We start from the raw sequence: 60,948 nt of genomic DNA on the forward strand, positions 1-60,948 counted from the left end.
CTTGACAGGAGGGAGAGGCCAGGAGCACCGAATCGGGACCCGAGAGGAGGAGGATCTAGCCTGCTCAGTGCAAAACCACACAGAGCAGGCAAATTTAACATAGTTGCCAACAGTCCCGATTTTCCCGGGACAATCACGATTTTGGGACCCTCGTCCCGATCTGAGGTCGTCCCGATTCAGGATTTTGCCTTCTGTCCAGAGAAATCTGGAATGTTTTTGGCTCTGCGGCAGTTCTGGCTCCAACAAAATGGCCTCCGGCGACACTGCGAGAGCTCTTTCCCCTTGTGTTTAGTGGAGAGGGCTTGATCCGTGCAGCCAATGAATCGGCTTCTCTATTCAAAATTCTCCAGCAGTGGTTACCTGCACGGATAGGCCCCTCCCCTCTCCACTGAACATGAGGAGACATATGTACCTGCAGTCAGCCCTCTGTCTCAGCCGTGGGGACACTGATTTAAGAGGCACTCCGCTGGGGACACCTGATGTAAGAGGCACTTTGCTGGGGACACTGACCGCTAGGGACACCTGATTTAAGAGGCACTCTGCTGGGGACACTGACCGCTGGGGACACCTGATTTAAGAGGCACTCTGCTGGGGACACCTGATGTAAGAGGCACTCCGCTAGGGACACTGACCGCTGGGGACACCTGATTTAAGAGGCACTCTGCTGGGGACACCTGATTTAAGAGGCACTCTGCTGGGGACACCTGATGTAAGAGGCACTCTGCTGGGGACACTGACCGCTGGGGACACCTGATTTAAGAGGCACTCTGCTGGGGACACTGACCGCTGGGGACACCTGATTTAAGAGGCACTCTGCTGGGGATACCTGATTTAAGAGGCACTCCGCTGGGGACAATGATTTAACAGGCACTCTGCTGGGGACACTGACCGCTGGGGACACCTGATGTAAGAGGCACTCCGCTGGGGACATTGATGTAAGAGGCACTCTGCTGGGGACACCTGATGTAAGAGGCACTCCGCTGGGGATACTGACCCCTGGAGACACTGATGTAAGAGACACTCCACTGGGGACACCTGATGTAAGAGGCACTCCGCTGGAGACACCTGATGTAAGAAGCACTCCGCTGGGGACACCTGATATAAGAAGCACTCCGCTGGGGACACCTGATGAAAGAGATACTGTACTGGGGACACTGATGTAAGAGGTACTGTACTGGGGACACTGATGTAAGAGGCACTCTGCTGGAGACACTGATCGCTGTGGACACTGATTTAAGAGGCACTCTGCTGGGGACACTGACCGCTGGGGACAGCGATGTAAGAGACACACCACTGGGGACACCTAATGCAAGAGGCATCCTGCTGTGGATACTGACCGCTGGGGACACTGATGTAAGAGACACTCCACTGGGGACACCTGATGTAAGAGGTACTGTACTGGGGACACTGATGTAAGAGGCATTCTGCTGTGGACACTGACTGCTGGGGACACCTGATGTAAGAGGCACTCTGCTGGGGACACTAACCGCTGGGGACACCTGATGTAAGAGGTACTCCGCTGGGGACACTGACCGCTGGGGACACTGATTTAACAGGCACTTTTCTGGGGACACTGACCGCTGGGGACACCTGATGTAAGAGGCACTCCCTGGGGACACTGATGTAAGAGGCACTCCGCTGGGGACACCTGATGTAAGAGGCACTCCGCTGGGCATACTGACCCCTGGGGACACTGATGTAAGAGACACTCCACTGGGGACACCTGATGTAAGAAGCACTCCACTGGAGACACCTGATGTAAGAGGCACTCCGCTGGGGACACTGACCGCTGGAGACACTGATTTAACAGGCACTCTGCTGGGGACACTGACCGCTGGGGACACCCGATGTAAGAGGCACTCCCTGGGGACACTGATGTAAGAGGCACTCCGCTGGGGACACCTGATGTAAGAGGCACTCCGCTGGGCATACTGACCCCTGGGGACACTGATGTAAGAGACACTCCACTGGGGACACCTGATGTAAGAGACACTCCACTGGGGACACCTGATGTAAGAAGCACTCCGCTGGAGACACCTGATGTAAGAAGCACTCCGCTGGATACACCTGATGTAAGAAGCACTCTGCTGGGGACACCTGATATAAGAAGCACTCCGCTGGGGACACCTGATGAAAGAGATACTGTACTGGGGACACTGATGTAAGAGGTACTGTACTGGGGACACTGATGTAAGAGGCACTCTGCTGGAGACACTGATCGCTGTGGACACTGATTTAAGAGGCACTCTGCTGGGGACACTGACCGCTGGGGACAGCGATGTAAGAGACACACCACTGGGGACACCTAATGCAAGAGGCATCCTGCTGTGGATACTGACCGCTGGGGACACTGATGTAAGAGACACTCCACTGGGGACACCTGATGTAAGAGGTACTGTACTGGGGACACTGATGTAAGAGGCATTCTGCTGTGGACACTGACTGCTGGGGACACCTGATGTAAGAGGCACTCTGCTGGGGACACTAACCGCTGGGGACACCTGATGTAAGAGGTACTCCGCTGGGGACACTGACCGCTGGGGACACTGATTTAACAGGCACTTTGCTGGGGACACTGACCGCTGGGGACACTGATGTAAGAGGCACTCCGCTGGGGACACCTGATGTAAGAGGCACTCCGCTGGGCATACTGACCCCTGGGGGACACTGATGTAAGAGACACTCCACTGGGGACACCTGATGTAAGAGGCACTCCGCTGGAGACACCTGATGTAAGAAGCACTCCGCTGGAGACACCTGATGTAAGAAGCACTCCGCTGGATACACCTGATGTAAGAAGCACTCCGCTGGGGACACCTGATATAAGAAGCACTCCGCTGGGGACACCTGATGAAAGAGATACTGTACTGGGGACACTGATGTAAGAGGTACTGTACTGGGGACACTGATGTAAGAGGCACTCTGCTGGAGACACTGATCGCTGTGGACACTGATTTAAGAGGCACTCTGCTGGGGACACTGACCGCTGGGGACAGCGATGTAAGAGACACACCACTGGGGACACCTAATGCAAGAGGCATCCTGCTGTGGATACTGACCGCTGGGGACACTGATGTAAGAGACACTCCACTGGGGACACCTGATGTAAGAGGTACTGTACTGGGGACACTGATGTAAGAGGCATTCTGCTGTGGACACTGACTGCTGGGGACACCTGATGTAAGAGGCACTCTGCTGGGGACACTAACCGCTGGGGACACCTGATGTAAGAGGTACTCCGCTGGGGACACTGACCGCTGGGGACACTGATGTAAGAGGCACTCCGCTGGGGACACCTGATGTAAGAGGCACTCCGCTGGGCATACTGACCCCTGGGGGACACTGATGTAAGAGACACTCCACTGGGGACACCTGATGTAAGAGGCACTCCGCTGGAGACACCTGATGTAAGAAGCACTCCGCTGGAGACACCTGATGTAAGAGGCACGCCGCTGGGGACACTGATTTAACAGGCACTCTGCTGGGGACACTGACCGCTGGGGACACCCGATGTAAGAGGCACTCCCTGGGGACACTGATGTAAGAGGCACTCTGCTGGGGACACCTGATGTAAGAGGCACTCCGCTGGGCATACTGACCCCTGGGGACACCTGATGTAAGAGACACTCCACTGGGGACACCTGATGTAAGAGGCACTCCGCTGGAGACACCTGATGTAAGAAGCACTCCGCTGGAGACACCTGATGTAAGAAGCACTCCGCTGGAGACACCTGATGTAAGAGGTACTGTACTGGGGACACTGATGTAAGAGACACTCCGCTGGGGACACCTAATGTAAGATGCACCCTGCTGGGAATACTGACCGCTGGGGACACTGATGTAAGAAACACTCCACTGGGGACACCTGATGTAAGAGGCATTCTGCTGGAGACACCTGATGTAAGAAGCACTCCGCTGGGGACACCTGATGTAAGAGGTACTGTACTGGGGACACCTGATGTAAGAGGCATTCTGCTGTGGACACTGACCTCTGGGGACACCTGATATAAGAGAGACTCAGCTGGGGACACCTGATGTATAAGGCACTCTGCTGGGGACATCTGATGTAAGAGGTACTGTACTGGGGACACCTGATATAAGAGAGACTCAGCTGGGGACACCTGATGTATAAGGCACTCTGCTGGGGACACCTGATGTAAGAGGTACTGTACTGGGGACACCTGATGTAAGAGGCACTCCGCTGGGGACGCCTGATGTATAAGGCACTCCGCTGGGGACATCTGATGTAAGAGGTACTGTACTGGGGACACCTGATGTAAGGAGGCACTCCGCTGAGGACACCTAATGTAAGGAGGGAATTTCGCTGGGAATGCCTGATGTAAGGAGAAACTCCGCTGGGGGCACCTGATGTAAGGAGATACTCTGCTGGGAATGCCGAATGGAAGGAGGGACTACACTGGGGACACCTGATGGCATCTGGTGGCAGGGGACACACTCAGGGCTCCCACTGATTCTACATTATGGTGAGTTGAACTATTTCATTTTATATTACAATGTAATAATAATAATAATAATGCGCTTCAATCATCCACACACCATAACAACCATGGTGCTGGGATAATTGAAGCGCTAACACCAGGTGTTTGGAGTATCTTTATCTGCTGATTGGTAAACTTTATGGAAAACACATATTTCTATTGTGGTGTAGGATCTGGGCCTGCTGTCCCTCCATCCATCTTTCTTCCCTTCCTTCTCTCTCCTTCCCTCCCTATTTCTTTCTTTCTCCCTCCATCCCTCATTCATCTCGGACCACACCCATTTAAGCCACGCCCACTATTCCATTGAACCCACGCCCACATTTTGCTGCGGCACGCCACATTTTTCTTCCCCTCTACACCACACCTTAAAATGCATGCCCCGCCCCCTAATTATAATAGGATTCCGCCCACAGACAAAAAAGTTCCCTATAATGTTTTTTTTACAATGTTGGCAACTACTGTTATTTTTAACACAAAAAAAAACTGGAGAGTTTAGTATATCACTTTAAGGTAAAGTAATGGTTGAAAAAAAAAAAAAAACCTTTCCCTGCATAGGTGAAGGCATAATTTGCTTGCATGCTCCGCTGCAAAGGCTTCCATCTTCTTTCCCGGGTTCGCAGGCTGCGGCCGCTGGATTGGCCAAACAGTGATAACATCACTCCAACGCATGCGCCTGGGAGTCACGGCTGCGGCACAGGAATGCCGTTCCTTCAGAGAACATCTGCCGGTGACGTTACTATCTGCTGGCCCTTAGAATATAAACTTACCTGTAGGTAAAATAGAAATTGGCAAGTTTACAACCACTTTATTAAGTTAAAATGTGTCCCCAACCTGCATTTCCTGTGATGTCACCTCACCTGAGGAGAAGAGGAAGTCCTGTCAGGTGTTCTCTCCTGCCTGTACCCCTGAAGATGAAGCTTCCACACTTCCTCTAGTAACAAGGAGAAGAGGGAAATCTTCCCCTCCCAAGCCACTCACTGTACAGGTCCATACACCAGGTGACCCGGACACTGTCCTGACACAACAAAACTCTGCCTAGAAACGTTTGCCATTTACTTTTTCAATAAAGTTTTATTGAAGGTATCTTATGAGCCTTTATGTCGCCTTTAAACATTTTAAATAAAGTTTTTCAGAAAAAAAAAGTTGACGTCATCGCACTGCTGGCTCCAGCGGAGTCAAGATGGCGGCCGCTGGGTCGGAGGGCGATGGGAGAAAAGAGGAATTGTCGCCCGGTTCGGTAAGCTGTGTGTCCGGGGTTTGGGTTGTATCTCATTCCGGGCCGGCTTCACGGATTTCTAACCTCCAGGTGGCATTCATTGGTCGTGTTGGGTACAAAGGGCCCACAGACATGGTGCGGAGTAGTCGGCTGTCCCCCTTCCTGTGTCTCTACCTGCATGTTATCGCCACAGCTGCCTGAGCAGCTCCTCATCTTATCCATTCCCTATCCGGGTCTCTAACGGCATTAAACAATAGGCATCTGCTGAGGGAAGATGTGTACAATCCTGTGTGTCATCTGTCTATGTATACTCCACACACTGATCTGTCTATCTGTGTGTGTGTATATGTGTATGTATGTATGTGTATGTATGTGTGTATGTATGTGTATGTGTGTGTATGTATGTATATATATATATATATACACACAATCTCTATCTATCGTGAGTGTGTCTATATAGATATATCCCCCCTCTATACTCTGATCTGTCTATATCTCCTCCATACTCTGATCTGTCTGTGCACTACCATACACCCTGGAAAGGCACACATTGAGGGCTCATTTACACCAGAGACAGACAGGTGCATGTATAAACACAGTTCAAGCACTTCTACAAGTAAAAGGAATGTATTCCGATGAACCTAGTTGACACCTTTTGCAGGGTCTTTCACATGCATTTAAAAAAAGATGCAGCATGTTGCAATTTTCTTCACCACAAATGCGCTTGAACACGCGCAAAATGAAAACAAACTTGTAACTTGCCACTTAAAAAAAAAGTAAGTGGAAAAAAATGATTCTTAAAACGCATTGAAAATATGTGCAAACACATGCATGTAGAGATTGTGGTTACTAAACCCACAACAGTAAAATCGGTGAGAATATGCAGTAAAGCATGCTTGTTATACTGACTGGAACCTAAGGGGTTAATCCCCTGCATTGTGTAAAGACTGTTTGAGCCTGTATGCACAGAGCCTTCCCTTCTTCCGCTTTTTCCAATCCATCTCCTGAGATAAGACAGAGCTTTTTGGAGTCGCTCTGTACATGTTCATTTTGGTGTGTATTGCTAGAGGTGTGTGTGTGTTTTTTTTTTTTTGGGAGAGTGCATGTGATCAGCACAGGGCCAATCAGCACTGTCCAGACAGACAGAGGGTCAGGGGTCCTGCAGCCTCATACGGACAGTCAGATTAGAATGAAAACTCCCCCTACAAGCTTTAACCAGATACTGAGAGAAGTCACAGGACTGCTATATACTGCTGATGAGAATAAGGTATTTAGCGTTTTATATTTTCTAAAATGATAGCATTTCTATGTACTGTCGAAGACCAGATATAGTGAATACAGTGTCCTGGGTTTAGTAACACTTTAAATGCTGGTTCAAACCAGAATTGCACAGGAACGCACTCTTGATTTTTTTTTTTTTTTTTTTTTTTTTTTTTTTTACCCATTCAGTTGACTAGACTGAAATCGCACTGGATCACACAAACGTGGTGCATGTACTGCATTTAAAAATTAACTATAACCAGATTGTGAGGTACCAATTTGATCTGGAGCAGGCAAATAGACTGCACTTGCGATCAGCGTTTAGGGTGTTGTTAGGGTTACATTGACACTCGCAATGCAGTTTGAATGTAGTGCGGGAAAAATGCACCACATTCTGCAGTGGAATGGGCCCTAATGAGCCCTCACACCAGATGCAGTCAGGTGTATTTTTAAATGCAACCTAAGCACATTTTACAAGAAAAATGAATGTATTCCAATCAACCTAGTTTACCCCACTGCAGTGCTTCCATGTTCACTGAAAAAGAGTAAAAAAAAAGTACAGCATGCTGCCTTTCTCTACACTAGAGCACAACTTAGTAAAATAAATTAAAATGCATTGTGAATGCAGAGATTGTGGTCGAAATGTCCCTTATAATTTTCTGTCATACTGAGATGCCACTAAGATGCTGCCTACAGGAGATAGAGGGAAAATTCTCCAAACTTACTAAAACTTTAGGGCCAGTTTACTGTCCTTCATGGGGGGTCCAGACTGTGACCAGTATACAATGCTATATCTTTGGTCTCATTGGGAGGAGTTGTGCCCCGTTGTTGGTCTCATTGGGAGGAGTTGTGCCCCGTTGTTGGTCTCATTGGGAGGAGTTGTGCCCCGTTGTTGGTCTCATTGGGAGGAGTTGTGCCCCGTTGTTGGTCTCATTGGGAGGAGTTGTGCCCCGTTGTTGGTGTCAGTGGGAGGAATTCTCCCTTCTATATATACATTAAATAGCCTCTTCCCTTATTACCATGGAAACCTCTTTAACATTGCGGTACCCGGAAGTGACATTATCGGCCTAGTAACCAACCATAGGGGAGGTCAAAAAGCCAATTGCAAGTTAAAAGGGTTGTAAAGGTTTTTTTTTTTATTTTCTAAATGGGTTCCTTTTAAGATAGTGCATTGTTGGTTCACTTACCTTCGTTCACAGCGTCTCCCCGCAGGGATGTAGTCAGAAGGGAGGGGGCGAGCATGCTGACTAACCCCCAGACAGAATGTCTCGGATGATAGGGGCAAGCTTACTGAGGAGAAACAGGAAGTGAGGAATTCGGACAAAGGGGGGGAAAATAAACATTTAGGGCCAGATCCACATACATGTAGATCGGCGCAGCGTATCAGAGATACACTACGCCGCCGTACCTTACCTGGCACATTTTCGGATCCTCATCGATTTCACGCAGTAAGTTGCGGCGTAGTGTATTTCTGGCGGCGGATTTCAAATTGGGCGGGTTGGGGGCAGGTTTTTATTTAAATGAAGCGCGTCCCCCGCACCGAATGAAATGCGCATGCGTCGTCAAGAAATTTTCCGGCGTGCTTTGCACGGAATGACGTCGCAACGACGTCATTTTTTTAACTTAGACGTGAGTTACGTCCATCCCTATTCACGGACGACTTGCGCAAAAAAAGAAGACGTACACCTGTCAGATCTAACCCAGAAGCCGTCGTATCTTGTTTTGAGGATTCAAAACAACGATACGACGCAGGAAATTTGAAAGTACATCGGGGTACTTCGTCTATGGATCTGGCCCATTGAAGGGAAATCAAAGGAAAGGGTAAGTGAACCAACAATGCACTAGCTTAAAGGAACCTATTTAGAAAATAAAAAAGGAAACTTTATAACACCTTTAAAAGGCCGTCGCTTATCAACGTACTTCTGACATTTCTATTATTGGTTACCATGGCAACCACCCAACAACCACGGAACCATATGTGACGTCAGCCATCTTAGTTGTCACCTGGGCTATAGGGATGCACAAAAACAGCTGGACAGCTCATGGAGACACTGTCATTCAATTAAAAAAATCTAAAATAATGCAACAACATGTAATGCACTATCTATATTTACCTGCTGAACATCTCACTTTCGGATATCTTGCCAAAACATTAGTACTAAAATAAAAACTTATATTTATAATGTAAAAAAATACTGTATAAAATATATGTATGGAAATGTGTAGATATGCATAAAAAATTTCCCCGTATAAAAAAATTAATACAGAATTCCCATATATTCTAATATTCTAATACAATCTAGTTGATTACACCTGTTGCTAATAAAGCAGTTAACCACTTGCTGACGGCCGTACGACTTTGTAAGGCCTCAGCGCGGCTCCCAATCTCTAACAGGCCGTCTTTTTACGGCCGCCCCTTTGCACGTTCCCCGCGCGCGCTCCCGAGCGCGCAGCGGGGAACTGCTGTGCTGGCCGTGTCCCTTGGACACAGCCAGTCACAGATCGCCGTGAACGGCCAATCGGAGCGGCCGTTTCCTAGGCGATCTGTGCGGCCAATGAGAGATGATCTCATATGTTTACATATGAGATCATCTCTCATTCCCGGCTCTCGCAGACAGCGGTGCTGTCAGGGAGAGAGGAGACGGATCTGTGTCTCTTGTACATAGAGACACAGATCTATGTCACCCCCCTTCCCCCACACTAATTAGGGTACACATTTAACCCCTTCCTCACCCCCTAGTGTTAACCCCTTCCCTGCCAGTCACATTTATACAGTAATTGGTGCATATTTATAGCACTGATTGCAGTATAAATGTGAATGGCGCCAAAAATGTGTCAAGTGTCCGATGTGTCCGCCATAACATCGCAGTCCCAATAAAAATCGCAGATCGCCGCCATTTCTAGTAAAAAAAAAAAAAAAAAAATAAATAATAATTCTGTCCCTTATTTTGTAGGCGCTATAACTTTTGCGCAAACTAGTCGCTTATTGCGATTTTTTTTTTTTTTTTTTTTACTAAAAATATGTAGAATACGTATCGGCCTAGACTAAGGATAAAAAAAAAACGTAAAAAAAAAAAAATTGAGCTATTTATTATAGCAACAAGTAAAAATATTTTTTTTTTTTCAAAATTGTCGCTCTATTTTTGTTTATAGCGCAAAAAATAAAAACCGCAGAGGTGATCAAATACCACCAAAAGAAAGCTATATTTGTGGGGAAAAAAAGACGTTAATTTTGTTTGGGAGCCACGTCGCACGACCGCGCAATTGTCAGTTAAAGCGACGCAGTGCCGAATCGCAAAAAGTCCTCTGGTCAGGAAGGGGTTTAAGTGCCCAGTAAGGAAGTGGTTAAAGCACCAAAAAAAATTGATCCATCAACACCACATGGGATCTCTGCAGGGAATGTCTGGGTCTCCTGAAAACTCATTCGTCCAGTGCACGATCCCCGCACAGACCGGCGAGGATGTGGTCGGAGAGAACATAGAGCAGGTATTTGTTTTGCGCCTTTTTCTTCGCTCCTCCCTGTTTTGGGCTCCTAGTCCCATACTGATAGGCTGTGGACATGATACAGACATACCCAAAGTAACTGAAAGCCCTCCTTACTTGGAATGGATGGGGATCGGAAAAGATGACTGGACCGATGTCCCTGAGCCGATAGTGGAATCCAGAATCGTGACGACGTTTGCCCAAGCCCACCACTTATGGCCGTCAAGGGGATGTGGCTCCGCACACACCCTGAGAGACTATGAATCCCTGGGCGGGGACCAGGGCCTCCGCAACAGGACGTCAACTGAAAGAAAATCGATGACTGCTTCTGACCCAAGGGTGAGCCCAGTGGTGAACGACATCTGCACCAATCAACTAGCCCTGGCAACGGGCAGGACTGATGGAAGTGAGTGTGAGCATGGTTGAAATCGGCGTGGATGCCGATGCAGCCCAACCTGAGAACACAAACTAGAGAAAATGACAGACAACCAGACATGAGAACAACAACACCCCTCTGTGCCTACCGAAGTATGAGAACATGAGCAGAAATGTCAAGATCACCGCACGTAAATGAACCTGAAGACAGACACCCCCCCCCCCCCCGTGTAAGTAAGCGAGCCTGAGTAACCTGCAGCGCAGAGACAAGTAATTAAACTGAACACTCGGGGCTGGTGTACCCAGTACCCACAGACTGTGGTGGGTAGTTTTTATAGGTGTAATGAAAGAACATGCATCATATGGTATACTGGCGAGAAGATTGTGGTCAACAAACGAACCTCAGCCTGTATGGATCTGTAGACGTGACAGATCCCGAGATGTGAGCCTTGGCTAATTAACCCAGGTACAAACATAAACGAACATACGATGAGACATGACAACCAACAAGGACGAGAACAGCTACCGGAGCATGTGCCCTGACTGAACCACAACACCCCTCTGAAAAAGGCTAAGGCTGAAACGTTATGACAGAAATGCTAAGACTAAACGCTGGGGCAGAAACGCTACGACAGAAATCTTGGGGCAGAAACGCAAGGACAGAAATGCTGAGGCAGAAATGCAACGACAGAAGACGCTATGACAGCAATCCCGCAATCGTGCGCCCAGAGGAGTAAGTGGTGGATGGACGGCCCCCGCTCAGCGTGATCCCAGGAAACAGACAGGGTGCAGGAGCGGGCAGCCCTGCAAAGATGCCGGCATGAGCACAGAGTAGTGAGTGGAGGGCGGGCGAGCGGCCTGCCTCTATGCTGCCTGCATAAGTTCCACCACGTGTGGATGGATGAGTGGGCGGGTGGCCCCCCCCCCGGCATTGGCCCAGGAATAGAAGATGGATAGGAGGATGCCCGGCGTGTGCAGCCGGCCGCTGCTCTGCCAAACCGAAAGTAACCCAGAAAGCGACAGCAACCCAGACCCGACAGGGGAGGAGGCTTAAGTAGCCTTCTCGGACTCCTCCCAGCCTTACACTTGTGTGCCCTAAAAATAACTTAAGTGTATCTTTTTTTTTTTTTTTTTTAAATGTTGCGTTTCCTAGTACTTTGCGGGAATATCGCTTGACATATAAAAAATTGGAACTATCACTTTAGGCCTAAATTTTTTATTTTTTTTTATGTGGTGTGCAAAAAAAGAGGTCCTGACAGTGAAAGGGTTAAAGAAGAATTTCAGGTATAGATATTTATGTACCGGTATATGCCAGACACTTGTGATCCCCTGGAAGCTGGAACTTACTGTTGTAGACTACTCCAGTGATCTCCACTTGCTTCCAGGTCCCGTGCTGAGTGGCTGGGTTAAATCGGGGGGGACGACACAAATGGTGTGTACCAGGCCTTGGGGTTTACGCACACTCCCTCCTAATTGAACATATTATTTTTTTCACTTCCAGCATTAGGCATTATGTTCACATCTGAGCATAGCAGGTACTCGTGTTCCTGCACACTTGAATGGGCTGGCTATATGCAACAAACTCTCATAAGAAGCTCCAAATACTATTATTTTATTTATTTATTTTTTTGATATTGGCACTTTTTTTTTTTTTTTTAACCATGCGTTTGTAGCGTGACAAAAACTTTTACCGCCACATGGGGTGCCATTAACCTTCAATGGCACCACAAGTGCAATGCGCATTTCTGTAACTCGCAGCAAAACACGTTTTTGTTTTGGCTGTGTCGCATGTTCCAGAAATGCCCATGTGTGAATACAGCCTTGCTGTAGCACACCACCAGTCAGCTGGTGTTCTGGGATCTGCATTTTGAAAAGGGAGAAGTCTGATCATACTGGTTATCCCAAGTCTGTGGAGGGTCCAGAGGTTGTCTCAACATGGTGATCACTTTTCATCCCTGCACACCATTTGGCCCTCTACAGTTTTTCCTACACCTGTTCCCAGCACGCTGTGTTGACACGAGGGAAGTCAGATGATTCCGCAGTCCATTTCAGTAATCTGTCCAGTGCTGCAGGGATAAGAAGCTGGGATGAAAGTGTTTCCAGGTCAGACAAATGTAATTTGAAAACACTAGATGGCTTCTGATTGTTTTGGAGTTGAGTGTTAATGTAATATTTAAAACCAATGTAATATATTCCATCTTACTAATCATTAGATGCTGTGGCTGTGTCAGCTTTCTTTTCTTAGGATTTTTTCTCTCTGATTTTCACAGCTCTAGCCAATATTACACCTCCTGTTTTTAAGTGACCCCACTCTGGATGAAAGAGGGGGGGGGGGTGTTGGATGGACTAGAAGTAGTTTGCTTTACAAATAAAGGCTTTACATAAAAGTTGATTATTGTAAGCACAAATGCTAGTGTTAGGGCCCTTTCAGACGTCCGCTCCGTTCGTCTGCTTATTACAAGTCCGTTTACGGACTTGTAATGGTTCCCTATGGGATCGCGTCCGTTAGCGGATGGAGCATCCGCTAACGTCCGCGACCATCCGCGTCCGTCAGGATCCGCTTTTGCGGACGGAAGAAAACCCTATTTTTTCTTCCGTTGAACAGATCGGATGCAGACGGACAGACGGTCCGGCTTCATCCGATTCCCCATAGGGGAGAGCGGAGGAGAGACAGGGCAGCCTCTGCACTGTGTGCGGGGACCGCCCTATCCGCCGACAGCTCAGCGGGGATAACGGATGATCCCCGCTGAGCTTTTGCGGACACACGGAGCGGACACAAAAACGGCCTGCTCCGTGTGAAAGGACCCTTACATGGCTTATCTCATATCTGTAACTGATGCATTCAGCCTCACTGGCTGTTTTGATAAGGGGTAAAAAAAAACATAATATTCATTCCGCATCTTCTAAAAACTTGGGGCAAAAGGAATAAGTCTTCAAAATACTCCCCATGCCTCTTACCTTGGGGAGATTTGCTTTTCAAAATGAGGTATTTTTGTGAGTGTTTTCCACTGTCCTGGTGCTTCAGGACCTCCATAAATGTGATGGGTAGTCAGGAAATTAGATGCATAATTTACATGTAATTTATGTTCCTTGAAAGACCAAAGGTGCTCTTTGTATTTTTGGCCCCTCTATGAGGCTAGACTGAAGTCTCAAACATGGTATTCTCATCATCGGGAGGCATAGTAGAATGTGTTTTGGGTTATAATTCTAAGAGTGCCTATGCTGTGTGTGTGAGACATAACATGTTAAAAAATAAATAAATCTTAACCCATTTATTATGCCTAAGGTTGAATATATATATATATATATATATATATATATATATATATATACGCTTTAAAATGTATGTTACCTAGAGCAGTAGGGTATAAATAACGCCCATGTCACTACAGTTCCAATAATGGGTTAATTTCAAAAATGTATAGTGTGGAAAAAAAATTACCACTTTAACAAACTTACCATGCCTCTTACTAAATAACTTGGACTGTCTAATGTCCAAATAGGGTCATTTGGGTGGTAAAAAAATCAATATATATATATATATATATATATATATATATATATATATATATATATATATATATATATATATATATATATATATATATATATATATATATATATATATATATATATATATATATATATACCATAGTTTGAACTCTAACTTTCCTACGGACTAAATGATATTAACTCAGGGCTCGACAAATACCAGTCGCCATGGCGACTAGAAATAGCATCCTGGCTTGGAAGGTGGGCAAAAAAAATAGTTTTTTTTTTGTGAGCTGGCGCCATCTGGTGGTGAGCCATTGGTATTACAAGTTACCACCAGATGTGTGAGCTGGCGCCATCTGGTGGTGGCTGTTGGTATTACAAGTTAAACAGCAATTCTAATGTAATTTTTCACTGTCATCTTCTTTCCTCTAATTAGAACCCCCAAACGTTCTATATATTTTTTTATCCTAACACCCTAGAGAATAAAATGGCGATCGTTGCAATACTTTCTGTCACGCCGTATTTGCGCAGCGGTCTTACAAGCGCACTTTTTTGGGAAAAAATTACACTTTTTTTAATTATCCCCATTTTTTTTAATATTACAAAAGATAATGTTACGCCGAGTAAATTGATACCCAACATGTCACGCTTCAAAATTGCGTCCATTCGTGGAATGCCGACAAACTTTTACCCTTTAAAATCTTCATAGGCGACGTTTAAAAAAAATCTACAGGTTGCATGTTTTGAGTTACAGAGGAGGTCTAGGGCTAGAATTATTGCTCTCGCTCTACCAATCGCGGCGATACCTCACATGTGTAGTTTGAACACCGTATGTGTTCGCTTCTGCGCGCAAGCTCCTCGGGACAGGGTGCGTTTTCTGGCTCCTAACTTTTTTAGCTGGCACCTAGATTCCAAGTAAATTTGTCAAACCCTGTATTAACTGATTTGTTTTTTTACCAAAGAAATGTAGCAATATACAATTTGACCCTAAATTTATGAAGATACAGATGGGTATCAAAAGTAAATGGACAAATGAATCAAAAGCGGTTTTGTGGCCCGGTGTGGGCTACTCCTTAGTTATTTCTTCATCAACTAAGCAGGTAATCGCACCTGGGGGGAAAAAAAGGGCAAATGTCCTGCAAGCTGCAGAAGCGGTACCAAAGTGCCGCTTTGCTGGTTTTTTTAACCCTTTATTCGGCTGCTAGTGGGGGTTAAAGGTGCCCCGCTAGAGGCCGAAAAGCGCCACTAAAACTTGCGGCACTTTACCTCTAACATGGTCGTGCTGCAAGTGTGAAAGGGTTTTTAGTGTGATATTTGGAATCTATTGCTGTGAACCTACATCATTTGTTTTAAAGGAGCTGTCCATGTAACTGAAGCAGGCCATTGTAAGGCTTCAAAAACAAAACAATTCCCATCAGACAGATGGCTGCAACATTGAGAGTGGGGGGAAAAAATGGTGAGATGGAGCAAACCTCTATTGGGCATAGTCTCTATATAAGAAAAAGTCCAATTACTATATGCAGGCCAGGTGGCACAGTCTATGAATGAGCACTAGCGGCAGCTACCATGAAAGAAGAAGCACACTCTGGAAGATACAATGGAGAAAAGCAAAGAGCGCCTAACTAAGGGTAGTATTAAAAGTGTATTTATTGTAACAACACAAACAGCCAAATGGCTACTTGCAAGGTGATGGCATGAATTGGCATATAGATGTATATAAAGGTCTGAAGTCACTCGACGGTCCGTGCGACAGATGGCTTAGTCCTAGATGGTAAACTGCTTGAGGATAAGGGAGGGATGGAATGGCTGCAGGAAAATCCTTAGGCTGGCAAGCATGCAATCCGTGTAATTGCCGCAACTTCCGTAGAGCCGGGACTGGAACCGGAAATGCGCCTCAGAGTGGAGCGCAGCGTGAACCGGAAGTGATGCAGGAATAATTCGGGCCATTGAGAGTGGCCAAATCAACATTTTTGGTACATTCTGAGGAAAGAAGAACGCCAATGGTGAGTTCGGCAACATAAAAAGGCATGGACGTACACGGAAGACAACAGTGGTGGATGATCGCAGGATCCTCTATGGTAAAGAAAAACCCATTCACAACATCCAGACAAGTGAAGGACACTCCAGAAGGTGAGCGTATCACTGTTAAAGCCTACAATCAGGAGAAGACTTCACGAGAGCAAATGGAGAGGGTTCACCACAAGGTGCAAACCATACATGAGCCTGAAGAAAAGACAGATTAGACTTTGCCAAAAAAACTCTAAGAAAGGCAGCCCAGTTCTGGAAAAGCATTCTTTGGACAGATTAAATTTAAAATTAATCTGTACCAGAATGATGGGAAGACAAAAGTTTGGCGAAGGCTTGAAACAGCTCATGATCCAAAGCACACAACGTCCTCAGTAAAATGTGGTGGCATGGGCATGCATGGCTTCCAATGGCACTGGGTCATTGGTGTTTATTGATGAGACAGAAGCAGCCGAATGAATTCTGCAGTGTTTAGGGATATACGGTTATACTCGCATAAACCTTAAAGGGGACGTAAGGGTTTGTGTGTGTGTGTGTGTTCTTATTTTTGTAACAAACGTGTCATACTTGCCTCCTCCTGTACAAGGGTTTTTCACAGAGCGGCCCAGATCCGCCTCTGGGGTCCCTCCGTGGTGCTCCTCCTCCTTTTTAGGTGCCCCCACGGAGAGCCACTTTCCAAGGGGGCACTTGTGCGGTGTCTGCTCTCGAGTCCTGTTGCTGCGTCCATTGACCCAGACAGCAGGACTCGGCCCTGCCCCCGGCTCACATGTCACTGGATTTGATTGACTGCAGCGGGAGCCAATGGCTTCACTGCTATCAGTCTAGCCAAAGGACCCGAAACAGCGGCTGGAGCTGCTGTGCTCGTCCCCGTCGCTGGCATCATCGGGTTCAGGTAAGTAAAAGGGGGGCTGCTGCACTACAGAAGGGTTTTCACCTTAATGCATTAAAGTGAAAAACCTTGAGGGTTTACAACCCCTTTAACCACTTAAGGACCGCCTCCTGAACATTTTTATCTCGGCAGATTGGCGCTGGGCACAAGCAGGTACGTCCTCTTTAAGTGCCCAGCCGTGGGTCGCGGGTGCGCGCCTGCGACCCGGTCCGAAGCTTTTTGTTTGGGAGCCACGTCGCACGACCGCGCAATTGTCAGTTAAAGCGAGACGCAATGCCGAATCGCAAAAACTGGCCGGGTCCTTTAACTGCCTAAAGGTCCGGGTCTTAAGTGGTTAAACAAGTAAACATGCAAGTAAATTGCTGCACTCCAAAGTACATATTTATTTTTTTCTATTTTTTGTGTTTTTTGTTTTGCTGCTCTGTACTCAGTGCTGTATAAGGCTGCATTCACATCTAGACGGACGAAATCGCGGCGTTTTGTCACCGCAAATCGCGGTAAAAATAGCGGCGTTTTGTACCGCGATTTGCGGCGACAAAACGCGGGTATTGTCCGCCTAGATGTGCCCCAAGATGACCCCCTCTATGGAGATGATTGCCATCTCCTAGCCGAACGCTCGAAGACGCCTGAAAAAAAGGTCCGGGACCTTTTTTCACGCCGCAGGCGACAGGCGTCCGGCGTTCGGCGTGGAGATGTGAACCATCTCCATAGAGGGACATGTATTTCCAGCCCTCTGGCGGCAGAGGCGTAGCGCTACAGGCGTAAAAACGCCTAGATGTGAATGGGGTCTTACTGATCTTTACTCCACTGTGTACAATGTTTCCATAGACAAAAATGCATCTCATTTCCAATCAGTAAAAAAATCTTTTTTTTACTCCCATGTGCAATAGGCCTAAGTGCCTATAGAGCAGAACTTAACCCTTTTTTTTATTTTTTTTTCCCTTACAAAAATGAGAAAAGGTTATTCTAATTTTTGTATGCTGTAGTACCATTTTGTGCTGCACTTCATCACTTTCTCCTTTCCAGCCCAGGCCCCGCTGCCTCCTGAGATTGCGGTGCCACACCTATCCCTGGAGGTGGTGTTACCACAGGCACATGCGCAGTGCAAGATTCAGTGCATGCGCAGATTCAACACGGCTTAACTATGTGGCATGTCTGTGCTAAAGGGGGATTCCTGAGCGTGTGCACAGATGCTGTGGCCATTTGCGTCCATGTATCAGAAACTAGCAGCATTTGTTTGCATTTTCAGAAATTCCCTGTGTGTAGATTTCTGAAGGTGGCTGCATGAAAGGGGGCGGGGGAATAAATTGATCCACTTGAAAGTATTCGCAATTGAAAATGGACCCTCCAGATGTTCCAGGCATTGCTGAAATACATCAGTCCAGAATGCTCCACTTGTGATACATGGGTTGATAGCCCCAAACTAACCACTGCAGGTTGCTTGTCTCTGAGGTAGTATAGGAGGAAGAACCTCTCGGTGCACCTGCAAGGTGCTCTCTGCATTCCTGCCACAGTTTGTAACTTAGAATTCAGTGTGGAGTTTCTGATTTTAGCACAACTGTAGTATTTGAATAGCATATATGATAAACACATCGCTTTCACTTGCTGCTTGAAACTGTATAGTATACCCAAGTGACTGCTTTTTTTTTTTTTTTGTTTACCTGATATCTGACTCTGAATACATTAATTGATGCATTTTATTTAATTCTTCAGACACCTCATTTTATCTTAAGCCTCATTCACACAGGCGGACTCCGTCGGTGCTCCCGTCAGCTCAGCGGGAGATCTGTCCGCAGATCTCCGCTGAGCCGACGGATGACAAGCTCTTCTCTGCTCACTGAGCGGGGAGGGGCTTGTCGGGCACCGATGTCCTCCTATGGAGCGATCTGATGAAAACGGACAGCATGTCCATTTTTTCATCAGATCTTACCCGATCCGATCTGCATGGACGGATGGGGACGTGCCCCCCATACGTCTGTTTTTAGCGGATCGGGTCGGATGTCAGCGGACATTTCTCCGCTGACATCCGACGCTCCATAGCGATGCATGGATCGGCCGTTCAGGTCCGTGACAGATGGACCCTAACGGCCCGTAGTGTGAATGAGGACTTAGTCTGATATATATATATATATATATATATATATATATATATATATATATATATTACAAACTTCAAGATTAAGTTTATTAAGAGTAGGCTAGAAATAATAAAAATATGTGGGAATGAATAACATGATTCAAAATTTGTGAGTGTAGATATGCTTTAAATGTGTTCAATTATTTTTGGCTTCCAAGACAAAACGTGACTTATGACTGCGTGTGCAGTATATTAGCTTAGGGCCAGTTCACACCAGACGCAGTTCCGTGTGTTTTATTTTTTATTTTTTTTTGCACAAAATGCATGCACAGTGTTTTCCATGTATATCGATGGCTCTAGTTTACACCATGCAGTCAGTTTCTGCACCGGAAACTGACTGCATGGTGTGAACTAGAGCCATTGGAAGACATGGAAAACGCTGTGCAGAAAAAATGCACACAACTGTACGGAACTGCGTCTGGTGTGAACTGGCCATTAAAGCGGAGTTCCACCCAAAAATGGAACTTCCACTTAAGTGTTGGTGACCCCCTGAAATGCCACATTTGGCATGTCATGATTTTTTTTTTGAGGGGAGCAGGTACCCTGTTTTTAGAGGCTCCCACTTTCTTCCCTGGCGCCGGAAGGAAGATCACCTCTGCCCCCCTCCCTGCAATCTTCTGGGACCCGTCACAGGACCCAGAAGATTACCTGGCCAGTCACAACACACAGTGCGTGCCCGTTTGTGAAGCCACACCTGGGTGCCCACAGTTAGAAATGCGGTGCCGCGTTGAGGCGGTGGTGAGGAGCGAGGCTTCCTGCACCCACATCGCTGGATCGTGGGATAGGCGAGTGTCTGATTTATTAAGTCCGCAGCTGCACTTTTTGTAGCTGCTGACTTTTAACCACTAGAGTACCGGGCCATCGTCAAATGACGGCTCCACGGTTACTCTGAAAATTCAACAGGACGTCATTTGGCGTCCTGTATTCTTGCGGCCACTGGGGGGCGCTCGAGCGCGCCGGCGGCCGCGCGCGCGCGCGTCCGGCGCGTCCCCGAGATGCCGATGCGCGTGCCTGGCGGTCGCGATGTCCGCCAGGCACTCGGGATCGGCGGCTACAGGGACAAGACGTGGAGCTCTGTGTGTAAACACAGAGCTCCACGTCCTGTCAGGGGAGAGAGGAGACCGATCTGTGTCCCTTGTACATAGGGACACAGCATCGGTCACCTCCCCCAGTCACCCCCCTTTCCCCACAGTTAGAACACAATTTAGGGATACATATTAACCCCTCCCTCACCCCCTAGTGTTAACCCCTTGAATGCCAGTCACATTTATACAGTAATTAGTGCATATTTATCGCATTAATCGCTGTATAAATGTGAATGGCGCCAAAAACGTGTCAAAAGTGTCCGATGTGTTCGCCGCAATGACACGGTGACAGTAAAAAAATCGCAAATCGCCGCCAATACTAGTAAAAAAATTAATAAAATAAAAATGCCATAAATCTATCAGCTATTTTGTAAACGCTATAACTTTTGCGCAAACCAATCAATATATGATCATTGCGATTTTTTTTTTTACCAAAAATATGTAGAATACTACATATCGGCCTAAACTGAGGAAAAAAAATGTTTGTTTTTTTTTTAAATTGTGATATTTATTAAATAAAAAAGTAAAAAATAGTGTTTTTTTTTTAAATTGTCACTCTTCTTTTGTTTATAGCGCAAAAAATAAAAACCGCAGAGGTGATCAAATACCACCAAAAGAAAGCTCTATTTGTGGGAACAAAATGATAAAAAAATTGTTTGGGTACAGTGTAGCACGACCGCGCAATTGTCATTCAAAGTGCGACAGTGCTGAAAGCTGAAAATTGGCTTGGGCAGGAAGGGGCGTAAGTGCCCAGTATGGAAGTGGTTAAATGGGCGGAACTCCGCTTTAATTAGGTAATTGATAGAACTGTCTATTATCTTTAAGTGATTGTAAACGATCACCTTGTAAATCAATCCATTCAGTTTAAAATGGAGATGAAAGGCAAAACATTTTTATAAGTGATTACATTCCCTCTGTTCTCAGCTGCATAAGAGATGGGGAGAGGAGAAGGAACAGTACACTGAGCTTCCCAGTAAAAGGCTGTGCGGGGGGGGGGGCGCGCCAGACAAATCTCTTCATTGGAGAAGAGCACCCAGCATAGCTAGAGAACAGACTAGTGTGTTCTGCCTGGTACACATGATCAGAAAATTGTACAAAAAATACCAGTTTTGGACCAATTGTACGATAATCGGATCGTTGGTTGGTACACAGCTTTCCAGAGCCGATCATGACAGCTCATCCAATATTACCCGATTGGACATGCACAAGGATTTTTTTCGTACAATGCCAGATCATACGATTTCACTACAGTTGTCCGAAAATGCCATACGAACACATTACATCACTTCTGAACTTTTGTGACTTCAGTAAACTCTAATTGGGGCGACTCCGCATCTGAAGCGCTACACTACTTTTCACAATTTCGGCACGCGATTTACATCTGTGCAGAAACCTGCACTGATGTCTCTGAAATCGGGACTGACAAGCGGGAGGGAAATTGTGCGAGTTCGGCTGAGGAACGAGCCTTTAGTGGTCGTCTGATTTTTATGACCATCATTTTATATCTAGTTGTTGGTTCTCTAAGGATCAAAGTAATGTTTGGGATCTAGCTACCATCAACACTGGTCCTACTGCTAAAGCTGCGTTTGGCAGGGTTGTCTAATTCCAATGAAATGTATTAAGCCAGCCATGGAATGATCTTATTTATGAATTGGTATAATTTGGTCATTATTATCAGTGCACTCAGGTGGTTAATCATGTATTGGTAAATATGTCAGAGCGTTCAGTCATAAGCTCTTTGCCAGTTTCCAAATAAGCTGCTCCATGTCTTGGTACTCCTGTTTACAAACCATCATTCTTTCAAGATTAGTATAGCAATTAGCTGTAGCTCATCAGGCATTATCCTTCTAGACTGAGAAATGTAATACTGTTTTTATAGACTCTACTTAATTAGTAAAATGTTACATCTTAGTCTGCTTACACTGAAGTATTCATTGTATCGTTCTGTGTGCTCTTTGCTTAGGCTGGTAGCATTTCTGAAGAGACCGATAAGACAATGGATTTCACAGCCAACTTGACAGGTATGTAATGCAGTATTCTTTTTAACAACATGATGGCTTTTCTTTGTGTAATTAAAGGAAAGGGATATGGGAGCTACCACTGGTTTTGTTTTCGAATGTGCGTGCTGAGGTGGATATAGATGGATATTTAAATTTACTGTGTGTGTGTTTGTTTTTTTTTTTTTTTTTTTTTTTTTTTTTTTGGGGGGGGGGGGGGGGGGGCGTACTGCCGGCATGCGGGATGGATCGGGAGCCGTTCTCCCATCTCCCCCCCCCCCCCCCTCCCAGGGTGATCATATAAGGAAGAAAAAAGCCACAGGATTACAGAGCGGATAGCCGGCTGTTACAGCTGAGTTTACATTACAGTTGCCTCCTCCACTCGTGGTTACACATAGCCCCGCCTCCTGATGCCGCTTCTGTGATAGACAGAACGTGTCCTAGCATTGGACTGGCATTCTGTATATCACAGTTGCGGGGTCAGGAAGCAGGGCTATGTGTAACCACGAGCGGAGCGGTGAGGAGGCAATTGCAATGTAAACTCGACTGTAACAGCTAGCTATCCGCTCTGTAATCCTGGGGTTTTTCTCTTCCTCTTCCTGCGGCTGCAATGGTGGGCACAGGTGAGGTGCGGCTGCAATGGTGGGCATAGAGGGGTTTCGGCTGCAATGGTTGGCACTGGTGAGGCTGCACTGATAAAGTTGTCACTTATTTTTGCAACTTAATTCTGCATAAAACATTTAAGTGTAATTTCATGAGATAATTTATGAGGGCGTGATTAGGGGCGGTGCAGGGTAGGGATCAGTTGGGGGCAACTGGTGGCGAGTAACCCTTAAAGCCTGGCTAGTAGCTCAGGACTTGAAATTTTGAGCCCTGTGTATATGTGTGTGTGCATACATATTTTTGTTTGTGTGTTCAGATCATTGACTCTCGTTGAGGTCAATGTGAAGCAAGGATAAATATGTAATTGAAAAGAGAATGGGGAGGTGTTCCAATCTGGTACAGTAAAAACTACTATTAGAAGTATTAAAGTTTTAAAAAGATTGAATGTGATTATACACAATCTTTTTGATACTTAATAAAGTTTTAGTTTTTATTGAAAGAGCAAGTGGGGTACACACCGTTCCAAGGCCAACCTGCACAAGATCAAAAAATGCCAATTGTGCCTGGGTACCAACCCAGTTCACAGCTGTGATCGGTAGAAATAGAAGACAGAAGTGACGGCACTCCAATGTACAAAATATGGCTTCTTTATTAAATGACAAGACACCCGCAGCTCCAGAAGAGTCGGTAAACGTATTTTGCACATCAGCGTTTATTCATTAAAGTGGTTATTAACCCACTTCTACTAAATCGTCTTATCCCCTCTGTAGCATTATAACATGTGTCCCTGTGCCTGTGTTATGTAAAAAATCAGCCGATCTGTACCTATATAAGCTCGGCTCTGGGCGCTCAGCTGACTTGCCAGATATCTTCTCTCTCTATCTCACAATTTCAGTGGCGAGGTCGAGCTCTCCCGCTGACACATCTGGATAGGAGTGGGAGAGAAAAAGAGAGCGCTGACTATTAGCTGAGCACCGGGAGTTGCGCTTATGCATATACAGACTGGCGTACTTTTTACATTGCACAAGGACACATGTTATAACTGTACAGAGTGGAAAAACAATTTACTAACAGTAGGGAGGACAGAGTAGACACACACAAGAGCTGCAGATAGCAGGCTACGGATGACGGAATCGCATAAACTGACCACAGTGTCAGGGCTCGGCAGCCATGATTATGGTGGTCAGTCTTCAGAGGGGAGGGTGTAGCCAGGCAGGGTTTTTTTGGGGGGATGCGGGGGGGTTAAACGCTTTAATAAGAAACATTATTTTATATAGTGCCTTTCTTTTTTTTTAAAAGGTAACTTCTCAAAGCGCTTTACAGAGAACACACAGGATAACAAAGGGGGGGGGGGGGGGGGGGAAGACCGCTATGTGAAAGCTTGTCTAAGAAACACATTTTTAGATTTGTCTGTTTGGTGAGGGGTGTATGTGAAGGGAGTTTTTTTTTCCTGTATAGTATACATACTTTATTCTTGCCCGTAGTTTTGACTGATTGTGGGTTGCCTTTTCTTTTTAGGGAATCCCTTCAAGTATTTGGTGGAATCTCTTGATTGCAGTCCTGACAAGAAATTTTTTAATGTGTCTAAACTGCAGACATCAGATTATGGTAAGTTGGTTTCTACAATTGGGCCCCTTTCACACTGGGGTGGGAGGTGCGGTGGCGGTAAAGCGCCGCTAATTTCGCTGCACTCTTCGGCCGCTAGCAGGGCGGTTTCACCCCTGCTAGCGGCCGAGAAAGGGTTAAAACCGCCCGCAATGCGCCTCTGCAGAGACACATTGCCGGCAATATAGCCGTGGTGTCCCATTGATTTCAATGGGCAGGAGTTTTTTTGTTTAAATGGGCAGGACCTTGTTTACCGTCTTGCTAGCGCACCGCTCCAGTGTGAAAGCCCTCTGGCTTTTACACTGGAGAGACAGCAGCGGCTGTTTAGGGTCAGTTTGCAGGCGCTATTTTTAGCGCAATGGCGCCTGAAAACCACTCCAGTGTGAAAGGGGTCTTGGGGTTTTTTCTTGAATTTTAAGGCTTGTATCTTGTCATTATTATTTTTTTTTTTAATCAAGAAAAGGTTTATTGAAGCAAAAAAAAATAATCAAACAGCACTGTAGGATACATACAAAAAATAACTTACATATGTTCACAACTGGGTGAAAGCCCATCCAGATAAAACATTTTAGGATATGCAATAACATTAGTCAGTACATTATTGCGCTTACATGGAACTAGCACCCTTGAGGCTACCAACCGTATGTAGTGAAGGCCAGCGCATCTATGCACTGGATTCCAAACTCTATCCCGTCACCCCAATTATTCCGATATACCTGGGTTCCTCCACATATATCTCTTCGTGCCTCACGGCATAGGCACGTAACAGTACTGTTTTATTTGCCATTAACCTGTAACCTCGTGAAAGACAACTTCTAGTAATCCCTACCATGCCACAACCTGTCACACGAAACATATTTGGATATCTCAATGCCTGTCTTGGCACCAGCCTACCCCCACCAAGCCTTCAATAGTCCCCTTACCCTTGCAGTAGTCTCTCCATGATCAATTGGGTGGGGCCCAATCCCGGTACATCTAGCCAGGGTTGCCACAGTGAGTAAAACTTCTTAAGGGACTTTCTATGTTGGTAAGTGATCTTTTCTCTTATTAGCAGGCTATTTACCATCTTTACCCATTGTCCCTCTGATGGTACTCTGGGGGTGATCCATAATCTAGCAATGGCCTTTCGTGCCACATACAGCAGCCTCAGTACGGCTGTATGACCATTAGGAGAAAGTGATGGTAACTCGAGGGCACCTAGTAGGCAGATCACTGGGTCATGAGACAACGAAAAGCCATATGCCTGAGATATAGTGGTAATGACATAATTCCAGTATCGGAATAATTTCGGACATTTCCATAACATGTGTAGTAAATCTCCCAAATGCACATTACATTTGGGACAGATTGGGGAGTCTCGTATTCCCCATTTATAGATTCGGGCGGGGGTTCTGTACACTCTATGGAGGAGGTACAAATGTGAGAGTCTATGTTGCACTGACACCGAGACCAAAGGAGCGGAGGTTATGCACAGCTCCCATGTGTCCCCGTCAATGGGGCCTAGATCAGTTACCCACCCTTTCCTACATGGCAATTCGGACGCGTCTGTCATTATTTATTTGAACAAGTATTCAAAAATATTTTATGCATAAAAAAAAACAAAAACATTTTTTTAATATATTATTACTTTCTGTAGACACTTTGCCATACTGTATCCGTGTGATGCTGGAAACTGTGGTGCGAAACTGTGACGGTGTCTTGGTAAAAGAAGAGGATGCCTTCAAAGTCTTGGAATGGAAGAATAAATGTGAAAGTCGCGAGGTTCCCTTTCTTCCAGCACGTGTAGTTTTGCAGGATTTCACGTAAGTCACATAAGTGTTTTTATGACCTTTTTTAAATTTAAAGAGGAGCTAGCCTCTGTAGTATAATTTTTCTTTCACATTAAAGAATTAAAGCGTAGAGAGCTAGTCTTCCTTTTCTGATCCTTAACCACTTGACGTCTATAGATGTCCTCCGGCCACTGGGGGGCGCGCGCCTGCGGCATCACTGAAGTGCCAATGCGCATGCCTGGCGGCCGTGATGTCCGCCAGGTACCCAGGATCGGCGGATACACAGACAAGGACGTGGATCTGTGTGTATAACTTTTGCGCAAACCAGTCGCTTATTGCGATTTTGTTAAAAAAAATATTAAAATACGTAGAATACGTATCAGCCTAAACTGAGAAAAAAAATTGGATATTTATTATAGCAAAAAGTTAAAAATATTGTGTGTGTTTTTTTTCAAAATTGTCGGTTTTTTGTTTTTTTTTTGTTTTTTTTTTGTTTATAGCGCAAAAAATAAAAACCGCAGAGGTGATCAAATACCACCAAAAGAAAGCTCTATTTGTGGGGGGGGGAAAAGGATGGCAATTTTGTTTGGGAGCCACGTCGTACGAGCGCGCAATTGTCAGTTATAGCGACGCAATGCCGAAAGCTGAAATTTCGCCTGGGCAGGAAGGGGTTGTATGTGCCCAGTAAGCAAGTAGTTAAAAGGGAAAATAAATATAAAGGCATGATGGAAAAGCTGTCAATGTTGCTTTATTATTTACAAATAAATATTCTATATTTTTTATTCTTACATGGCTTTTGATATGGCTATGCCTTAACCCCTTGATGCTGACATAACGCATACATAATATTGTCAAAAGTATTGGCACACCTGCCTTTACACGCATATGAACTTTAATGGCATCCCAGTCTTAGCCGCTATAACAGCTTCAACTCTTCTGGCAAGGCTGTCCACAAGGTTTAGGAGTGTGTCTATGGGAATGTTTGACCCTTCTTCCAGAAGCGCATTTTTGAGGTCAGGTACTGTTAGAGGAGAATGCATGGCTCACTGTCTAAGCTCTAATTCATCCCAAAGGTGTTCTATCAGGTTGAGGTCAGGCCAGTCAGGTTTCCCCTTCTCCAAACTTGCTCATTAATGTCTTTATGGACCTTGCTTTGTGCACTGGTGCGCAGTCATGTTGAAACAGGGAGGTGTCCGCCCCCAAACTGTCTCCACAAAGCTGGGAGCATGAAATTGTCCAAAATGTCTTGGTATGCTGACACCTTAAAGCGGGAGTTCACCCATTTAAAAAAAAAAAAAAAATCTCCCCTTAGCTTCCTGCTCGTTCGGTCTAGGGGAATCGGCTATTTATATTAAAATATGTGCAGTACTTACCCGTTTTCGAGCTGCATCTTCTTCCGTCGCTTCCGGGTATGGGTCTTCGGGAGCGGGCGTTCCTTCTTGATTGACATTCTTCCGAGAGGCTTCCGACGGTCGCATCCATCGCGTCACTCGTAGCCGAAAGAAGCCGAACGTCGGTGCGGCTCTATACTGCGCCTGCGCACCGACGTTCGGCTTCTTTCGGAAAATCGTGACGCGATGGATGCGACCGTCGGAAGCCTCTCGGAAACCTGTCAATCAAGAAGGAACGCCCATTCCCGAAGCCCATACCCGGAAGCGACGGAGAGGATGCGTCTCGTAAACGGGTAAGTACTGCACATATTTTAAAATAAATAGCCGATTCCCCTAGTAATAACGAGCAGGAATCTAAGGGGGAAAAGTGCCCTCTAAGGGTGAACCCCCGCTTTAAGAGTTCACTTCACTGGAACGAAGGGGCCAAGCCCAACCCCTGAAAAACACCACACTATTATCCTCCCACCACCAAATGATTTGGACCAGTGCACAAAGCAAGGTCCATAAAGACATAGATGAGCGAGTTTGGGGTGGAGGAACTTAACTGGCCTGCACAGAGTCCTGACCTCAACCTGATAGAACACCTTTAGGCTGAATTGGAGTGGAGACTGCAAGCCAAGCATTCTCGTCCAACATCGCTGCCTGACCTCACAAATGCACTACTAGAAGAATGGTCAAACATTCCCGTAGACACACTCCTAAACCTTGTGAACAGCCTTCCCAGAATAGCTGAGGCTGTTATAGCTGTAAAGGGTGGGCCAACTCAACATTGAACCCTACGGACTAAGACTGGGATGCCATTAAAGTTCATGTGCATGTAAAGGCACTACTTTTGACAAAATAGTGTATGTGGTATCCCTGTGATCGTAAAGAGCAAGAGATTTTATTTTGGGTTGTTCTTGGGTGGTAGGTTATGGTAGTAACAAGAAATGTACAGTTACATTTTAACAAATATACAGTTACATTTATTTACCAATTCGGGCAACAACATATATAAATCCTTAAGCCATTTATCAGCCAAATTTTGTATAATGTAAAAGATGTCACACCGCGAGAATCGTGATTTTTATTCTAAGCAAATGGTGCAGCTCTACTTGCTAGTAACAGCTTAAATAATTCCTAAGATATGCTTTACTTTTTTTTTTGTCTCTTTTGTGTGTGTGTGTGTGTGTGTGTGTGTTCTACCTAGTAACTCCTTAATACTACTTTTATTAATGGCATATTTCTTTTATATTTTTCTTCTTCTAGGGGTATTCCCGCTATGGTTGATTTTGCTGCCATGAGAGATGCTGTGAAAAAAATGGGTAGCGATCCTGCATTCGTCAACCCAGTCTGTGCCACAGACCTCATTGCAGACCATTCTTTACAGCTGGATTTTACTAAATGGTATTGCACAATTCTGTGTGAATGAATGTTTTATGTGTATGTCAATTACATGTACATGTTAAAATCATTCTAGGGGCTCTTCTTGATTAGTCATTCATCAAATATTTGATAAAGGGCTGTTATATGGGGCTCATATAGCGGTCGACCGTTATATCGACCGATATTTAGCCGTTTTGAAGAAATCGACATCGGTCGATTTTTGTGTAAACCAGGCTGATTTGCCGTCAGCAGTACTGACCAGGGCCCCACTCCTGCTACAGCATGTGAAATGTATTCTTCACCCGCACGCTGCCGGTCACTATATCGAAGGAAAGGGGAAAGTTTCACTGTAGCAGAGGAACAATACTACTTCATTAGCATGTCAAAAGCCAACTAGTAATCCCCCAGCAGGTAATTGTGGCCAGCACTAGCTAGCTCTTCCTTCCTGCTAAGGAATACCAGCATTGATGGTGGGTAAGTCACAAAGTTTTAATGTGTGCTACTGTCCCCCCCCCCTGCAAACCTGGCTGAGGCTGACAAGCTGGCATTGAGAAAATGGATGAGGATGACTCTGGGTGGATATGATTGTTGCATTGTGGAGATCTTCACAATGTAACTCTCTTCCCCACCCAGCACCATCCGCACCACGCATCCCCCAGCACCATCCGCCCATCTCCACCACGCATCCCCCAGCACCATCCGCCCCTCTCCACCACGCATCCCCCATCACCATCCGCCCATCTCCACCACGCATCCCCCATCACCATCCGCCCATCTCCACCACGCATCCCCCAGCACCATCCGCCCATCTCCACCACGCATCCCCCAGCACCATCCGCCCATCTCCACCACGCATCCCCCAGCACCATCCGCCCATCTCTACATCGCATCCCCAGCACCATCCACCCCTCTCCACAACGCATCCCCATCCAAAAATCGGCCTAAAATATCGGCCATTGGCCGCCCCGATTTCTAAAGATCAGCCAGAGAAAAACCCATATCGGTCGACCTCTAGGCTCCTATTGTGTTCCCCTTCTGAAAAGCAGATCTAGAGTCAGTCTAGAGTTTTTAGTCTTAAGGATTGTTTTTTTTTTTTTTTCTTAACGATGGTACAGTTCTATTATCGGAGCTGCAATATAACCCATTTTCAATACCCAATCATTTTACATTGGCTCAGAATATCATGCAATTAAAAAATTGATTTTTTGCCGTAGGTTTATGGGTGTATTCTGGTAAGACTATCCTATTGATGGCGCAGAGTCTGACTACTGTTTTAATAATTTCTAAATTCCTTCTTTACTCCAGTGTGCCACAGAATGCCCCAAGTGCAGCTTCTATGGATTCACACAGACTCCCATCCAAGCTTTCTCCAGCAAAATCGTCAGTTTCTAAATCTCAGTGTAGAGGACAGAGTGGATGCAGAGGAGCCTGTAATGTTGGAACAACGAGCAGGAGCTCTCAGGAGCAGATTGAAAACACACCAATGCTATGTCCTTTCCATTTACAACCCATTCCAGAGTAAGTTTGGCTGTGCGAGTACATCATAATTTATACTTGATATCAGAAAACATAATGGGTATATTAACACTTTTTTTTTTTTTTTTTTCTTGCTGTCATAGGCCTGAAGCTGCACTGAAAAGTCTTGAAATTGAATTTAACAGGAATAAAGAGAGACTTCAGTTTTTAAAGGTATAACTAGGGATGATTTACTACAGTCTGTTTAGTTGGCCAATAAATAGGATCACCCTAAATCCCGACTTCTACTTTTTTATGCTTAAAGCAGAGGTCCACACAAAAATTGAACTTCCGCTTTTTGGAACCCACCCCCTCCGGTGTCACATTTTGTGGAGGGGGGGTGCAGATACCTGTATAATACAGGTGTAGACCTCCGCAGAATCTGCATGGTAAGTTGGGTGTGGACAAACATATGATAGTGTTGGGCCAATCATTGCTGACACATGGAAGTCCATGGCCCTTTACAAGGTTATAAGCTCTACTGGGAGGAGGGGGCTACATTTAAAAAAACAACTTGCTTTGAGCAAACTTAAAGGTTCCTATTAGGGAAATTGGTATTTTGACCATTTGCTTTAATATTTTACAGGTTGCATTTATTTATCACAACGTGTGTATTTTTCTCTGTTTGTTCAGTGGTGTTCAAAGGCCTTTCAGAATGTGACTGTGATTCCTCCAGAAACGGGAACTGTGCACCAGGTGAATCTGGAGTACCTGTCCCGAGTTGTGATGGAGCAGAGAGATCTCTTATATCCAGACACTGTACTTGGTACTGACTCTCACACTACTATGGTGAATGGCCTTGGAGTATTGGCTTTGGGTAAGAATTATTATTATTTTATTTATTTTTTAACCTTTTGATTACACTAATAGTACAGTACATAACAAAGGCAGAATCTTCACACGTGGGTTATAGGCATGTACCTTTTTGCAAAGCTTCAGAGGACAAGCTTAAACAGCAGATGATGTCCTCTCTCCTTCTCCGGCATGTTCTTAGTATTGAACTCTCTTGCAGTCTCGAGTGCTGCCATGCAGTGGATTGCAAGAGGCTAAAATCAAGATAGGGTAAAGTACTTGCACTGCTCGCTTTCAAAAGTACGCTATTGGCTTGTTTTCATTGGGGTGGTCTGCATTTTTCTGCACCTGGTCAATTCAAGTTACTACAATGTCACCTAGAAAACAATTGTTCTCCTGTGTGCCTCATAAGAGCTCACCTGAAGTCGTTGGTCACATGACGTTATAACATTTTAATAAAGTGAAAAAAAGGTCACAAAGCAAGGCACCACCCATAAACATCGACTATTCGGTTTATGCTATTTAACTTTTGAATGTAAGTTGTGCTTTTATGACTGCCTGAGATTCAACTTTTTATCAAATGTTCTTTTATTTATCTGCTCGAATGAATGTGGCTGATTGGTACACACTGCACTGTTATCTAGAAGTTGGCAAAGTTGCGGTAGGCTTTCGTGTTTAGGCCTCATGCACATGGATGCTTAGCAGCTTCTGTGTGATGAGGCTTGACATCCCAAGCACTTTCTGGCTCCCAGGCAGCTGTGTGTGTGCGCTACATACAGCCACCAATGCAAAGGAATACATGGCCTTGCACATGGGGCTTCTCCCTCTGAATTTGAAAGCGCCACATTTTGGGGTGAAGCACGGTGCATGCAAGTGCAGTAAAATGCCAGTGCAAAAGCCACCTGCATTTTACCCCGAGCATGCCTGTGTACAGCTGTCTGTATGCAGCATATGCAGTTCCTCAGGCAACAGAAAGCATCAGGCATTTTACTCCATGGCACACAGGAACTGCCGTGTGTGTGTGTGTGTGTGTGTGTGTGTGTGTGTGTGTGTGTGTGTGTGTGTTTGTGTGTGTGTGTGTGTGTGTGTGCGCGCGCACGCATGAGGCCTTAAAGTGATACTAAAGTATATGTGTTTGTGTTTTTGTTAACAAACATGTTATACTTGCCTGCTCTCTGTAGTGGTTTTGCACAGAGCAGTCCAGATCCTCCTTTTCTCAAGTCTCTCTTCGGTGCCCCTGGACCCCCCCCGTTTAGTGCCCCCACAGCAAGCAGCTTGAGACTGAGCCAAGCCGCAGGTTCCCAGTGTCTAGTCGGACATGGAGCGGCGGATTGGCTCCACCCCCTCTCTCCCTCTCCTCATTGGCTCACTGACTTTGACAGCAGCGGGAGCCAGCGGAGCTTCGCTGCTATCTCAGCCAATGAGGAGGGAGAGTCCCAGACAGCTGTGTCTCTCATGCAACATCGCTGTATCGAGATGAGGCTCAGGTAAGTATTAGGGGGGCTGCTGCACAGAGCAATGCTTTTTTATCTTAAAGCAGAGTTCCACTCAAAAGTGGAACTTCCACTTTCAGGGCGGTAACAGGTACCTGCTTTTGACGGGTAGCGTTCCCCACTTCCGTGAGACGGGGCAACGACCCCATCTCCCAGAGGTTCGGCCCCCTTCTACTTCCTCCACTTCTGGGCCATTTAGCGCAGCATGCTTCCCATATGTGCAGTAGGGGGAACCAGTTGTGAAGCTGAAAGGCTTCACTGCCAGTTTCCCTTACCAGGAATGGTGCCGGCTGCACCAGACAACCGATTCCGAAGATCAGCTGCGGTGCTGACATCGCGGGCTCCCTGGACAGGTAAGTGTCCATATAGTAAAAGTCAGCAGCTGTAGTATTTGGCAGCTGTTGACTTTTAATTTTTGGGGGGGGGGTTGGACCTCCCCTTTTAATGCATAGAATGCATTACGATAAAAAAAAAATCTGCCTTTACAACCACTTTAACTGCAGTATGCAACTTTTGATGCATATCAAAATTGTAGAGCTTTCAGACAGAAGCTGAGTGCCTGATAAGTTGGTGGGCAAAATGTTTTGAATCTCCAGAGGGATCTTAGTAATATAGCCACTATATAAGTGATACAGACCTCACCTTAAGTGGATCAGCATTTATCTGAGGTTTCTAGGGCAGGTGTAAGTGAGTCACTGAATGGAAGATAGAAGGGAACAGGCTGTCAGTCAGTTTTATAAATTTCAATACATATTTTTTTTATATAGATGCTTGCATAAAATTGTTGCATTTGGTTGTTCAGTAAACCAATATATTTGTTTTGCTAGAATGGGAAAAGGTGAGAACTTCATGTCGGGTCAAAAAATACTGCTTTCGGCTCAGTCGACCCATTATCTGATCATTAGTACACAGCTTTCTAAGCTGATCACGACCGTCCATGTGAAAGGATCCAAATTGACCAGCACAATAACGGAACAAACGATTTTCGTGTAATTGGTATAATATTTTTACGAAAAACATTGTATGACCACGCATGCTAGGAAATGAAAGAATGCAATACAATGCATCATAGAAGTAGTATTCTGTCATACAAGAATTTTCGTAAACTTTAGTTACATATTGGTTTTCGATATGAAACTAGCATGCAAAAAGACGATTGTTCGCCTTATATGTGTACGAGCCTTTACCCTCACCACCTCCTTGTTTTAGGAATTGTATTTTTTACCAGATAGGAAGTGTGGGAAAATCGGCAACAGGAAAACAGACCACTATAAAACACTGACTGGTTCTAGCATTCCCATACTTGATTTACAAAAATAATGTTTACTTCTATCTGTGTTACTGTTGGAGGGATTCCTTCACTCCCCCCTCCCCCCCCTGACAGGAAAGAAAGGGTATCTGACAGGCCAATGGACAGCAGTAAAACCTGACAGGCGTTCTCATCTCTTCCCACTTCCCCAGGTAAAAAAAAAAAAAAATAGAGCTATACATGCACTTTAACATATTTATCTTTCAGGTATGGGTGGAATAGAGTCGGAAGCTGCTATGTTGGGGATACCCGTTACATTAAGCTTACCTGAAGTTGTTGGATGTGAGCTGACCGGCTCAATCAGTCCATTTGCTACTTCTATAGATGTTGTTCTAAGCATCACCAAGGTGAGATATGTTGTTGAATACAGTGTCCTCTGTTTCCTTTTTTTAGTAAGCAGAGTAACTTCTAGCAAGACTTGTAGCTATACGTTTATTGCCTTATCCTTAATCGCATTATATTACATGGTGATAATGGGTTAAAGTCCAATTCCAGTTAAAACCTTTTCATTGCATAGGTTAGACCAGGGGTGCTCAACCCGTGGCCCACAGGACCGTCTGATGTGGCCTGCGACTTCAAACCAGGCAAACGCATGCATATGCTCTGGAATTGCAGTTTGGTATGCTCCGATTTGCGATCAACAGGTTGCTGACTCATAACCCAAGAGCATCAGATTGCATGGAGTTGGCGCTGGCAGTGGAGGAAGAAGGCAGCCATGGAGGGACAGGAGCTGCATAGCCAATGCTTCCTCTGTAGCACTGTCTCCTTCCCCAGGCAGAGTGATACCAAGTGTTCTATGCCTGGTACCTTTCTAGCAGCCTGGAGAGCGATGCCAGCAGAAGCTGGAAAAGTTGGTGTATTACACAGAATTGTACTTTTGCAATGGGCTTGTGAAAGGTTATTGGGCTGCTTTCACACTGATCTACGGGTGCATCTGCGGGTAAGCTGCACTGAGCTATAGACTTCTATTATAACCAGTGGGTTTGGTGCACTTTCAGAAAGGTGCACCACGCCCACAAGATGTAATAGAATCTATGACTCTCCCTCAGGAAAGCCGCAGGTGCACTGCACCCACAGTGCGGGTAAACCACAGTGCATCAATGAGAAAGCAGCCTTATAAGCGGGACTTAGGATAGTAAGGGTTCTTTTTACATTTGCATTTCGAAGGGGTGGTAAAACCCTATAGTTAATTGTGGCTTGTTGACATATCACTTAAATGGCCCTCGCTCTTCAAAAGGTTGAGCACCTCTGGGTTAGACCATCGGTCAGTTCTGTACAGGGGAATTTTCCCATCACTATCTTCCAGGAATGGGAACATGGACTAAAGCCCAGAGTGAGAGAATTGTAATTTCTAGCAATAATTGTATTGCTTGCATGTCCCAGTGACAACCACACTACCCAATGTATTGTATGGAAATTACAGGTACAGAAAATTTACACAATTATTTGTAATGAGATCACAGACAGGTACTAATAGAATTCGGATGTCCTTGGAGGTAGGAGTACCCTAGGTAGGATTTTTATCATTATCTATCTTCTCTTTCCATACAGCATCTACGAAAAGCAGAGATATCTGGGAGATTTGTAGAATTTTTTGGAGAGGGTGTATCTCTTCTTTCAGTAGCTGACCGCACCACAATCGCCAACATGAGTCCAGAGTATGGGGCCACGGTGGCCTTTTTTCCAGTGGACCAAGTGACCATTAGTCATCTAGAGCAGACTGGTAAGAAATCTGCATCTGCTAGATTAGGGTTTTAGCATAAAGGGTAGCTTAAAGTAGAACTATAGGCTAAACTTTTTTTTTTTTTTTTTTTGGGATAGAACAATGCGGGCTTCTTGTCAGAGGGTTTTATTTTTTTGCCATCTGCGTCCCATTGTGTAGATTTCCATTTAGTTCCTGTCCTATAACAAACGGTGAGAGGAAATCCCTGCAATTAAAGGGAATTCCTTGGTGGACCCCCAGGTGACCAGAACTAGTATTCCTATTGGAAGGTTTCCCCTCTATTACTTTTCTTGGGACAACCCAAAGTTTGGGATTTTCTTTTACTTTCAATAATAATGGTAAGCAGGACGAATGCAATTTTACGGCGTAACATGTTTGGCATCTCTTTCACTCGGCGTGACCTCATGTCTAATATTTTACAAAAAAATTGGATTATGTATTGTATTATGCGTTATTTTAATGCAAAAAAAAAAAATCCAAATACTGCGTGACATAAATTGCAAAACCCGTCAATTTATTCATCAGGGCCTCTGCTTTTAAAAAAACTGAAATCGGACCTTCACTGTTATTTAACCCCTTGGCACCGGCCACATGCAAATATTGGCCTCTCGGCACCGAGCAGCCGCATATTTGCGTGAATTGGTCTGAATACAGCTGTGCCGAGAGCACGCGCCCTGCATGCTCCCGGAATAGTTAAACTCCTTTCACACTGGAGGCTCTTTTCAGGCACTTTAGCGCTAAAAATAGCACCTGTAAAGCACTGAAAAAAGAAAGTTCTTCTCTAATCTACCTTGATATCACGCTGCTGTCCTTTGTGCAATAGCACTCAGACTGGAAGAGGGAGGGGCAGCACCAGGAGCTAATCAGGGGAACATGACGGGGCAGAAATAGACAGAAAATAGTTGAGTGACTTATCAATGTGTATCTGCATTGTCCAATCAGCAGGTTGTAGATGGAAAGCCGAAAGAAATGTAACTGTGAGATAAAATGTTTTCAACCATTTTGGCTATGTCGTCTACACGTTCTTTGGCATAAAGATAGTGTGTGTGTGTGTGTGTGTGTGTGTGTGTGTGTGTGTGTGTGTGTGTGTGTGTGTATTTTTTGATTTAACTAGCTGTTTGACTAGAGCTGAACTTTAAAGTGTACAGCCAAAAAATTCCCAATCTTTTTGTCTTAATAGGTGTTGGTTTTCAAAAATTAAAAACATGTGAAGCCTACTTGAGAGCAGTAAAATTGTTCAGAGATGAGAAGTGTGTGAGAAGACCTGAGTATTCCAAGGTAATACAAAGCTAACATGGTCAGTGGCAGCTCTTTATATATACATTTCTATACATGGTTAGGCTGAAATATTTATGTAAATGGATTTTTTCATCTAGGACTCGGTTCACACTGCTGCGACAGCAAAGTCGTACTGCTTTGCCTGTGACTTGAGATGGCACTGATGGGTAAACAATGATTTAGACATGTGATGTGACTTGGAGTCTCACAAGTCGGATCCCATGTCGCAGCAGTGTGAGCCCCGTACACATGATCTGAAAATCGTACGAAAAATTCTGCATTCGACTCGATTGTACGATAATCGGATCGTTGGTACAGAGCTTTCGAGAGCCGATCATGACTGTTCATCCGATTACTATTCTATCGGACATGCACAGAATTTTTTATTTTTTTTATTTTTTTTAAGATTTTCATTTAATCAGTACAGCTGTCGTTCGTAAATGCATTACAACACATGACATCACTTCCAAATTTTTATTCTGTCGTACGAGAATTTTCATGACTTTAGTAAATGCATCAGATTTGACGTGAGATTAGCATGCAAAAAAAAACGGACGACCATGCGTCTGATAATCGGATTGTGTGTACGGGCATTAAAGAGCATGCTCCATTGTGGTAAGAAACTCAATACATTTTCAAGATACTCCACTTGCTCTTCCATGATTCTTAAATGGTATCGTGCAGTGGAATGGCATTTCTTATACAGCTAAGTGGAGTAGAATAGTACTGCAGGTCCTTATTATGTAAAAAAAAAAAAAAAAAAATATGTGGGTCCAGCGCTAGTGTAAAGTATATACCCAAAGTGAACAATACAATCATATAGGATGGCACACACATTGAAATGTGTTAGCCAATACGTGCACTAATGAATTGGCAGGTAATATGTATATGCGGCGGGGCGTTGTTGAAGTGGCGTCCGGCGCCCAGTGACGTCAACGCGTTTCGCAACGTGAGTGCGTAGCTTCGTCTGGACGGAAAGAGAGAGGCGTGCGTCGCTCCTTTATATGCTATCGGCGCACGTCTGTCTCTAATTAGTGAAGGAAAAAGAAAACAGATCGGAGTGTTGGAAAATAGACTGGGGGTGCTTCTCACGTGTTAGCTGACCCTATTTCTTAACAAGTGGATCCACTGACTATTGTTAGTCCTTCTCCCTAATGACAGAACTATACGTTCTATCGTTTTATGCATGCACTCTCATTGCACTGTGCAGCATTATCCTGGTAAATCCAGCATTCCCCTGCAGGGCCACTTCTGCTGTCTATTCTATATAATTTTTTATAATTTGTTAGAATCACACACGGTTATTTTTGACCAGAATCCTCAGCAGAGGTGTTTCACAAGACGTCCGGATCGCCATTACTCTTGGCTTTGATGTTTGTTAATTGTTTGTGCCTTGTATATGTTTGCTTGTTGCACTTTGCATGAACTAGGTTCACTAGTGCAGTACTGGCCGGCCACTGCAAGTAGGTTTGCAATCGGAGCTTTTCAGCCCAAATGGTATTATTCTTTGATATCTCATTTTGTTTATATATTTGTAAATTTTCTAATATTTAATTAAACTTTTTATATCTATATCATTGTCCGTCACTGCCTTGGTAGCCCCTCAGTTGTCCCTTGGGATGCTATTTCTTGGTCTCCCTATGGGATAACCTCCTCCTTTCTTATATGCATTGTTTTGGCTATGGTGGTGATCCCTAATTTGTGGATGTGACTATTTAGATTCATGAGATATTCATTTTGTAGTGGTTGGTGGGGACATGCTCATTCCCTTTGATGTTTATACAAATACAATAACAGCTGTCACTAATATTTGTATTCTGTGTGATAAGTCTGCTTCAATTGTTTCTGTTCTCAGAAAGTTTTAGATACAAACTCCTTTTTTTTATTTTGAGTTCTAACCTTTTTTTTGTTTTTCCTCAAGATCATAGAAATTAACTTGAATTCCATTGTGCCATATGTGAGTGGCCCCAAGAGACCTCAAGACCGGGTAGCTGTAGTTGATATGAAAACAGATTTTGAAGCATGCCTAAGTGAAAAGGTGAGTGAGCCAATAGTTATTTAGTATAATTTTTCTCTTGTTCGTTGAAGGATCCATTTTGGTGGTATAAGTTCTTAGTAGGATGGACACTGCAAAGAAATTGCTGTTTTCCTGGCAAGTTTCATAAAACTTTCTTATGAAATCGTCTGTCAATACCTGTAATAAATAAAAGGCTTTTGGAGACTTTTATTATAGGGGTAAAAGCAAATTTGTCCTGCACTTCTATTGTTGTGTTTTTTTTATTTTATTTTTTATTTTATTTATGGCTTGTTCACACCAGAACCCTTCTTCCAGTACCATGTGATCCAGTTCATGCTCTACTCTTGGTGCAATTTCTGCCTATTTAAATACCGTATTTATCGCTGCATACGGCGCACTTTTTTGCCCTGAAAATCGGGGCAAAATCGTGGGTGCGCGGTATACGCTGATACCCGCTTTCCCGCGCCGAGTTTGAATACTGCGCCGACATATACCGAGCGCAGTGCACTCGGGTATAGTCGGGCAGTCTCGGCTCCTTCTGCGCTCACGTCCTGGACGTACAGGACGTCAGCGCGAGAGTTGCCGAGCCTGCCCGACAATACACGAGTGTAATGCGCTCTGTATATGTCGGCGCAGTAGTCAAACTCGGCGCGGGGAGGACGCCGCAGACGGGACGCCAGACCCGACGAAGAGGACACCCGAAGCCGCAGACGGGACGCCGGACCCGACGAGGCCGCCGTTGGACGCCGCGCAAGACACCAAAGCTAAGTACAAAAAAAACTTTTTTCCCACAGGATTCGGGGCAACTTTAGGGGTGCGCGGTATACGCGGGAGCGCGTTATACCGCGATAAATACGGTATATAGGCTGAAAATCACACTGCAGAAAGAGGGGGGGGGGGGGAGAGAAAAATATTGTGTGTTGGCTATCTCTATCTCGCATATACTTTAAAAGTGCAGTTTCATTCGGTCATTGCTACATAGCAGTTTTTCTTTTCTTATCCTCTGGACTTCTTTTTTTTGTTTTTGTTAGAAGAATAGGGAAAGGGGCTGAGCGCGCCACAGCAAATGGGTGTGGGAGGTTATTATGCAGAGTTTAGAAGGGTGCTACAAAGAGTGCAGGGTTTGATCCCTCCCCCCAAATCCCCAGCCTTGACAGGATTATCACCCCACCCCCATCACCCCTCCTGGTATAAATCCCTTTCCTGTACAAATTCCATTATAAATGCTTTTATTTCTTCCCTCCCAACACCTACCTCAGGTACAGTGCGACTTGATGCAGGACGGAAGATGTTCTTCCTCCTTGGGTTCATCCTCATGATCTGTCATAAGACACATCAGAGCCAAGGAGGAGCCTAGTACAAGCTTCCCCAGCTCTAGTGTGACATTTTCTGTAGAGTACTGTACTGTGGAAGTCTGGAACACTGTGTGCTCTTTTATGCACAAAGCATTTCCCCTCCATAGTCTTTGGCTGTGGCAACCCCCTCCTGTTCAAATTGTTGGTCAGAGTCCACCCTCCACGGTGTTGGGGGACAGTAGTGATGTGGAAGGCGGTGTGTCAGAGCCAGGGATTCTGGAAATGGTCTCCGCTTATCTGCATTGGTCTGGGTACTTACCATGTTCCACAAAGAATTATATATGAAATGCAGGCTTAAGGTTGTAGGTGCCTTGTATGCCTTGGTTTTGTCACAATGCATATATAAAAAGCTGCATAACTATATTGTCTAGATAAATTTGTATTTAACCAGTGTTAAGTGTTTAATGGCATTATTGTTAAAGGGGTTGTAAAGGTTAATTTTTTATTTTCTAAATGGGTTCCTTTTAAGCTAGTGCATTGTTGGTTCACTTACCTTTTTTCCTTCGATTTCAATTCTAAATGTTTTTTTTTTCTTTGTCTGAATTTCTCACTTCCTGTTCCTCCTCAGTAAGCTTGCCCCCATCATCCGAGCGGTGGTTAGTCAGCCAGAACAGCTTACTGAGGAGGAACAGGAAGTTAGAAATTCAGACAAAGAAAAAAATACATTTTAGAATTGAAATCGAAGGAAAAAAGGTAAGTGAACCAACAATGCACTAGCTTAAAGGAACCCATTTAGAAAATAAAAAAACAAACCTTTACAACCCCTTTTAATACATGGCCTGCAAGCTGGACTGTAGCTAAAATATGGTTGGGTAGGTTGGCAGGTTTTCAGTGGAACAATTGTATTTGCTATGTAAAATTTGACAATTCCTTGTTGGGAATCTCTGAAGGTGGCAGCAAAATCTCTTCTTTTTCTAGGTGGGCTTCAAAGCATTTCAAATTCCACCAGAAAAACAGAAAGCGGTGGTCCCAGTCACCTACGGAAACTCTGAATACTTGTTGTCGCATGGCTGTGTCCTTATTGCTGCTGTGATTAGCTGCACCAACAACTGCAATCCTTCTGTCATGCTGACTGCAGGTAATGCATACAACAAAGATGAAAATAATTATTCACCAGTTCCTGATTATTAATATTTAGGAAATGCTGAGAGTCCGTATGCAGTTTGTATTAATGTGTGTTTATTAATTGGTGAATAATTAGGAATGTTTTGCTGTAATCCTGCAGCTAATTAACTTTTTTTTTTTTTTTGTAAAATGTATTTTCTGAAAGGGTTAAATGCAGATTTAAAATATGAGTAGCTTACGTGTGGAATTTTTTTGAACACCTTATCAGAAACAAAACCATCAAAATAAACTAAAAACTAGTGCACCTTTATTATCTGCTATACCCTTTATATATAACTGAAGGCCCATTTCTAGCTTATTATTCTAAGTGGCTTCATGCCCCAGCCTGCTACTTAAAAAAAAAAATTCAACAAGAAGACTTCTGTTTCCCAGTAGAAATAAAACCTGTGCTAAATGACCCTCCTCCCCTTGGGTTAGCTCTAGAGGTTATTCCTGCTGGCTGTATTAATTCAAGGATGGAATCCCTCTGCTAGTACGGCATTAAGGCCTTTAAGCCTTTTGATCTGTGGATAAGACTTATACCCAGTGTTTTCCAGCACAAATGCAGCTGGTATATCAAGATACCCTTGATATGGACCTAGTGGTCCTAGAATGGCTTTAGCATTCTTATGAGTTTTGCAAACTTGCCTTGGCCTTTTCTGGACTGTCCTTGATCTACATTCACAAGAACAACTGCTTCACTTCCATTATTCTTTGACTTTAATGGCATTACTGGAAAAAGTCCCAGTTTTGAAGGAGTGAACTTTGATGCAATTTTTCACATTATGCTTTGGGGTTGTATAGGCTGTAGACCTTTTTATATAGGATGGTCTACCATTGCAAATTGCACTCTTGTTTCAGATAACGTCAATTACAGCTTCATCCCAAGTTTTGGCTTTCTTGTTCAATCAACAGGCCACGTTTCTGCTTCATCTGTGCTTTTCTTGTGTACCCTGACCAAATCCCTAGGCAGACTTTTCCATAAAGTGCAGCACTTGTTCCTTCTGCAAGGCTAAAGAATTTAAACATTTTCCAAAAAGCTGTGACAAATTACAACTTCAAAAAATTCACCATGCCTCTCACTAAATACCTCAGACTGTCTACTTTTGAAAAATTGGTCATTTAGGAGGGTATTTGTACTGTCCTGGCATTTTAGGGCCTCATGAAATAAGATAAGGCAGTGAGTTCATCAGGCCTGATCAATGTTTATATGCAAATGACTATAGCTTGTAGACTCTATTATACCTTTCACACAGACTAAAAAATATGCATTTTTTTTTTTTTTAACCAAAGAAGTGTGGCAATATACATTTTGATAAAAACAGTGTACGAATATCTGTGCTAACTTAGAAGAACAAGGAAAAAAAGCAGCCAGCATAGTCGGTTGATTTAGCAAACACAAATATAGTAGTCCAAAGTGAAAATAAATTATAAATATGTGATAGTCCATGTGAAAAGTCAATATGAGATGAAACTGATATGACACCTCCACCAAACTTCAATGTGCAAGAAGAAGGCATACCACACAAACATGCTTTCTGCTTACCAGAAAGATATGACAACAGGTAATGTAATCGTATGATGCAGAGGGTCAACGGTAAATGGATATTCCTATGATCTACCTATCAAGTCTGGAATGTTGCATTTACCGTTGACCGTCTGCATCATATGATTACATTGCCTGTTGCCATATCTTTCTTGGTAAGCAGATGGCACGTTGGTGTGGTGTGCTTTCTTTTTGCACATTGAAGTTTGGTGGAGGTTTCATGTCATATTGACTTTTCACATGGACCATCGCATATTTATAATTTATTTTCACTGAAGCGCTGCATTTTGGACTACAGTATACATTTTGGCTTAAAGTTGTGATAAAGAAATGTTCTTGTTTTAAAAAAAAAATAAAGTTCTGAAGAAAAATTCTCTATATGCAAAATATGATTAAACCTTTTATCATTGAAACCATAAAATTTCGTAGGGGATATACCATCGTCCTATTATTTTAATATAGATAGAGGGGTCTCAGGGATTCCCCACAAACCCCAAAACTCCAATGAAAAATATGGGCGGGGAGGACTATACCGGTACTGTTGTGTATAGGTTCAAAAACCTTAGTGATTCACATTAGATAAGTTTTTAAGAAAAGTTTATTTACATATAGACAACATGGACAAAAATAAAAACTACATCACATTAAAACATATTACAAAAATACAAACTTGACCACAGTCTGGTCACCGGTTGTGCAGTCCCATTTCTTAACAAGAAGGGTGGGGTATCGGTGAAAAAATTGCAATCATGAGACCAACAGTCTCTAGTCTCGACTAGTTTCGCTTTCGCTTCGTCAGACGGTCTAGTGGCACAGCGTCCCTTGGCCCCAGAGAGGGGGTCCCAGGCAAACAGTGGATAAGTATCTCACACGTGGACCAAGACCAAGTCTTTGAGGCAGACCTGTGTGCCCTAACGGGCATAAAATACTAAGAAAAGGTTTGGGTCCCAGGACATGGGAATCCCATATAAAGATTGTACAGATGCTCACAATAATGGCCTGGTTAGAACAACCAGCCACAAACACAATAGGCTGGTAATGTGTCAGTTACCAGTCCATAGGGATAACCAAATAGGAGCTTGTTATGTATATGATGATATACATATGTCCTGGGACCTGGCTCTGATGCCAAAATGTTATGATTGTCAGGTCACCCGTAGCCAGGTGACAAGTGCACCCCGTAGGGGTCAGGGATGCACCACAGGGTGGTGAATCCTATGGCCGACTACTGCTAGCGGAGACTAAGCGTGAACCTAAGATCACCCAGGGTGCGGAGTCTAAGACCCAGTTTTGTATTCACCAGAGCCTTTGATGGTAAGGATGGTCTTGGCCGCAACTGGGTCCAGGTCGCATCCCCGAGATTCCTCAAGTCACACTCCGCAGGGAGAAAGGGGAAGCAGTCAGCAGGACAAACAGTGGTGATGGGCAAGCCGAGGTCAGGGCAACAGGCAGACAAGGATAACCGTGGGGCATGCAAATAGTCAGGGGCACAGGTAGACAAGGAAGTCGGGAACAAGCCAAAACGGTACACGGAAGATGAACAAAGCACTCTGCAAACAGGAACTAGCAACTATACTGCAGACAGGAACTAAGCATAGGAACACTGTTGAACAGCACTGCAGACCTGTAGAGCAACGGTTAATATAGGCTTCCTGGGATGGACTAGGGTGGAGCCATACAGGAAGAGGAAGTGATAAAAAGGGGAACCAGAGCAGGGTCAGCCTCTAATGAACACATGGAGATCAGGTAAGCAGACAGACTTGTTGCATATTCATGACAATGATGAAAACATTATTATTATTATTATTATTATATATTTTTTTTATTATTATTTTAAATTTTTGGTCTATTTTTTTTTGTCAAAAAATTAAAAACCCAGGGGTGATTAAATACCTCCAAAAGAAAGCGCTATCTGTCTAAAAATATATATTATTTTAGTGCAGTGTTTCATGACTGAGTAATTTTATCATTCAAGGTGTAATAGCACAGAAAGCTGAAAATTGGCCTGGGTAGGAAGGGGGTGAAAGTCTGTTATTAAATGGTTATACACTGAACCAAATGTTAAATATTTCTATTTTTTTTTTTTTTTTTTTTTTTGTGTAAAAAAACCTGCATACTTTGATGGTTTCTAGCTGTTGAAGCATTAGTAATGACCTGCTACACCTTACTTTAGATTAACATGTAGCATTATTTCTGATAGGGCTTTTAGCGAAGAAAGCTGTAGAAGCAGGACTCAAGGTGAAGCCCTATATAAACACAAGCATGTCTCCTGGAAGTGGTACCGTTACTCATTACCTCACTGCTAGTGGTGTGATGAATTTCTTGACCCAATTGGGGTAAGTCATTTAATTTGCTTTACATACTTAAGACACACCCTGCTTCAAACATTGGAGCATTTCCCTTGTTAATTATCCCTTGGGATCTGGTGGAAAGTTGTCTTCAATCTATTACTTGGTTTTAGTTGAAAATAAATACTTGGCACCCATGTATTTTGTATGTTGGTGTAATTTCATCCCCTAAAAAAGTAAAGGTCCCCAATGGGTTTACAGTATAAACATAAAAGGCGCTGTAACCCTCCTTCACGCTAAAAGAAAACCTTTTGGCTGGAACTATACTTTAAGCTTTGTGATTTAATTGGTGGTAAATAGCAGGTCCTGCATCAACCCAACCAACATTTGGCATGCGCATCTGCAGAGTCAAGTGCATATCTATTCGTTAGTCAATAAAGCACTTATATATGTCTATACATCCTCTGATCCAGGTTTGACATTACTGGTTATGGATGTTCAAGATGTGTGGGCAGCTCCAGTCCTATACCAGAGGAAATTGTCTCTGCTATTAAAGAGGTATGTTAATTTTGTTTTTGGAAAGTATGAAGATATTTTGAATAACCTGAATGTTGGGTATTCTGAAATTTTGTATTCATTTTTTACTTTCAGGGGGAGTTGGTAGCATGTGGTATTTTTTCGGGAAGCAAGAACTTTGAAGGCAGCCGGTGCAGTTGCATTCGTGCCAATTATCTGGCTAATCCACCTTTGGTTATTGCTTATGCTTTGGCAGGCACTGTGAATATAGATCTGCAAACCGAAGCTTTGGGTGAGCCTATAATAATTTGAATAATATGCATATTTCCAAAACGCATGGTTGGTACATCTGCTTCATGTGTAAATGATGGCAGACGCCACATACTACACACAGAGCTGTATGTGGCACCTTGTGAGATTATAGAAGGCAGACTACAGGCCTTACAAAAGTTATTTACTATCTACAATGTACACTTTACTGCATTAATAGAAATTGCCCCTTTCCAGCTTGAGCATGTAAACTCTGCCATCGTGTGATCAAGATTCCTCAATATGGGTCATGCAATGTATGAAACAAAATGTATTTAAGGCACTTACTGGTGTTCAAGTCGCATATTAAGGTTCAAGTATGTTTGTCCCCTTTCCCCTCCTGCCATTTGTGCTGACTTACTTGTGTTAAAAAAAAAAAAAATAATAAAAAAAAAAGGTGTATACTTGCCTTTTTTCAGCCCGCTCTGGTCATATGATTTTGCTCCCGTTTCAGTCAGCAGCGGCTACATGGGAGAGGGGGGGTGCAGACAGTAGCTGGGACATAGGAGCCTATGGGTGACATCACCACTCCTGGAATTCGCAGCCGTTGTTGAGCATTCCCCCTATCCTGCAGCTGACACATGATCATGTGACCGCACCGGAACAGGCTAAAAATAGGTAAGCGCGCGCACTCCCTTTGTGTGTGTGTTTTTTTTTTTTTTTTTTTTTTTATTACAGGTTAGTCAGCATAGATGGCAGGAGGGGCGTGACATTTTAAGGCTAGTTGGTGTTTGGCAGGAATTCTAATTTAAAACTTCTTGAGATGCCTCCTTGAGTGCATTCAGTTTTTGGAGAGGCATAATTAAGGCATCATTTTGGATGAAGTCTGTCAACCTTGTGTGGAATTTTTATGTAATGGCTAGTACTAGAGAGAGTGAGAAATTGTGCTGCTTTACAAAGAAACGATATAAAATCGTACTAAAGTCACCTATACTTGACTTCCCCCTCCCCCCAGTAAGGTGATGTCTGCAAGCTCTCTTGCCTTGACATCTTTGCCCAGACTTACTTTTGGGTTTGGCATTTTCAGAAATCTTGATTAGTGGGCGTAATTTCTGCACACACTCAAATTCATTTTATTCCTGCACCGAAATTGGCCAATAATGTATCATTCAGCAGTAGTTAAACTGTGGGACCTGTTGCGCAAGTGTCAATGTGAATAGCCACAACTGGTTCATTTATTGCCTGGTGGAGGAAAACCTTATGAAACTTTTAAAGGATTACTCACTAGGTAAATGTCAGAAGTTATCTCCCATTGTACTACACCTGCGTAGCCCATAGAAATGAATAAAAGGGTGGTAGTTTGTTCTTTGGACTTTTCAAGGTACAGTTTTCCTTTTAGGGCACAACTATATTTCATATATATGAATATTGGATTAAATGTATATGCAGACAGCCACATAATTGCTGTGAGAATGCTCATTTTTTATTTTTTTCTATTTGTGTTTTGTATTAGGGGAGAATGCTGAGGGTAAGAAGATCTTTCTGCGGGACATTTGGCCTAGCCGTGAGGAGGTTCTACAAGTGGAGGAAAATGTAGTCATTCCATCTATGTTCAAAGAATTAAAAGTTAAAATAGAGGTACAAAAAGACAGTCTTTGGCTTCTTGGACATGGCTGTACAGCGTGTAGATCGTGCTTAATGACTTTCCGGGACCTGCTATTGCTGTGTACAGCTGTCTATTGAGATTTTTATTATTTAGCTGGAGGCGGTCATACCGTGGGTGTTGCGTAAAACGCCCACATGGGCACTGATGTGCTCTAATCGCACACTATCTCCTAATTTATCCCAATAGGCGACTGTAGGTCTCAAGACATTAGGCAGGCTCTGAAGTGGGGCCCCTGTATGACTGTGTGCATATGAGACTTTACACAAAGCTTGATTATTATCGGAGTATTTTAACAATGACTGTTTCTGTATTTTTGTATAGAACATTTTTTTTTCTATGGCCTGGTAATATTCACAATTTTATCTTTTTAGAAGCAGAATACTAGGTGGAACCTTCTTGAAGCACCTGAAAGCACTTTATTCCCTTGGGATCACAGATCCACTTATATCAGAAGTCCACCTTTTTTCCATAAGCTAGTGAGTATATCAGAACTTCAGATGAATGGAGCACCTATTTGACACTACAGCCTTTGTTGATCGGTATTGCTCTTGGGTAGCGTTCATGTGGAATTGTGTCTGATATGACTAAAGTCATGGGAGAATTTGCAGGAGCATTGGTTGTGCACAATTCATAAACGTCTTCTATAGACCATGCTTGCCTAGGCCTAACGACAAAATGAAGCTGTTGTAAGTAGCAACTGTCACGTATGGTTGGGGTTGATGAAGCCTCTCTGCAGCTTGCACACTGAATTGTGGTGTGCTCAGAGACTGCACCCATGCAGGCTACAGTACAGGAAGATGCACAAGATAATTTGGGAAAGCATGGATTACTGGACTCTGGAATGAAAGGCAGATAGTGCAGGTCTGTGCAGGGGTGCTGGCATTGCAGGAAGGTTGCAGTAGTGGTAAAAACGGCTTGCAGCACAGGACTCGCTAGGACACACGCATCCCAGAAAATGCAGATACACAGGATACCGTTGGCGTACATGAGGAGTCTAGGACAGGGAGGATGCCTGATTGTACCAATGGAGGAGCTTACCCATACAGTGAAGATGGCGGACCTTTGCAAGGGCCGAAGCGCAGAATCTAAGAAACGTCCTTCAGGACTGCTGAAGTTGGAAATGGGCTGCTCTGCCGCCTTTTGACTCTCACCCAAGCTAGGGAACTACGGGTGAGAATCTCTTGCAGTGCTGTGATCACAGGTCAGTAGATAGTACAGCCCAAGATGGCAGGAGTGCACGGAAAGGCACAGAGGCATTGGAATTGGTAGAAGTGATTTTATAATGCAGGCTGACAGGAATCGCTATAAGCAGGCAGAAGTTTATAGGAGACACAGAGAGCAAGAAACAGACTAGGAATACACACGATGACACAGAAACAGACTGAAATCACAGGTGCTGATAATAATGAAAGGCAGGCTTAAACTTGTTGGGCATCAGAGGTACAGGAAGGCTGAAAGATGCCAGCGGTACACAAGGGAAACTGACGCACAAGAATGCTGAAAGAAGACAAAAGGTGCAAGGATACTAGTTACACAGGAACACACATAGTCGCTAGGAATAGGCTGGATGACCCTGGGAGTCCAAAGATTACACTGGAATGCTTTGGAAGACACTTGTGAATTCACTTAGTAATGGGGGGGGGGGGTGTCCAGCTAAAGGAACCTTAAGAATCTCTGGGTCTCTTAGAAAGTCATGAACTATAGTAACAATGGGGGGCCTGACACTAGAAACGCCAGTCGTTGCTCAGCCAATGCCTGAATGGTGGCTAAAAGTGATATTGAACACTCTTTAAAAAAACAAACATGTTATACTTGCCTGCTCTGTGCGATGGTTTTGCCAGAGCAGCCCCAATCCTCTTCTGGGGTCCCTCTTCGATGCTCTTTGCTCCTCCTGGATTTGAGTCCCCCTCCCCCTAGGAAGCCGCTTTGTGGGGGGGGTGGCTATTCGTACAGGTGTGTTCTTGGGCCGTGCTCAGTATGTCTATTGACACGCAGTGCGGCTCGGCCCCGCTCCCTCACTGGATCTGGCTGGGACTGGGTGGATAACCAGTCTTGTGAGATAATGGGTACAAGGAGAACCGTGCAGTTAAAAGCCACTGAACTACATGTACCAGCCATGCCATCTGGTCTTTGAGATTGGATGTGACAGATCAGCAACCTGTTCTAGAAAAAGAACAGTTTAAATCTTGCAGTTAACTTTTTTTTTTTGGTAACTGTGATTGATGTATTTTCAGTTGTGCAGTTTAGTGCCTGTCCCTGTCATAAAAATTACAACCTACCTGTTTTATAAGGAAACTAACAGTTTTTGGTGTGTGTGTGTGTGTGTGTTTATTTATATATATATTTTTTATTATTAGAAATGCTTAATTTCTGTTTTTTTTTTTTTTTTTTTTAGCTGTATGTATTTTTTTTTTTTAAGTTTGAATTTGCTGCCTGTTCCATAAAACCTTCTCTTTCTGTTCACTGACATCAACTTGGGCATCCTTTTTTTTTTTTTCCTCTTCAGAATTTTGAGTGTTTTTTTTTTTTCTTTCCCCTTTTTTTTTTTTTTTTTTTCTTTTAGGACAACATCCCAGCACCTCTTCAGCCAATTGAGAAAGCCCATGTGCTGCTTTATTTAGGAGATTCAGTGACTACTGATCACATTTCTCCTGCAGGAAGCATCCCTCGTACCAGCTCAGCAGCCAAGTATTTAGCTCAAAGGAAGTGAGTTATGTCAAGTGTTATACTTTGCGTAATATTCTGAATTTATTTAATGTCTGTGTTAGTTGGATTCCAAGTTGTGACAAACAGTTTTTTATCAATTCTTGAAGCCTGGCACCCCGGGAGTTTAATTCATATGGAGCCCGAAGAGGCAACGACGCAGTGATGACTAGAGGCACATTTGCAAATATGAAGCTTCAGAATAAACTTGTTGGAAAAACGGGGCCTAAGACCATTCATTTTCCATCTGGACAGATGGTGGGTACTATAGACTTATATTTGTGCATTTAGGTTTGTTTTGACTTGTTAAAGGGGTTGTAAAGGAAAAAAAAATGTTTTTCCCCTAAATAGCTTTCTTTACCTTAGTGCAGTCGTCCTTCACTTACCTCGTCCTTTCGATTTTGCTTTTAAATGTTCTTATTTCTTATGAGAAATCCTCACTTCCTGTTCTTCTGTCTGTAACTACACACAGTAATGCAAGGCTTTCTCCCTGGTGTGGAGAAAGCCTCTTGAGGGGGCGAGCAGGAGTGTTAAGATGCCCACTAACACACAGCTCCTTTCTCTATCTACAAAGTAGAGAGTGTCCTGACTTGCCTGCTTGCCCCCTCCCCCCTAAAGAGTCTTTCTCCACACCAGGGAGAAAGCCTTGCATTACGGTGTGGAGTTACAGACAGAAGAACAGGAAGTGAGCATTTCTCAGAAGAAATAAGGACATTTAAAAGCAAAATAGAAGGATGAGCTAAGTGAAGGAGGACTGCACTAAGGTAAAGGAAGCTATTTAGGGAAAACATTTTTCCTTTACAACCCCTTTAAACTGCTGTCTTGTCTGATTGTATTTACATTATCCGCTTTGCCTTTGCAAAGGAACTGTATAATGCTTTTTATAGGTAATGAACTGTATAATGCTTTGCATAGGCAATAGTAACTGTATGCTTTTCATTTACATATATATAGCAATTTTCTTTAATATGCTAATTGTGTATTATGTTGCAGATGGATATATTTGATGCTGCAGAACTGTACCAAAAAGCAGATATTCCACTTATTATTATAGCTGGAAAAAAGTATGGATCAGGGAACTCAAGAGATTGGGCAGCCAAAGGACCGTTTTTGTTGGTATGTTTTCAGATGTTCTAAATTTGGAATGTTTTAGAATATGGATAGTGTATATTGACGGTCAGTCATGCTAGTTTATTTTGTGTCATGTTGTTCTTTATGGGATTGTACACTGCTTCGTACAGAAAATTGCACATACTGTATCATGTGAGAAAACCACATGGAAATGAAGCCGAAGTTGGTTAGTTTAGAAAGTGAGTTTATACACTTTACCTGTTCTCTCCAAGACAACTGGATTTCAGATTATTTTACCCGTTAAAACACACATCCACTTTTAAGATATGTTTGAAAAGTCAGGAAAAACTGAGTGTTCTTTCTAACATTTATTCTGTACAACAGGGTGTCCGGGCTGTGATAGCTGAAAGTTATGAGAAGATCCACAAAGACCAGTTGGTTGGAATTGGCATCCCTCCTCTTCAGTTCTTACCCGGAGACAGTGCTGAATCACTTGGCCTTTCAGGAAAAGAGCAGTATTCTATTTCTATTCCTGCCAGTTTGGCTCCTGGGGACATTGTGAAAGTCAAGGTGCATATTTGAGTGTATATTTTTTTATTTGTTTTATAAACTGACTTTGCTTTATCCCAGATTTATTAATAATTGGATATTGTTTCCCAGTACAGTCAAATTTTTTTCCGCCAGATAATTTTCTTTTACAGTATATTGCACATATGTAAAATGAGTTTCTGAAATGAAATAGTTTAAAGTGGATGCAAACCCAATTCATGAAATTTGAGCTGGGCACATATATCTGCAGTGTTTTTGTTATCCCTCTCCAAAACACTGAATGTCTGTGAAATTACAGAAATGACAATGTCCGTAGCTGTCTCCTGCTCCGTTTCTCTGTTATCAGCCTGATAACTCCTGATAAGTTCTCCGTCACCTATGATAAAAACAGTCAGTTTTGTGTTGGGGAGGATGCTATAAATTAGTAGAGTGCTGAACTATACAACAAACAAACGGAGCTGAAAGTCTCTACATATGATGAGAAGGGGTGTGTATGCCTTTCCTCCAATCAGCTGTCTTGGCTGTATACCCAGGTTTATCTGCAGTCTTGACCAGGAAGAAAAAATCTGCTAACAATAAGAGCACTTTCTAAAGGATATATACAGTTGAAGACAGCAGATATACATGTAAAACTTATGTAGGGAGATTTCATCTCTGTGTATCAACTGATGCTGTTCACTTCACTAGGTATATGTGAGGGTTTATATCCACTTTAAAGCGCTTGTTACCGCAGCATTTTATATTCCTGATGTGTGCCTGCTATACCATGTAATTATACTTGTATGAAAAAGTATCCTGCTCTTTGTATTGTGTCCTTTTGTGTGAAATACCTGGTGTTCCTGCCAGTCCCTCTGACAGCACTAAGCAGGAGAGCACAGCATGGTCAGTTCCCTAGCTGTGCTGAGAACTCTGCCTTCTCTCCCCCAATGATCAGACTTGTCTGGACACCCCACACACAGCCTTTCACTTGGAAGATCAGTGAGCTGCTGCTTCACCTTCCCAGCCCCTTTGCAGCTGAGAACAGAGGGAATATGATCACTTTAAAAAAAGAAGGGGGAAAAAAAAGTTTTTAATTGTTTTTTTATCTTTTATCTATGCACACGTTTTGACTTTCATTTAAATTTTAAACTGAATGGATTGTTAAACAAGGTGGTCGTTTAAATCACTAAGTACTGCAAGCCTTTTTCTTATGAATCCTGTGTGTGTGTGTGCATGTATGTTGTCAAATTGTCACATTAGACATACAGTTCCTTGAAAAAGTATTCGTACCTCCTTGAAATTTTCCACATTTTGTCATGTTGCAATCAAAAACGTAAATGTATTTTATTGGGCTTTTGTGATGGACCAACACAAAGTGGCACATGAAAGGAAAATGATTTCAAGTCTTGCCATAGATTGTCAATTTGATTTTAGGTCTGGACTTTGACTGGTAAAGGTGAATCTTCTCCCCAATCAAGTTTTTATGCAGGCTCTTTTAAGATTGCCCTGTATTTGACTCCATCTTCCCATCAACTCTCACCAGCTTCCTGTCCCTACTGTTGTCCTCACAACATGATGCTGCCACCATCATGTTTCACAATGAGGATGGTGTGTTCGGGGTGATGTGCAGTGTTAGTTTTCCGTCACACATAGCGTTTTTCTTTTAGGCTAGAAGGTTACGTTTTGGTCTCACCGGACCAGAGCACCTTCTTCCACATGTTTGTTGTTTCCCCCACTGGACTTCTTATGGCTTTCCTTTTAACAAATGGTATTCTTCTTGCTACTCTTTTATAAAGGCCAGATTTGTGGAGTGCACGACTAATAGTTGTCCTGTGGACAAATTTTCCCACCTGAGCTGTGGAGCATCTCCTCCAGAGTTCCCATGGGCCTCTTGGCTGCTTCTCTGATTAATGCTGTCTTTGCCCAGCCTGTCAGTTTAGGTGGACGGCCATGTCTTGGTAGATTTGTGCTTGTGCCATACTCTTTCCATTTTTGGATGATGGATTGAACAATGCTCCGTGAGATGTTCAAAGCTTGGGATATTTCTGTGGGCTTCCCAGAACAGCTGTATTTATACTGAGATTAAATTACACACAGGTGGACTCCATTTACTATTTAGGTGACTGAAAGGAAATTGATTCCATTAGATTTTAGTTGGGGGTGTCGGAGTAATGGCCGTACACACGATCCGAAGATCGTAGAAGTTTTTTCGCTTGATGGCCGCAAGTAGAAATTGAATAGGTTACTAAAGTCACAAATTGTCGTATGACAGAAAAAAAGTGTCGTGTGTTGTAATGTATTTGTATTGTATTTTCGGTCGACAACTATACTGACTAAACAAATCGTACGATCTGGTATCGTACGAGGAAAATTTTCATGCTTGTCTGATCTTATAATATCAGATGAACTGTCGTGATCGGCTCTCGAAAGTAGTGTACATACGATCCGAAAATCGTACGATTCTTCCTTGGACGACAGTTGTCGTCCGATATTTTGGATCGTGTGTACGGGCCATAAAGGGGGCTGAATATAAATCCACGCCACACGTTTCAGATTTGTAAAAAATGTTGCAAACAATTTATCATTTACCTTCCACTTCACAATGATGTGCCTCTCTGTGTTGGTCTATCACATAAAATCCCAATAAAATACATTTACGTTTTTGGTTGTATTGTACTTGACAAAATGTGGGAACTTTTATTATCCACTAACTTTCAGTAATTTTTTCCAACTTTGGGGCAGCTGTTATTTTTAAGCTTCTGACAGTGCTCAAACACACCTTTTAAACTTTTGCATTTGTCTCCTTTCAGACAACCAGTGGAAAGTTATTCAGTGTCATTGCCGCCTTTGATAAAGAAGCAGAAATCGCATTCTTTAAGCAAGGAGGAATTCTGAACTATGTGGCTCGGAAATACTTATAGTAATGTCAACAACAAACTGACTGATGCATTATTCTGATGCTTCCTGTGCTCCAATCCTTCATTTTCCATGAGGCAGTAATGAAGAGCCAGCGAAGTGTCCTCCAGCACTTTTAGTAGAAGACTTGTGCTATGGATACACCTTCCATAGTCCTACCAATGGATTACCAAGAATCATCAACCTGAACATTACAGAGCAAGTGAACTGTTCTACTGACCCTGAAATCTTGTGCACAGTTCTACAACCTACCCACCGCTGTTTCATGAACTTCCAATGGCGGTCTTCCTGAATGACATTTTATTTAAACCTATTCTTCCATTTGATGCCGTCTAGGTTTCCATTCTCTCATGGAAATAAAGACTTGTTTACTTTGGGATTGGTTAACACCAGACTCGGTGTTGAGTATGTTATGAAATAAAGATGCCCAAATCTACATTATCAGTTTGTTTACAGTGTTTATTCATTAGACTGTAAACGGGTAAGTGCGTTTTTAAGAATAAAAATAATTCAAAGGTATATGCCACCCACAAATGAACATTTTTAAGGTATGAAAAGCACCCCAGGAACACATACCTTTTCCAGTGCATTTTTTGTTCCTATGCAAATATAGCTACAATGAAATAAGTTGCTCTACTGCTTAAAATGGCCCTGTTACAGGCAGTCTGGTGTATGTAGACCACAAACTGCTCAGGCATGTGAAGATCTAGTCCAGGTGTTAATTCCCACAAACCTAAACTCCACACTGTTTCTCATTCATTAAGAGAAGGGCATTTGCATGTGAGAAGCTGCAGTCTAGCGCAGCAATACAGGAATCGAGACAGGTGTATATTTCTCATCACTCACTGTAAGCAAAATAAACGTTCAAACTTAAACAGTAGTAAAGGTGTAAAGCAGTCTGTATGTGCTGTAAAGCATGCGTGTTGTATTCAGTGTGGAACCTAAGAGGTTAATTCTCCGCCTTGTGTAAAAATGCTGTTTGATCCTGTCTGCTGTTAAACTCCCCTTCTTCCTCGGTTCCCAATTCATCCGCTGATAGTACAAAGCCCTAGGAGGCACTCTGCACATGCTCAGTTTGGTGTGTATTGCTAGAGAATTTTAGTTTTTTGGGGGGAGGGTGCATGTGTTTGGCACAGAGCTAATCATCGGTCTAGACAGAATGTCAGGGGTCATGCAGCCTCATAGGACAGTCAGAGGAGAATGAAAACTCCTTTACAAGCTTTAACAAGTGTTCGGCCAGACACTGATGGAATTTACAAGACTGCTATATACTGCTGATGAGAAAAGGTATTTAGTAGGGCTGCACGATTAATCGTTAAAGATTTGAGAATGCAAATCTACCGCCTCACGATCTTAACGCAGCTTTCCTTGGTTCAGTGCAGAGCGTTCTCTGCTCAAGCCGACAGCTGACAAAAAAAAAACAGGCAGTCTGCCAAGTTTATCACAACATTGCTTAGGCGGAGATAAAGGTAAATATTGTAACATTTTGTTCTTTTTAGCTCAAAAGAATGAACTTCTGTCTGTCGATGAGGACAGTTTAACCACTTAAAACTGTTGTATACCCCGCTTGCACATTTTTACATACAGGAAAGCCTATAATAAGGCTTACCTGTAGGTAAAATAAATATCTTCGAAAACTGCACAGTTTAGGAGATATTCACCTTGCATGGAGCCGCTGACGTCAGCGGCGAATGCGCTCTAAAGGTCCGGTGGATGGTGCGGGCCGATGGATGTATGCGGTGCATACTAGCTCATTTATGCTTTTTTTGCCTTACAGGTGTTTTTCAATTTATTTGTATTTTTCGGGCATACAACCGCATTAAAGACCTAAACCTTTTCCTGGCATAACATTTTTTATTTTTTTTTTGCTAGAACATTACTTGTAACCCCCAAACATTTTTATATATTTTTGCAGAGACCCTAGAGAATAAAATGTCGGTTGTTGCAATATTTTATGTCACACTGTATTTGAGCAGCAGTCTTTCAAATGCAATATTTAAAAAAAAAAAAAATTCACTTTATTGATTTAATAAATAAAAAAAACGGTAAAGTTAGCCCAATTTTTTTGTATAATGTAAAAGATGTTACGCCCTGAGAATCGTGAGAGAATTGTGATTTTTATTCTAAGAAAAAAAATTGTGATTCTCATTTTAGCCAGAATCATGCAGCTCTAGTATTTGGCAGTTTACATTTACTAAAATTGCATTTCCATATTTTGTGTACTGTAGGAGACCAGATATAGTTAATGCAGGGTCCTTGGTTAGGTAACACTTTAACCACTTAAGCCCCGGACCGTTTGGCTGGCCAAAGACCAGAGCACTTTTTGCGTTTTCGGCACTGCATCGCTTTAACAATTTGACAGTTGCGTGGTCATGCAATGTGGCTCCCAAACAAAATTGCCCCCCCCATATCCCAATATCCCCAAAAAATCTATAAAAAAACAAAATTTTTCCACGGTTTAGGCCGATACATATTCTTCTACATATTTTTGGTAAAATCGCAATAAGCATTGATTGGTTTGCGCAACAGTTATAGCGTCTACAAAATGGGGGCTAGTTTTATGGCATTTTTATAAATTATAAAAAAAATTCTCTCGATCGTGACTGCGACATTATGACTGACACTTTTGACACCATTTGGGACCATTGACACGGCGATCAGTGCTATAAAATTGCACTGATTGCTGTAAAAATGACTCTGGCAGTTAAGTGTGCCCTAGGGATGTGTTCTAACTGTGGGGGGGGGGGCGGTCTATGTGTGACATGACACTGATCACCGCTCCCGATCACAGGGAGCTGTGATCAGTGTCCTGTCACTAGGAAGAATGGGGAAATGCTTGTTTTACATCAGCATTTCCCTGTTCTTCCTCTCGTTGAGACGATCACGGACATCCATGGTCGGTCCCACAATGCCGCATCTTAAAGGAGACGTACGAGTTTGTCCATCTGCCCAGCCGTGCCATTGTGCCGACGTATATCGTTTAATCGGTTAAACCAGTTAACTGGATAGTAAAAGCAGCTTACTGATTGATTTTACTTAATGACTGGAATTGGTTTTGACATTGACAATATATAGTTGAAGGTTTAACAAAGGACTGCTGTGGGGGTGAATTTGTCATTAAAAGGGTGAGTTTACCAAGTTGATTTAAGCGTGTGCGTTACTTTTCCACATTTTTAATCTTTATCAAATTTTCCTGTTGCCGTATATTGCATAAGTGTACAGTTAGTTTTTCAAAAGAAACCGTTGTTTAACCCTTTCATGACTAAGCCTATTTCTGACATTTTTTGCTAGAGAATTACTTAGAACCCCCAAAAAAAAAAAATATATATATATATATATATATATATATATATATATATATATATATATATCTATATCTCGGTACAGACCAAAGGTTTGGACACACCTTCTCATTCAAAGAGTTTTCTTTATTTTCATGACTATGAAAATTGTAGAGTCACACTGAAGGCATCAAAACTATGAATGAACACATGTGGAATTATACATAACAAAAAAGTGTGAAACAACTGAAAATATATTTCATATTCTAGGTTCTTCAAAGTAGCCTCCTTTTTGCTTTGATTACTGCTTGGCACACTCTTGGCATTCTCCTTGATGAGCTTCAAGAGGTAGTCACCTGGCGCAGCACCCCATCACTCTCCTTCTTGGTCAAATAGCCCTTACACAGCCTGGAGGTGTGTTTGGGGTCATTGTCCTGTTGAAAAATAAATGATGGTCCAACTAAACGCAAACCGGATGGAATAGCATGCCGCTGCAAGATGCTGTGGTAGCCATGCTGGTTCAGTATGCCTTCAATTCTGATTAAATCCCCAACAGTGTCACCAGCAAAGCACCCCCACACCATCACACCTCCTCTTCCATGCTTCACGGTGGGAACCAGGCATGTAGAGTCCATCCGTTCACCTTTTCTGCGTCGCACAAAGACACGGGGGTTGGAACCAAAGATCTCAAGTTTGGACTCATCAGACCAAAGCACAGATTTCCACTGGTCTAATGTCCATTCCTTGTGTTCTTTAGCCCAAACAAGTCTCTTCTGCTTGTTGCCTTTCTTTAGCAGTGGTTTCCTAGCAGATATTCTACCATGAAGGCCTGATTCACACAGTCTCCTCTTACCAGTCCTAGAGATGTGTCTGCTGCAAAAGGTGGAAGAACCTAGAATATGAAATATATTTTCAGTTGTTTCACACTTTTTTATGTATAATTCCACATGTGTTAATTCATAGTTTTGATGCCTTCAGTGTGAATCTACAATTTTCATAGTCGTGAAAATAAAGAAAACTCTTTGAATGAGAAGGTGTGTCCAAACTTTTGGTCTAGAGAATACAATGGCGATTGGTGCAATATTTTATGTCACAAGGTATTTGTGCAGCTGTGTTTTTTTTAAACGCAACTTTTTTTGGAAAAATTAACTTTCATGAATTTAAAAGTAAAGTTAGCCCAATTTTTTTGTATAATGTGAAAGATGTTACGCCGAGTAAATGGATACCATGCTTTATAATTGCACGCACTCGTGGAATGGCGACAAACGACTGTACCTAAAAAAATCTCCATAGGCAATGCTTTATTTTTTGTTTACGGTTACCAGGTTGGTTACAGAGGAGGTCTACGGCTAGAATTATTGCTCTCGCTCTGACAATCGCGGCGATACCTCACATGTGATTTGAACACAGTTTACATATGCGGGTGCGACTTCCGTATGCGCTTTCTTTGCTGCGCAAGCTCGCGGGGACAGGGGCGCTTTAAAAAAATATACAATTGTGTTTAAAAAAAAAATGCACTTTTTTTTTTTATTGCGGTCACAAGGAACGTAAACATCCCTTGTGACCGTAATAGGTGGTGACAGGTACTCTTTATGGAGGGATCGGGGGTCATCATCCCAGTATATCCCCCGAAAGCATATCTGCATACGCTCGGCGGGAAAGGGTTAAAACAGAACTAAAGGAAGGATGCTCCCCTTCCCAATGTTCCCTCGCTAGCATCTTGTGCTGGGTTGTGGCCACCTTCACTGAATGGCGTGAGATGATGTCACACATGCGCTGGAGCTAGTCATGCCGGCACACAGGGTCAGCCTGGTTGCTGTAAGGTGAGCTTTTTTTTTTTGCAGCATCAGAGGTCACCACAGCTGGTGAGTGACCCAGCTGATGTAGGGAGGTGTTTTGGGGTGGCCCCATTTCCCTCTCCCCGCAGAAATTCCCGCAGGGCCACACTAAGACCCCTTTCAAACTGCTGTACCGCCTGAAAAACTCCTGCCCAGCAACCTCAATGTGAAAGCCGGAGGGCTTTCACACTAAGGCGATGCGCTGGCAGAGAAAAAAAATCTCCTGTCAGCAGCATCTTTCCTATTTAAAACCATGGGAAACCGCGGCAATACCGCCCGCAATGCGCCTCTGCAGAGACGCATTGCGGGCGGTATTAACCCTTTATCGGCCGCTAGCGTTGGTTAATACCGACCGAATCCCACGGCAAATCCGGCGGTATAGCGCCGCTATTTGAAGCAGCGCTATACCGCCACTGCGGCTCCCGCCCCAGTGTGAAAGGGGCCTAAACCTTTTTGCTTCAAATGCATCTATAAGTTAGCCTGCGCCGTCTCCTTGCCTGCTATGAAGGAATGCCGGGCGCTACAGTCTGAGATGCTAGTAACCCTCCAGTGCTTTAGGGCTACGG

The 60,948-nt window shown here is 43.6% G+C and overlaps 1 protein-coding gene across 1 annotated transcript; it reads left to right on the forward strand.

Moving 5' to 3' along the window:
• Positions 1-5,630: 5,630 nt before the first annotated feature.
• On the forward strand, positions 5,631-55,704 carry IREB2 (iron responsive element binding protein 2). The gene is made up of 23 exons (XM_040343093.1): positions 5,631-5,736; positions 22,428-22,485; positions 24,583-24,672; positions 26,306-26,471; positions 29,078-29,215; positions 30,500-30,712; positions 30,814-30,883; positions 31,343-31,526; positions 34,511-34,650; positions 35,855-36,026; positions 37,207-37,304; positions 39,226-39,342; positions 41,595-41,754; positions 45,527-45,662; positions 46,088-46,172; positions 46,266-46,422; positions 47,893-48,017; positions 48,417-48,521; positions 50,609-50,751; positions 50,859-51,006; positions 51,742-51,864; positions 52,204-52,389; positions 55,158-55,704. Exons 1-23 carry the CDS (start codon positions 5,680-5,682, stop codon positions 55,266-55,268), a joined length of 2,982 nt encoding a protein of 993 aa, XP_040199027.1. The 5' UTR covers positions 5,631-5,679; the 3' UTR covers positions 55,269-55,704.
• The last annotated feature ends 5,244 nt before the right edge of the window (positions 55,705-60,948 follow it).

The sequence above is a fragment of the Rana temporaria genome, chromosome 3, assembly GCF_905171775.1.
Source record: "Rana temporaria chromosome 3, aRanTem1.1, whole genome shotgun sequence".
In the NCBI taxonomy this organism is placed as follows: Eukaryota; Metazoa; Chordata; class Amphibia; order Anura; family Ranidae; genus Rana; species Rana temporaria.

What these genes read in the sequence shown, in the direction of transcription:
- IREB2 (XM_040343093.1), top strand. Translation starts at nt 5,680, where the DNA reads ATGGCGGCCGCTGGGTCGGAGGGCGATGGGAGAAAAGAGGAATTGTCG. An exon ending in TCTGCAAACCGAAGCTTTGG is followed by an intron (nt 46,423 to 47,892) that starts GTGAGCCTATAA and finishes GTTTTGTATTAG; the next exon opens with GGGAGAATGCTGAGGGTAAG. An exon ending in GGGACATTGTGAAAGTCAAG is followed by an intron (nt 52,390 to 55,157) that starts GTGCATATTTGA and finishes GTCTCCTTTCAG; the next exon opens with ACAACCAGTGGAAAGTTATT.